Below are 72,089 nucleotides of genomic sequence, written 5' to 3'. Positions count from 1 at the left end.
CAAGTAAAGCACTGTAGTGTAGCGTTAAAGAGTCAACAAACATAACTTTCATACATAAGAAAAGGTTAATGACCAGAATTGCTGGCCAAACACTATGCATATAACTATTTACATAATCCACCGTTGAAAATGCTGAAAATATGCAATGCTTTAACAAGGCTAAGTCACCAATGATCAATAGTTATAAAAAAAAGGCTTTATCCAGTTGTAAAACAAAAAATATGACGAGCCATCTTGATTCTGAAACTCTCGAAAGAGAAAAATAGATATTACAAAGCAACGAACCTGGTAACTTTTGATTGAGTTACTTTTAGGCAACAGCAACAACATAATACCCAAATGCGATCCCACAAGTGCGGTCTGGGGAGGGTGGGATATACTCAAACCTTACCCCTACCTTGTGTGAGGTAAAGAGGTTGTTTCCGATATACCATCGGCTCAAGAAAAGTGTTTTCAAAACAGGTTTGAAAAATACAAGAGTAAAAAAAGCTAAGATGAAAATACTGAAGAAAAGAAAAGCATTGCCAGTAAAAGTTACTTTTCGGCACCAACAATTAATAAATGTAATTAGCGATGGACAAGGGAATATGGCGTTTGTATAGCAGACACCATGATTGTCTACTTTTCCAGGACAGGCATCCTCACCTACGTTTTATTTCATTACTACAACAACAACAACAACAAACCCAGTGTAGTCCCACAAGTGGGGGTTTTATTTCATTACTGAATACACAAATTTAAATTCTGCATGTGCTATGCTCCTGTTAGAAGATCTTGCCTTTAGTTAGCTCCCAAAATATGTAATAGGACAATATTTTTCCATGTAATTTCAGCTCTAAAAGCTTTCATCTGTCAACTATGATGAGCAAGGTTTATATGAAGGTTACCTTGGCCATTCAAGCGGGAAGCCATGAACAAGGTTTTCCCTCCTGGAGCAGCACAACAATCAATAATGCTCTCACCAGGTTGAGGATCAACAATAGAGACTACTAATCCTGCAGTAATTAGGGTTATTAGGGGAATGATACACATCCTTTTTCACCATTTATGATATTTGTACGGGTTTCAAACTCGAGTATAAACAAATGCATTATCACAATGAGGCCATCGAATTTGGAATATGAGATACAAGTCAATGACCAACAAAATACCAATCCATTTTTCAAGTAACTGGACATTAGTTTCCACAGTATATAACTTGTAAAAGGAAGGGGAGACACTCTGACAAAGAGTGTGGATCAAATTAAGCAAATCATTGTAGCAAATTATGAACAAATGGAAAGTAAAGATGGAATTTTCTTTTTCTTCGCAATGATATGTGATACAGTTCATTGATGTATGAACATCCCTGTGAGTAATAACTCAATTTCTCGATTATGATCCTTGGAACATAGATATGTGAATGGTCCAAGTTATCCAAAAGAAGCCAAACTCTCTTTCCTTAATCGTGTTGACTAGGAGAGCATATGAAAACAACTCTGTGTTGTCAAAGCTTTCTTAAATTGGAACTACTCCCCCTGCCCGCTGAAGGAATAGTTGTATATCAAGCCAAGGTTCAAGGGATAACTGAAAATGAAAGAAGGAATCTCTTGTAACATACTCAACTACACATTTATTACAAGTCCACATACTCCACATTTTGAGTTCTGTGAGGCAATTACCAGCACTTTCATCCTGGACTGCACAGAAGCCTTCTTTTAGTAACCCAGCCTGTATAACATTCTGAAAGAAGAGACCTTAAAAAGTCAATTGAGCTGCAAAATACATAAAATGCACATATGAAACTAAGACCAAGTCAAATTTTTAAATGACATAAAAATATATGACAACACTTCCAATCAACATTATTTGGTGTCATCTAAAATTCTACATTAAGTATGTGACTTCATCTCTCCATTTCTTCCAGCTGAATTTGTCCATAACCAGAATCAGTACCATAGCGGAAACAATTAAGACTACCTTTTCTATTTCTTTGATATAGTAAACCCCACCCGATAAACCCCTCTATTCAGGAGTCAATGGTGGCCCTTTTCCCAATTTGCTCTTCTGGTGGCTCAAACCCCAACCTCTTTGTTAGAGATGAAGGGCCCTATCCCTCACATTTCAACAGTTGACACTACCTTTAAATCAAGTCTCTGCGGTAATTTTGAGAGCTAAAAAGAAAAGGAACACGCATTCTGGTTTCTTCTTTATAAGTAACTAATTATCGATCGCTACTGAAGTGACCTATCAAAATAGAAAAAATTTGCATCAATGGCATAAAGATGATCTTATAGTAAACACTGTTTGAGGATCTTAAGAACCTTGTTGAAGTCATACCTGCATTCCAGTTTTAATACGAACAAAATCATCCAAGTATAGAGAAGGCTCATGTGGAACCTAAAGTTCAAGAAAGGAAATGAATGAGTCATTGTAATACACGAAACAAATGCAGAATCTTGCAGAATAATTCAGAAAATATGATGGTCTCAAGTAGTGTCTAGGACACTCATCCTATTTTGTTATATAAAAAAAAAAAGGCAGAAGAAAACTCTGGTATGATGGACTTCTATTCAGAGTTCTAAAAGTCTTAACTACTAATGAATGATATCTATTGAACTCTCTTTGTTCAACTAGACATTCAAAATCTTAGAGTTCTGAATAAGGTATATTACCAAAGATAGAGAGACAGAGAGTCCAGAAGTGATCCTAAATTTTGTTATCAGTATGGAATGAAATGCATCTAAATATTACCTTCAACATTTTAAGCCTTGAGACCAGATCAGCCCCTGTCAAACCTTTCCCAGTATTTGCCCTAGTTTTGTTAAACGATACGAACACAAAAAGTGTCACACTATCATCCAGAGAAAGGGTAAAAAAGGAAAGAAAGCTTCATCATATACCGTAGACTGAAACTGGGAGAGCTGTTATTCCATGTCATAAGCTTAATAGCTTCGTCCCATCCAAAATACTTTGTCCATCTTCTTACCATCCACTGGGAAACATAGTAAAGGAATGTATAGAAGAAAGATTAAGAGATGTGAAAAGATAGTTATATGACTATGCTTATAATACTATAATTTGTGATGTTCTAAAGCATAGAGGAAAAAGATTTGTGATAAGAGGACCATATAATTGGAGTATCATGAAAAATTTCCAAACCATGAAACAAAATGAAGGCCATTTTGGTAAGTTCTTAAGCAAACTCGCTAGAACTTAAACCAAATCCATATGATTAAACCCAAGCATCATTTTATCTCCAACCAGAGTTATGAATCAATGACAGAACTCACCGTATGGATGAAGAAATATACATCATTGAAACACTGAAACTTCCAAACATGAATTTAGAAAATTTATTTGACACAACCATGGATGTACAGGACATTTTGCTAAAATATCAGACTTGGATCTTCTAAGACAAAAGATTAAAAAAGAAACAGTTCAAACATACAACTGGATGAGAGTAAAGAGTGGCAAGACCACGTGCTTGCTGACGATCATCACCGTCCACTTTTACTGCCGGAAGGGAATCACTCTCCTGCAGACATGAAAAAATAAATGTCAGGGAACCAGTAGATATTGTTAGATCCTATGTGCTGGTGGAATAATACATACCTTAAGGACAATTAGTTTCCTGAGAATCCCATTAACCAAGTTACCGGCACCAGATCTAAGAGCAACCTTAGCGAGCTTTACATTCTGCAGTTAGATTTTAACATCCGAAAAAGAAGTATGCTTACATTACTTTGCACAAAGAATGTTCATCTCACTTATCAAAATGAAACAAAAAGAGATAATGTTTATTTTCAAAAGATATGAAGTGAACATGCTATGCTCTGTATTTATCCTTTTCCATTCTAGGATGTCAAATGGATGCTACTGAAATGTGAACTTTACTCATGAGTCATCTCCTAATGTAGCACCCGATATTCAATTTAAATACGAAAAAGCAGGTCTAAGCTGCATATTAGTTTGTCTCTAGCATAGATTGAGGCAAGACAACTAAATATCAACCATCATATTATTTCCTTTTTTCATGGTAGACCCCCATCCCACGGAAACCCCACCACCCCCCAGCCCAGGGATCAATGGTGGTCTTTTTCCAATTTGATCCTCTTGCGACTCAAACATCCAACCTCCTGATTGAAAGTGGAGTGTTCTTGCCACTAGAACAACCTCACCTATCACCAAGCATCTTTCTTTTCCTTTTCTTTTCCCTCACTTCCTCCAAAATTGTGACAAGGCTCCATGCAAGCTCAAAGGTGGTAAGTAGTTATACCATCAGCTTCATTTCTAGGTTCCTCGGAATATAAATTCACATCCATCTTTCTTGACAGACGTCAAATTAGCTTCCTCAGAATAACCAAATCAAAATAGAACAGCCATTGTAGACCAAAATAATGAGCTAAACGTACCTCGTCTACAACAGCATATGATGGCATATCTAACTTGGTGATCTCATAGAAACCAATTCGAAGAATCTAACAACATTTTCAAAGCAAAAGTCAGTTGAGAGGAATTATAAATGACCTAGCAAAATTCAAAGGTTAAAAAGACAGAACGCAGAAGGGAAGAAAAGAGAGAACTCAGGTCCAACACATTTAATTTCCCAGGTAGTCCTATCAGTGTCAAGCTCTGCTATGCACATACAGATGAAGTGCTTAACTCAAACAATGCTCACCAATTAATAGGATAGACCACCAAATTGCATTAGCATTTCAGCCTCTGAGATGTGCTTTCTTTAGCATTGAGCATACACCTATTTGCCTCAGATGTTATTTAGATTTTAAAGCTTATCACTATGTATTTCTAAATAGAAAATAAACGCACCGGTAATGTATACTCCATTGGAGTGATAGCCATGTTGACTATGACCTACCAATGCCACACGAAATAAATTATTCGGGCATAATGACATTCTAAATCTTGCAGGTACATTATGCTTGACAGAACCTCATCAGCCAACATGTATAACAACCATTGTTTAGATTAAGAAGGCCTATTGTAAGTCAAAGATTGCATTCTATCATCATCATTCATTCACATTAATTTTGGTTCTAGGTGGTTGATACAACTCATAAATTTCTTAAAAGGCATATTTGCCAAGATAACCTTGTTTCATAAAGGAACTCCATAGTGCTCCTCTTTTCCTCTTTTAGTTTTAATTATTAATTTCACATGGATGCTATTTTAAAGGATTCTCCAATAATTAAACCGATGAAATAACTTTGTTTGAAAAAGAAATTTATGACTGCTCCTTTATTTTAGGTACTTAATAATTAAATTCAAATAGATGCTATTTGAGAGGTTCTCCAATACTTAAACCATGGCAACAAAATATATTCTATTGGATGCTCTAAAAGAAAAGAACCCAAAAACAGAAGCAAATATACCTGTAATAGAAGAGGTTCCATGCTTCTGAATGTACTCTCATCGTGGCATAACGAAAGAATCAAGTGATCAAGATATCTTCTCCAGCGAATGGTACCTCCAACAACCTCCGTGACCTACAACATAAATATTTCAAGAAATCCATAAGGACAAGTGCTCTGATATTGTGATGGAAAAGAGAATCTCTTGAAAAAAAAAAAAAGTGAAAATCATAAGTGAATTAGAAGACAATCAATGATATGGTAGTGAAGAAATGGCCAAGAGAGAAACAAACCAGTCTTAAATCTCTGTCTTCTAAGTGACGAGTGCGAAATCCAAGAGTTCTTTCAACATATCCCATTTCATTCTCCCCTGAACCCTTTCCTTGCTCATTCAGAAGATCAGCAAATGCACCACCCAGCTCTATGCGCATTAATCTTACCGCAGACACTGTAAAATAGACACGTGACATGAAGATAAGAACAAATAAACAGCAACTAAACAAATTTCTTAACACTAGTAAAAAAACTGTCAATTAAATGCAAAACGAAATCAACTTTACAACCCAATAAGCGCATTAAAAAGTTGAAATTACAGTGGCTTACCAGCTCTATGAGGAGAAACTTCTAAATTCAGATTCTGTGTATTCCTTGGAGGACTGCCTGAATCTTGACATAAAAGTTCCCGAGTAAATCCAGAAAAGGGCAGAACTTGAAGTTAGTCTTAAGAATTTAACTTAGATAGACACACTACAACAAGAAAAACAACTAAGCCTCAATCCCAAAAAGCTGGAGGCTATATGAATCCTCACTCATCATCTGACTTCATTTAAACTCATCCCGTGGCAATATTATATAGAATAAAGATTTAAAAAGAAAAAGAAAAGTACAAGAAGTTCTTTATATTTTTTTACTGACATATCAATTGAGCAAATGAAAGCATCTTTTTGTTTTTCTACTTGGACATTTTTGCCAGTTTTTCTGTCAACTACCGAACTGTTAGTGCTGGAAATGATGATGTTACTTACCTGTTTTTCTGCTGATTTTCTTTGGAAATTTGACTTGTTTAGTGGAATGGGATTCATAAGAAGAAGTTGCAGAGAGCTTTGCAAAATGGAGTATCCGACCCGAAAGCAATTGGGGCAGTGAAGGCATAATTGTATGTCTGAAGGAAGACGCCGGAGAATTGGATGTTTGCATCATTGTTATCTGTATAAAAAATTGAATCGAATTGTCTGAGGATACTTCAGTGACTATTTGTATTTGTACTCCATATCTCTTTTTGATAAGCCACGCCTTAACAAACTAGTGACTTAAGGACTTAGTTACTACAAGGTATTGTTATGAGCATGCTAAATGAATTACTATGAAATAGAAATACGCCCGCCCCCTTTCAATTTGTATGAATAATTTGACTACCATTCTAAAAAAGAAGATAATATATATATATATATATATATATATATATATATATATATATATATATATATATATATATATAAATAATTTCAATGTTACTACTAATAGTTTGCACTCTTGGTTTGTAGTTAAAGGTGGCTAACGGGCCAAACTGTCCCGGTGTATAAGGGGCGGGATAGAGACGCGCTGGAGAAGGAACCGATTTGTGCCGGTTGAGATTTTATTATCGATGGACCGGACCGGTATAGACCGATAATGTCACATTAAAGAGTAACCGTTTACCCGGATCAGTTCAACGACTGTAATTTTTTATTTATTTTTTAAGGCATTTGACCGTTGGCAAAGGTGAGCTCTCATTTTGATTGTTGGCAACGGTCAGCTCTCGTTTTGATCGTTGCCCAAATGCTGGAATTGCAAAAATAGTCTTTTTGTGACTTTTTTTAAATAATAACATCTTTATTATTTACTAGTTTAACCCTTTGAAAAATTATAAATAGACCTCCCCTCTTCTTCATTTCTTCGGTCATCTCTAAAGTCTCAATTGTCATTCTCTCATTCTCCTAAATTACTATCAACTATTTGGCTCTCTTCTTCTTTTCTTTTTTTTTTGAATTTTTGTGGTGTTATTTGAACTTTGAAAACTGAAGTTTAAAAGAGTCGGAGTAGCGACGAGCAAGTTCATTTGTGGTAACATTGGAGTTGCATCAATTGTTCAAATTATGGCGCAATTCGGCTCTTTCTCTTATTTAATTTTTTTTGCATATTTTCAAATTTTAGTAGTTAAATTTTTTACAATATATTACGAGTTTGTAGATAATGAATAGAAAAAGATGTGCTAGTTCAACTATATTTCTGAAACATCACCTGATAATAATATAGATTATGAATAATTAGAGGAAGATTATGGTATAGAGATAATGAATTAGAAATTTAAGATGAGACACTACCTACACCTAGCAGTGTTGGAGTTGGTCAGACCCAATATAGTAGGGGTGGTCGTGGCACTAGTAGTCTAGTTCTTTGCCTTTATAGTAATCTAGTAATTTGCATTTATACTTTAGTTTGAATTGTAGTCTTTATTTTGTTAAGTCCAAGAATCTATCTCAAGTTATAAATAATTTGTCTTTAATTGAGTCCTTAAATTACATATATTTATCACTATTTAAATTAATTATTATCATGATATCTTGGTAACTGACATATTTTTCTTAAAGAGTAACTAATTTGATAGTATTACGTAGGAATGTAGACATTGAAATATGCGTCTTGTCAGTGTATATCTCATATTTAAAAAATTGATCAAAAATTAAAAAATAAACCGACAAAAATCAAACCGATTATAAATGGGCTTGATTGGTTTGGTTTGGTTTCGATATTTGAAAATTTGACTTAATTGGTTTGATTTCTTTTAGGAGAAAATGATCCAAATCGAACCACGAACATCCGTATTAGAGGGTAGTAGAATGATACAACATTCCGAAGCTAGGTTTTGATATTCTCAAAAAGAAACTTCCAAGATATGAAAATTTCAAGAAGGGTTTCCTATTTTAAATGTATCCTTAGGATGAGAGATTACCCTTTTGATTTTAATGCTTATATTTTTCTAACGAAAAGAGATGAAGGATCTACGTATATTTAGTGCTTACATTAAAATCACAAAATTATAACAAATAATCTATTTAAAATATTTATAAATTTTAATTCAACTATGAATAATACGAAGAGTATGACATTTATCATAATATGCAAATTAGCTGGAACGTCGTTACAACTCAAACATCAAAACTAATGTATTCGATATGAAATCTTATATGTATCTCTCAAGGAGTAATGAATCTTGAAAGAATTTCGATATTATAATTTGATATTTTTCTTAAAATGCTCCTTTGATTTAATATGCTTTCTATTTGAAAGAGAATTTATATAAAAACATAATTCACAATTTAAATATGATTCTCTAGCATTATTGATTTTTAAGTTTCCTAACTCAACAACATCAATGGGCAATCCCTCTATCGCCATCAGATAATTCTTGTCGGAAGTTTTGTCGATGAGGCCTTATAACTTGTGCCCCGCTACCTTCAAATCTTGGGCCTGCCTCTTTGTATGCATATAAGTCTAACCAATATTTCATCTCTTGGAGGTGAGTTGGTCCTTTTTTGATAGTTTCTATAGAAAATGAAGGTTGATATTTTGCTGGAAATATATATATATATATATATATATATATATATATATATATATATATATATATATATATATTATGTTCGATATGTCATTACTTTTAAATGCACACGCAAGTATACATAGTCAACAAGTAATATAATAATGAGTAGAGTGTCGAACCCACAGAGACTTGTGTTTAACTACATATTAATTTCACTCAACTTGTTATTCAATCAAGTTGATCAAGTGTGTTTTATAACTACTCAGTAAATGCAACAGTTAACTAATTTAGCAAGCAAAAAATGGTTGTTCGAGAATTCAACAGAGATAAATATTCCAGGGTTGTGATCGATTCATCAATCATATTATGTTCTAACGAACTCTCCTTTTCATACAATTCACTTATGGTTGCTAATTAATCGATCAAAGTATACTCGTAGTATTCTCTCGAATTACTACTCACATGTCCAAAATAGATTAATGCCTATATTTCTATAAAATTAATCTATGAAGAACGCATTAATATCACAATATTAAATTAAGCATGGTGATTATGTATATTCATATCCTAGCCACAAATTCCCTCCCCCCTCCCCCCCCCCCACTTTAGAGTTATGATCATGCCCTCTTTAATTCTTCTCTAATCTAAATGTAGCTTTCCCAAGAATAATTCAGATAGTTGATAGAACTTGACTGTTGGCCAAACGATCAAGCAACTAAAAAAAGAATTGAAGAAACAATCATGTAATAGCGACCCAGCTATTGTGTTCTCATCTTCAGACGGGTGAATGGGACTGCCAGGAACAATCCCCAATAACTCATTTATTCCACCAGACAACGGGTACTCAGTGTTCAGCTGCGTCCTCTCCTCATCAGTCACTCCAAGCCGGCGCATCATCAAATTCAGTGACCCATAGATATACCTGTTGAAGTTCTCCTCACACTTATTCCGAGCTGTCGTGCTCAGCTTGGTAGTGGTGTCCAACAGTGCCGTGATATTCAGCAATACCTTAAGAGCTTCCACCACCTCATTGTACCTTAGGTACTCAGGATGCCTGCTGTACAGGTTAAAATTGGTGAGTGACAGGTGGATGCTCGAAGAGTTGACACATGAAAGAAAAGACGAGTAAGATATGAGTCAGTGAATAACTGGCACTAGTTACGAATATGTAACTGGTGCTGAATAAATTTTGAAGTCATTGGAGCCAGGGATAAATATCTGAAAGGAAGATTTTGGTTAGAAAAGACAGGATTCAATGAGCAATCGTTACTAAGAATCTTTGCATTTATACCCAACTGTTATGCAACCATCAAGAGGGGTTTTATTTATATTAAAGAAGAGTATGATTAGGGGATCTTGTTTCCCTGAGTTAAGCTATAAATATGAGAAGTTTTATTCATCGTAGGACACAAAAAATCCTTTGTACACAAAAGGAAAATCTACTCTTACTCTATTAAACAACATTCTCTCTTTATGTTCTTCACATTGCTCTTATTATTGCCACCGGAGAAACGGAGCCCGTAGTCAGGCTTGTATTTTCTTCAAATTTGTTTAATTAATTTATTTATGTTCTTAGTTATTTTATATTCTTGGATTAAATTAATTTACGTATCTATAAATCACGTTACAAATCAAACTGTACTATTTTACGGATAAATATTTGGCACCCACCGTTGGACATATACAATTGTGTTATTACTTTGATCCATTCATCTGTTACTAATGCATTTTGACGCTTTTTCTTTAGTAAAAGTATCAGATACGGCAGCTAATGATGTGAACAACTCATTAAATTTTGGAACAAACAATGAGCGTGAGGATATGTTCCAACGTGATGGTTCAACCAATGAAACTCACAATGAAGGAGATGAGACAACTCAGATTTGCGAAGAATGAAATCCTTAGTATGTGAGAAGTCCAATTCCTGATGATATGAATGATGAACATGTTGTTGAAACGGTCAAAGTCGTGAGAGCACAAAAAAGGGAAATCATGAACCATCTCTCAAGAAAATACCGGGTAATGACGGAGTTGAAGCAAGCACTTTCAGTTACTTCCAATAACTCCAATGGAGGAGTTCGAGTCCCTCCCAGTATGCCTGCAAATAAAACAATGCAAAGAACTAGAAACATTGCTTCAAGGGAGGAATTTGGATTTAATGAAAATAAAGCAGGCGGTGTAGGTAGTGGATCCAGGAACGACAACAACACTGATGACCCTTTTAAAACTGAGTTCATGAGGGAAATGAATGATCGGATATATCTAAATGATAAATAATTCCAATGCTCGGATGGATCAGATCCCGGGAGCACCACCCGTATTGAAGGGGTCATATTCAAAGAAATATACGCAATTATCGTTCAAACCAAGTGCGGTCCCGGAATTAATTCCGAAGAGATTCAAGATGCTCAATATTCCAAAGTATGACAGAACTTCGGATCCACAAGAGCATATCACAACTTACACTGCAGCTGTAAAGGGGAATAATTTAGCACCACATGAAATAGAATATATCCTACTAAAAATATTCGGTGAAACCCTAACAAAGGGTGCTTTAACATGGTACTTTCTTTTACTTGAGCATTCAATTGATTCTTTTGAAATGATTGTAGATTCCTTTATTAAAGCTCATGTCGGGGTGAGGAAAGTCCAAGCTAGGAAAGCTGGCGTATTTAGAATCACTCAAAGAAAATCTGAATTGTTGCGAGAATTCGTCATCCATTTTCAAACATAGAGGATGCTGCTACCAGTGGTACTAGATGAGTGGGTAGCTGAAGCATTCACCAAGGGTGTTAATCCTTTAAGTTCTGATGCCTCTAGGAAATTGAAGGAAAGCTTGTTGTAGTTTCAGGTAACCACATAGGTAAACGTCCATAATCTTTATGAATCAAAAATAAGAATCGAAGATAATTAATTTAGTTCTTCGGTGTCTCCCAAAGGATGCAATCATGATTGGAATCAGAAAAAGATCAAAATTAATTTCGATGCAGACCAGAGATCTTCCAGGAGTCATTTTCAGCCTTACGAAAGGACTGATGGGCGTGAAAATAAAGGTTTTCAGTCATCAGACAGGTTTGTATCGGATAGAAGGGCGGATCGTGGTCGACGTAGCAGATCTTTACAAGAGAAGGAACCATTGGGGTCCCGGGATTCAACATACCCCAGTTATTTGATTACAACTTCAATAGCATCTAGGTAGAACTGGTTTCATCTATGAGAAACATCAAAAGACTAGATTTCCGAAACTAATTCGGTCAAATCTTAGTCAAAGGGATCCTAATCTATGGTGTAAATTCCACGGAACGCATGGTCACAAGACTAGGGACTATCGACATCTTCGGGAAGAGGTTGTAGTGTTATTGAAGAATGGTCATCTTAGAGAATTTTTAAGTGACCGGGACAAGAACAATTATGGGAGAATCGAGATGATATCAAACCAGCCAAACTGTGTGCAGGGTCACCTCGTCTAACGATTGACGTGCATTTTTGTGGAGTTGAAGTAAATAGGGTGACGTTTTCAGCTGCGAAGAAAATAAGGATTTCGGCAACTCATGGCAGGAGAGTCAGAGAAGCATCAGAAGATGATGAAATTACCTTCTCGGAAAAAGATGTTGATGGCCTTATTTTACCTCACAATGATGCTCTGCTAATATCACTTAACGCTTTAGATTTTAAAATTAAACTTGTGTTGGTTGATCCAGGTAGTTCTGTAACACCCCGAAAAAATTCAAAATACCTAAGCGCTATAAAGAAAGTTGATATGCGCTAATTATATTACTTTGTATGCAGACGAGGGCTATTAATATAATGGATATCAATTTGATATGATAATAAGTGTACGAGGCATATTATAAGTGATGTGGGGTCTATGGAGAGCCCTAAGCCCAAGTCAAGTTGGAAATTTCATGATAGACTAAAGTTTCAAATGGGTACGCACAAAACCAAACTTTGGACGAGCATATCAAAATATATATAAGGATTTATGTGATAGATGACCTATAAAATCAAAGGTCTTCGAGTCTAGTTTTTACCGCTTCAAACCGTTCGTCATTTGTACACTCTTACAAGAAGTTATGACCAAACTACCAAAGGCTGAAAAAATATAATTCTGCGGTCAGATGTGCGACCGCAGAATCATTATGCGATCACGAAACTGCTTTTGCAGCCGCAAAACTGATCGCAGAATGGACCAGTACAGCCCAATATTTGGCACCGATTTTGTGGTGCATTGTGCGACTCGCATAGCCATTCTGCGGTCCATTATGTGACCGCAGATCTGATTTTGGAGGGTTAATTTTTCTATTTTCATAACCCGACCCCATTTTGATAAATAGGTTTTGGGGCTTATTTTGGGGAAATCATTTGAGGTTTTTTAGAGAGAAGTGAGAGTGTTCTAGAGAGAGAAAGTAGATAACATGTTTTGTTCATCAAGATCTTGCCCAAGCTTTGAAACTTAACAAGAAAATCTCACAAGATCTTCATCTAAGAGGTAAGATTCAAATTCCTAGTCTTCAATTTCGAGCTTGGGGGTAAAAAATGGGTGATTGGGAGTATGATTCTTGGGTGTAAGAGTATTATTTATACATGCTTATACTAATAAGGTTTGTGAGAAGATTGTTGAGCTCAAATGGGTAAAGATTGGGTGGTAGAATAAAGGAAATCTTGTAGAAGAACCTTGTAGCCAAATTTGTATACCTAGTGTTTGATAAAATGCTCAAATGAGCTGAAACCATGAATATCATCTTAATTATGGTTCAATTTTATTATGTCTCAAAATAGATTGGGATTGCTAGAATTTTCGAAATATTGTAGTAATTTAAGGAAAGCTCAAAGCGAGATATATTGACTAAACTTCTTTCATAGAATTGAATTCCATGATGCTCTTGTAAATCCCGAGTTATTCTTTATAAATCAATTATTCCGAATAAGCTTGATGTTGAAAGGTATATATTCAAAATATATTTCGGATGCTCTTATCACATGATGTTATCCTTCGGAAATGTGTTCAAAGCATGAGTTGGATATAAAAATGTTATGACTCCAAGTAGTGTTTCAAGTGAAGGCTATTATGCCAAATTGTGTAAGAAGTCTCAATGTGCCTAAAACTCTTAATTGCTCATAGATGTACTAAAAGTCATGATTAGAGATTCTTTATTGTCGATAATCTATAAAGATTCTTGAAAGTGAAAATAGTGAGTTGGGGATATAAAGTGTAGACACCGTGCCAATGATGAAAGTTATGATTGTGGCCAATAGCGCCAATGAAATGAAATGATGTGTGAAATATTATGAAATGAGAATTATGAGGTATTGTATGTCCTAATTGTTTCGACTATAGTTGTATGCTTCTGAAATAATGTATGTAAATGACTTCGATGTTAAGTCCTCAAGAATCATGAACTTAGCTAATGACCTCAAGATATCAAGTGAGTGAATAACGAGATGAAAGGAAGATGTCATATGCTAAAATGATGATGAACCTTAAGAAAAGAAATTGGGCTCATGTGCCATTGAAATTGACTTATTGATTCACCATGCATGTGCTAATGTAATGAGCTATGTTTCTCCATGATGAGCATGAACATGAAGTGTTCCAATGATCCGAGAACTTACGACCTTAATGTAATGTTAATCATGTCGCTTTGAGTTTATATATGGTTATGTGTATAATGATGAACCCTATGGACGGGCTATGAAACGCATATTTGTATAATATGTGAATCCTATGGATGAGCTATGAAATGCATATGTGTATAATATAATATGAATGAACACTGTGAACGGTCTATGAAACGCACAAGTGTATTGTGTAAGTAAACACTGTGAACGGTCTCTGAAACGCACAGGTGTAATATGCAAGTAAACAACTGTGAATGGTCTATGAAACGCACATGTGTAATATGAAAGTAAACACTGTGAACGGTCTATGAAACGCACAAGTGTATTATGTAAGTAAACACTGTGAACGATCTGTGAAACGCACAAGTGTATTGTGTAAGTAAACACTATGAACGGTCTATGAAACGCACAAGTGTATTGTGTAAGTAAACACTGTGAACGGTTTATGAAACACACAAGTGTATTGTGTAAGTAAACACTGTGAACGGTCTATGAAACGCACAGGTGTATTGTGTAAGTAAATACTGTGAACGGTCTATGAAACGCATAGGTGTATTGTGTAAACACTGTGAATGGTCTATGAAATGCACATGTGTATTGTATGGTATTTTTGAATCCTATGAACGGTCTATGAAACGCATAGGTGTATTATGTATGAAATCCTATGAGTGGTCTATGACACGCATAGGTGTATTGTCTATGGAATCCTATGAACGGTCTATGAAAGACATAAGTCTTTAATATTACATGTGAACACTAAGGAAGGTCTATGAAATGTATAGGTGTAAGATAATAGAGGGATTTGGATTGTCTAGTGAGACGCATTGTTAACGCAGACATTATGTGCCATTTTTATTGGCCTTGTTTGAACATATTGTTTCAATTACTTTATATTATGTATTTCACGCATAGTTCATATGGCTCAGTTAATCCTAAACGAAATTTAAAATGATGTAAGCATAACGAGACTTGAAATGTGAATTTATGGGATATTTCGTAGTTCTTGATGTACTTCATATGACTCTTATTTGAATTACCATGATTTCATATGTTGTTATGTTTGCCTTACATGCGAGTACTATTCCACATGTACTCACGTCCCTTTTGTCGGGGCGTTGCATCTTTTAATGGATGCAGGTGTACTTCTACAGGATGATATGGATCTTTGGTAGGGATCTTTTGCGCAGCAGATTATGGTGAGCCCGCTACAATTCCAGTAGGCATTCGAGTATAGTTGGTTTTATGTACTTAGGTTTCTATTGTCATAGAAGCTCCATGTACATTGTGGGTCATGTACTTAAGTTTTGAGTTTTTTCATGTAATTATGTTCACAGATGTTTATGAAGCTATGTACCCATCACGATAGAAAAAGAAAATAAAAAAATATTATGGGCCATTTAGCCAAATGTATTCAATATAAAAGTCATGATCTAATTATGTTTTGATAAATCACGCATGAGTTATGATGAGAGGTTGATGTAATGTAGGCTTGCTCGAGTGGGTTCACTCGGTTGAGCACCGGTCGTGCTCCTCGAGTTCGGAGCATGACAAAGTTGGTATCAGAGCATGGTTTAGGAGTCCTAAGGTGTCATGGAGTTGTGTCAGTAGAGTCCCTCTTATCGGTATGTTGCTGACCACACTTATAATAAGGAGGCTACAACGATCTTTAGGAAATGTTTCTCTTCTTCTATCCTCGATCGTGCGTTAAGATTCCAAGTTAGTCTTGGAGTTCCCTTGTTAATACCAAGGAATATTGCACATCGTGCTACGAAATGAGAAAGGCCTAAGGATTAAAGGAATGACGCACATGATAGGTATAATATGTGAGGTGCCTAATTGTCCTCGTAATGGAGGAAGGAAAAATCAAGGATACGACCAAGGCAAGAAAGGTCATACAGTTGGCCTCGAGAGTCACAGTTGTTGATTTCATGTATATGGTGCAATGTGGTGTTATCTATATGTTGTTTAGGATTGATTTCTAGGATTCTCTAACAGGTGGATAGGCCAAGTTACAGGGAAAACTCTGCCGAAATTTTTAAGAATTTGTAAAGATAGCCAAATTTTAAGGGCTATAAGTAAGTTGAAATTTTGGAAAGGAAGCATAAGACCCATGTAGTCATAAGTGCCTATGCATAATGGTTGGAGATAAAAGGATGGTAACTCTATTATTAGAAGTGACTTTTAAAACATTCGAGGACGAATGTTCTTAAGTGGGGGAGAATATAACACCCCGGAAAATTTTGAAGTACTTAAGCGCTATAAAGAAAGTTGATGTGCGCTAATTATTTTATTTTATGTGTAGATGAGAGCTATTAATATAATGGATATCAATTTGATATGATAATAAGTGTATGAGGCATATTATAAGTGATGTGGGGTCTAAGGAGTAAGTCCAAGTCAAGTTGGAAATTTCATGATAGACTAAAGTTTCAAATGGGTACGCACAAGACCAAACTTTGGATGCGCATATCTAAATATATATATAATGAGTTATTGATGTATGACCTATCAAATTAAAGATCTTTGAGTCTAGTTTCTACCTCGTCAAACCGTTCGTCGTTTGGACACTCCTACAAGAAGTTATGACCAAATTACCAAATGCTGAAAAAATGTGATTCTGCAGTCAGATGTGCGACCGCAGAATCATTATGCGATCGCGAAACTGCTTCTGCAGCCGCAAAACTGATCGCAGAATGGACTAGTACAGCCCAATATTTGGCATCGATTTTGTGGTGCATTGTGCCACTCGCATAACCATTCTGCGGTCCATTATGTGACCGCAGATCTGATTTTGGAGGGTTAATTTTTCTATTTTCATAACCCGACCCCATTTTGATAAATAGGTTTTGGGACTTATTTTAGGGAAATCATTTGAGGTTTTTTAGAGAGAAGTGAGAGTGTTCTAGAGAGAGAAATTAGATGAAGTATTTTCTTCATCAAAATCTTGCCCAAGCTTTGAAATCCAACAAGGAAATCTTACAAGATCTTCGTCTAAGAGGTAAGATTCAAACCCCTAGTCTTCAATTTCGAGTTTGGGGTAAAAGATGGGTAATTGGGAGTATGATTCTTGGGTGTAAGAGTATTATTTATACATGCTTGTACTAATAAGGTTTGTGGGAAGATTGTTGAGCTCAAATGGGTAAAGATTGAGTGGTAGAATAAAGGAAATCTTGTAGAAGAACCTTATACCCAAATTTGCACACCTAGTGTTTGATAAAATGCTCAAATGAGCTGAAACCATGAATATCTTCCTAATTATGGTTCAATTTTGTTATGTCTCAAAATCGATTGGGATTGTTAGAATTTTCGGAATGTTGTAGTAATTTAAGAAAAGCTCAAAGCGAGGTATGTTGGCTAAACTTCTTTCATAGAAATGAATTCCATGATGCTCGTGTAAGTCCCGAGATATTCTTTATAAATTAATTATTCTGAATAAGTTTTGTGTTGAAAGGTATATATTCAAAATGTATTTTGGATGCTCTTATCATATGATGTTATACTTCGGGAATGTGTTCAAAGTATGAGTTGGATATAAAAATGTTATGACTCCAAGTAGTATTTCAAGTGAAGGCTATTATGCCAAATTGTGTAAGAAGTTTCAATGTGCCTAAGACTCTTAATTGCTCATAGGTGTACTAAAAGTCGTGATTAGAGATTCTTTGTTGTCGATAATCTATAAAGATACTTGAAAGTGAAAGTAGTGAGTTGGGGATATAAAGTGTAGACACCGTGCCAATGATGAAAGTTATGATTGTGGCCAATAGCGCCAATGAAATGAAATGATGTGTGAAATATTATGAAATGAGAATTATGAGGTGTTGTATGTCCTAATTGTTTCGACTATAGTTGTATGCTTCTAAAATAATGTATGTAAATGACTTCGATGTTAAGTCCTCAAGAATCATGAACTTAGCTAATGACCTCAAGATGTCAAGTGAGTGAATAACGAGATGAAAGGGAGATGTCCTATGCTAAAATGATGATGAACCTTAAGAAAAGAAATTGGGCTCATGTGCCATTAAAATTGACTTATTGATTCATCATGCATGTGCTAATGTAATGAGCTATGTTTCTCCATGATGAGCACGAACATGAAGTGTTCCAATGATTCGGGAACTTACGACCTTAATGTGATGTTAATCATGTTGCTTTGAGTTTATATATGGTTATGTGCATAATGATGAACTCTATGGACAGGCTATGAAACGTATAGGTGTATAATATGTGAATCCTATGGATGTGCTATGAAATGCATAGGTGTATAATATAATATGAATGAACACTGTGAACGGTCTATGAAATACACAAGTGTATTGTGTAAGTAAACACTGTGAACGACCTATGAAACGCACTGGTGTAATATGCAAGTAAACACTGTGAACGGTCTATGAAACGCACATGTGTAATATGTAAGTAAACACTGTGAACGGTCTATGAAAAGCACAGGCGTAATATATAAGTAAACAATGTGAATGGTCTATGAAACGCACATCTGTAATATGTAAGTAAACACTGTGAACGGTCTATGAAACGCACAAGTGTATTATGTAAGTAAACACTATGAATGGTCTATGAAACGCACAAGTGTATTGTGTAAGTAAACACTATGAACGGTCTATGAAACGCACAGGTATAATATGCAAGTAAACACTGTGAACGGTCTATGAAATGTACAAGTGTATTATGTAAGTAAACACTGTGAATGGTCTATGAAATGCACATGTGTATTGTGCAAGTAAACACTGTGAACAGTCTCCGAAACGCACAGGTGTAATATGCAAGTAAACATTGTGAATGATCTATGAAACGCACATGTGTAATATGTAAATAAATACTGTGAATGGTCTATGAAACGCACAAGTATATTATGTAAGTAAACACTGTGAACGATCTGTGAAACGCACAAGTGTATTGTGTAAGTAAACACTATGAACGGTCTATGAAACGTACAAGTGTATTGTGTAAGTAAACACTGTGAACGGTCTATGAAACGCACAAGTGTATTATGTAAGTAAACACTGTGAACGGTCTATGAAACGCACATGTGTATTATGTAAGTAAATACTGTGAACGGTCTATGAAACGCACATGTGTATTGTGTAAGTAAATACTGTGAACGGTCTATGAAACACACAGGTATATTGTGTAAACACTGTGAACGGTCTATGAAACGCACACGTGTATTGTATGGTAAATGTGAATCCTATGAACGGTCTTTGAAATGCATAATTGTATTGTCTATGGAATCCTATGAACGGTCTATGAAACACATAGGTGTATTTTCTGTAGAATCTTATGAACGATCTATGAAAGACATAAGTGTTTAATATGGCATGTGAACACTAAGGACGGTCTATGAAATGTATAGGTGTAAGATAAGAGAGGGATGTGGACGGTCTAGTGAGACGCATTGTTAACGCATACATTACGTGCCATTTTCATTGGCCTTGTTTGAACATGTTGTTTCAATTACTTTATATTATGTATTCCACGCATAGTTCATATGGCTCAGTTAATCCTAAACAAAATTTAAAATGATGTAAGCATAACGAGACTTGGAATGTGAATCTATGGGATATTTCGTAATCCTTGATATACTTCATATGACTCTTATTTGAATTACCATGATTTCATATATTGTTCTGTTTGCCTTACATGCGAGTACTATTCCATATGTACTCGCATCTCTTTTGTCGGGGGCGTTGCATCTTTTAATGGATGCAGGTGTACTTCTACAAGATGATATGGATCTTTGGTAGGGATCGTTTGCACATCAGATTATGGTGAGCCCACTACAATTCCAGTGGGCATTCGAGTCTAGTTGGTTTTATGTACTTAGGTATCTATTGTCATAGAAGCTCCATGTACATTGTGGGTCATGTACTTATGTTTTGAGTTTTGTCATGTAATTATCTTCACAGATATTTATGAAGCTATGTACCCATCACGAGAGAAAAAGAAAATAAAATAAAATAAAAAAATATTATGGGCCATTGAGCCAAATGTATTCAATATGAAAGTCATGATCTAATTAAGTTTTGATAAATCACGCATGAGTTATGATGAGAGGTTGATGTAACGTAGGCTTGCTCGACTAGGTTCACTCGGTTGAGCGTCGGTCGCATCCTCGAGTTCGGGGCGTGACAAGTTCAACCAACATCATCCAGTTGAGAGTTCTGGAACAAGCAAAGCTAATCGGAAGTATAGTTCCAGCAACAAAGCTTCTGTCCGGGTTCAACCTAATAAGTGTAATAACTCGAAGGGAGATTTTACTACATACACATGTCGAATGCGTAACGAAGATCACTTTGTTTGAGGTGGTAGATGGCGATATGGGATACAACGTGATCCTTGGCAGGCCTTGGAATCATGAAATGAAGGTTGTACCATCAACTTATCATCAGTTGTTAAAGTTCCCAACATCAGAGGGGTTCAAGCAAATCAGAGGCGATCAACATGCAGGAAGGGAAATGAATTCAGTAACTCTATCCAACAACAAGGCGGAAGGGACGAGCAAATAGCAACTAAGGGAATCAGTGTCCTCTTTCTTTCCGGTTGAAGGTGATGGGGAAGATGAGTCATCAGTATTTTATAAGGTGCCTAGATATTTTCATGTACCGGAGGAAGTAAATGCTACAAAGTCGACCGCAGAGGAACTAGAACAAAGTGGTAGATGGCGATATAGGATACAACGTGATCATTGGCAGGCCTTGGAATCATGAAATGAAGGTTGTACCTGTCACGCCTCATCCTCGAGAGGCGCAACCGGTGCTCAACAGTGAACCCGGTCGAGCAAGCCTGTCAGATAGTTTCTACCCAACTCACCCATGATCAAGAAAAGACGTGATATCATTAATTAAATAGTAGGAAGTTCACACATACAACATTAAACCGTTTCATTAGTTACTACACTATTAAATCTCAAAATACACAACATAACTTGTTTGACTTTTCTAACACCCATGTACAACCTGCATAGTGCCTACGGAGCCTCTAAAAGATAGAAAAGAGTCTATGATAGTGCCGGCGACAAGGCCCCTGCTATACCTTGAGACATGATAATAATATGAACAAAAGATATAATAAGTGACCCCGGGATGAAGTGAGGCTGCTTACCAAGTCTGCTGGGAAGAGGATGCGCCAATAACGCTGATCAACACTGCCTGCTATGTAACCGCCTGCATCCATTTAAAGATGAAGCACCCCCGGCAAAAGGGACGTTAGTAGCGTCGAATAGCACTAGTATGTAAAGCTAAACACCATTTCAATAGAATGAATAATAATACAAGGGGGAAACGGTCAAGAATTCAATAGGAGCTTCAAGTTAAGGATCACATAAATTTCCACGTAAAGTTTCATGTTATTAGGTTGGGTGATCTTTAGAGCCGATATACCATAATTCACAATGCCACCGTACTCTTACACGGAGTCCGATCACGACCCGATCGTCTAGGTTGTCTCACTTGAGACATCAACCATAACCACAATTTCATCATAATTTCCAGCACAGTACCGCCATGTGTGCGGCATGGCATCTGATCATGGACCGATCGGCTAGGCCGTCTCACCCGAGACATTACCTTTTTCAGTCACTCATCTCATATCATACTTCTTTCATATACTTTCAATTTATTGGCACTAGTGGCCAAAATTTTAAAGTCATTCTTGGCACATGGCCGTATTTCATAATTCCAGTTCCCTTTTCCATACTCAAACATTAATATCATTATCAACAACAATAAGGCTTTCCATTCAATACATTAAGTTCACATAAGAGCAATTTGGAATCTTAGGCACATAGAAGTTTTTCATACAATTTGGCATAACAACCTTTATTTCGATCTTGACTTGAAGTCTTAACATTCCTAACACATATTTCACATTTTGAACACATCCTCAAATGGCAAGATGACATGATGAAGCATTTAGAATAAATATTGACATACATCCTTCAACACAAACACATTAGGAATAGCCAATTCAATAATGATCAAGGACTTACACCAATCTTATGAACACCGTGGGATTCGATTCTAAGAAGAAGGGGGGTTTAGCCAACATACTTCAATTGAGCTTCTCAAACTCTAAAATAATCCGAAATTCTTAGCAACTTTAATCTATTTTAGAAATATAACAAGTTGAACCAAAAGTAGGAAGATGATCATGGTTCTAGCTAATTTGAGCATTTTATCAAACACTAGGTGTGCATTAAGGTTTCAAGGTCCTTTTGTGAAAGGTTCCACCATTTTTAGCTCACAACCTTCCCACATACTTCAAGAATACATGCATGCAAGACAACAACCCCCACACCCAATAATTATCTCTTTAATTATTCCATTTTTTGTAAATTTTCGAAATTGAAAGCTAGGACATAGATTCTTACCTTTAGGATGAAGACTCCCTTGTTAATCCTCAATGATTGAGCAAGAATTGATGGGTACTAGGTTGAAGGTCACTCTCCCACTCTAGGAACTCTCTCTTACTCTAAAAGTATCAGATATATGCTCAAAATGGACCATAACATATCTTTTAACGAAATAGGGTCGGGTTTAAAAACTCCAAAATTGAAGCTCCGGAACAGGTTCTACGGTCGCATATACGTCCGCATAATGGTTATGCGGTCCGCAAAATGACCGTAAAATTGGGGTGCCAAAACTGAAAAACAACTGACCGGGTCTACGGTCACTATGTGGCCTGCAAACCTGTTCTGCGGTCGCATAATGCACCGCGGAACGGTTCTGCGGTGGCATAGTATACCGCAAAACCTCCCTCCGAAAAATCCCAAGACGGTATATGATATAAGAGTATGGCCCGCGAAACGGTTATACGGTCGCATAATGGCCGTGAAATTGACATAAAAAATTTCCCAGAAAACTGCCCCACTCTGCGACCAGTCTGCGGTCCGCAGAAATGCCTACTTCTGCTAACATTTTTCTTCAACTCTTCAGCGCACTGTTCAATCCAAAAAGTCCAAACCGTGGCTCACAAGCTCACCGCAAAAAATTTCTACTATTATTAACCTCTACGCCTGCTCCAACATCACGGAAACCCCGATTTTTAGAAAAAGTTTTACGGGGCCTTACAGTACTATCAACTTATCATCAGTTGTTTAAGTTCCCAACATCGGAGGGGATCAATCAAATCAGAGTGATCAACCTGCAGCAACGGAAATGAATTCAGTAACTCTATCCAACAGCAAGGCGGAAGGGCCGAGCAAATAGCAACTAAGGGAATCAGTGTCCTCTTTCTTTCCGGTTGAAGGTGATGGGGAAGAGGAGTCATCACGTTTTTATCAGGTGCCTAGATATTTTCATGTACCAGAGGAAGAAAATACTACAAAGTCGACTGCAGAGGAACTGGAACAAATCGCTTTGTTGGCAAAGTTCCCGGATAAAAAGGTTTACGTGGTAACAGGATCAAATCCTGAACTCAAGCTTAAAATTATTGAGTTTTTAAAAGCTAACTTTTATTACTTTACATGGTCTCATTCTAACATGACAGGTATTTCACTAGATGTGGATGTCCATAAGTTAAGTTTGGACCCCAAATTTTCTCCGGTAAAGCAAAAGAAACAATTGATAGCCGAGGTCAGGAACAAGTTTGTTAAAGAGGAGGTAACCCGATTATTAATTATAGGTTCAATTCGAGAGGTGAATTATCCTGATTGGCTAGCTAACATAGTAATTGGTCCTAAAAAGAAAAATAAATTTAGAATACGTGTAGATTATAAAGATTTAAATAAGGCATGCCCTAAAGATTCTTTCATGTTGCCGAACATTGACCAAATGATCGATGCTACGGTCGGGCATGAATTGATGAGTTTTTTTTATGCGTATTCCGGGTATAATCAAATTAAGATGCACCCGAAGGATCAAGAAAAAACTTCATTCATCACAAATTTTGGCACTTATTGCTATAATGTGATGCCTTTCAGGCTTTAGAATGCCGGAGTCACTTATCAGAGGTTCGTTAATAAAATATTTGAACGTCAAATTGATAAAACTATGGAAGTTTATATTAATGATATGTTGGTTAAGTCTCTTAGTGCAGGAAGTCATTTGACTTATTTACAAGAGACAATCGATATTTTGAGTGAATACAACATGAAGCTCAACCCGAAAATATACTTCTTTGGATTTGGGTCCGGAACATTTCTTGGCTTTTTGGTTTCTCAAAGAGGAATCGAAGTAAATCCCCACAAGATAATTAAAGGCCATAAGAGATATCCCTGGCCAATTGACAAGTGTGAAGGAAGTGAAAAGGTTGACCGGTAGGTTGGCGGCCCCTGGTTTGGTTTACTTTTAAGAAATAATTGACTGAACCGAACTATGTACACCCCTAGTTAAAGCTATTAAAAAAGTATCCTCAATGCTGGTGACTTTGGCAACTATTTCCAAGTATATAATACTTCAATCAAGTCATGGAACATAAAAGAGGATAGCCTTTTTCAAATAAGAAACTTGCCTTATCAATATGCATGGACTTCAGAAGGAGGACAACACCATCAACTAAAGGGTTAGATAAACAGAAACAGGAGCAGTACCATTGATTTTCTCCGTCCTTCATTGTGACAATCACCAACGAAAAGAGGATTTTGCTGACAATCTGACTTTAAACTATCTGTAGTTTTATCCTCTTCTTGCTTGTTTCGCAAAGAAGCATCTCTACTGTATGCTAAAGGTCCACTCTTACAAGTCAACTCTTCAGGAGACCCTGGAGAGATGGGTGCATCATTTGGGACTTCATCTTTTCCTATGGCTGACCTCAAAAGATTGCCATTGATCATCGGACTCGATTGCATGTTAGAATCATTCAAGATATCACTAAATAGGCAGTAGGTAGTCCTCTTCTTTATTGGTCGATCTCTATGTGGACTTCTAACCCTGCTCTAGAAAACTACACTTTTCTTAAACGCTTTTCTCGGCTAGTTTAACCATACATATGCAGGACATGTTTTAACGTTAGTCTGATCGGTGTCACATATAAAAGTAAAATTGAGATGATAATTACACAAACCTGACGCACGTTCCTTGAAAACCACATAAGTTAATAAAGATCATCTTGGATCTGGTACTTCGTGAAATATTGATTATTTATCATTATCAAAAAAGAAAAAGAACCTGAACACTTGAAGTCAAATTAGGCAATGCCTACTTCAAGGTCTTAATGCTTTTTGATAAAAGGATTGCTTTCTCCTTGTCGGCATACATGTTATAAAACTAAATTATTCAAAGTCCAAAAAATAGATGAAATATATAAGTAATAAATAAGAAAATAATGAACTTTCCCATATGCACTTACCTCAAGTTTCTTCAACTTTTTCTTCTGTGATTGGCTTAACGTAAGATAATTCTTTAGTTTAATCTTTTGTGGCGCCTAATAATTAAAAGTTAAAGCATTCATCTCTGAATACATTAAAATATGTAGGGTGTGCATGGTATGGAGAAAAGTATTTTTCAATTTTTTCATGTTTGTTTGGTCAAATATTTTCTTTCTCTAGGAAAATAAGTTCCTTAAAAGTCGAAAATGACTTCCGTGATGGGAGTAAGTGTTGCTCCCAAATGCAAACGCAAGTATTCGTGGTCACATATAAAAGTAAAATTGAGATGATAATTACACAAACTTGACGCACGTTCCTTGAAAACCACATAAGTTAATAAAGATCATCTTGGATCTGGTACTTCGTGAAATATTGATTATTTATCATTATCAAAAAAGAAAAAGAACCTGAACACTTGAAGTCAAATTAGGCAATGCCTACTTCAAGGTCTTAATGCTTTTTGATAAAAGGATTGCTTTCTCCTTGTCGGCATACATGTTATAAAACTAAATTATTCAAAGTCCAAAAAATAGATGAAATATATAAGTAATAAATAAGAAAATAATGAACTTTCCCATATGCACTTACCTCGAGTTTCTTCAACTTTTTCTTCTGTGATTGGCTTAACGTAAGATAATTCTTTAGTTTAATCTTTTGTGGCGCCTAATAATTAAAAGTTAAAGCATTCATCTCTGAATACATTAAAATATGTAGGGTGTGCATGGTATGAAGAAAAGTATTTTCCAATTTTTCCATGTTTGTTTGGTCAAATATTTTCTTTCTCTAGGAAAATAAGTTCCTTAAAAGTCGAAAATGACTTCCGTGATGGGAGTAAGTGTTGCTCCCAAATGCAAACGCAAGTATTCATGGTCACATATAAAAGTAAAATTGAGATGATAATTACACAAACCTGACGTACGTTCCTTGAAAATCACATAAGTTAATAAAGATCATCTTGGATCTGGTACTTCGTGAAATATTGATTATTTATCATTATCAAAAAAGAAAAAGAACCTGAACACTTGAAGTCAAATTAGGCAATGCCTACTTCAAGGTCTTAATGCTTTTTGATAAAAGGATTGCTTTCTCCTTGTCGGCATACATGTTATAAAACTAAATTATTCAAAGTCCAAAAAATAGATGAAATATATAAGTAATAAATAAGAAAATAATGAACTTTCCCATATGCACTTACCTCGAGTTTCTTCAACTTTTTCTTCTGTGATTGGCTTAACGTAAGATAATTCTTTAGTTTAATCTTTTGTGGCGCCTAATAATTAAAAGTTAAAGCATTCATCTCTGAATACATTAAAATATGTAGGGTGTGCATGGTATGGAGAAAAGTATTTTTCAATTTTTTCATGTTTGTTTGGTCAAATATTTTCTTTCTCTAGGAAAATAAGTTCCTTAAAAGTCGAAAATGACTTCCGTGATGGGAGTAAGTGTTGCTCCCAAATGCAAACGCAATTATTCGTGTTCACATATAAAAGTAAAATTGAGATGATAATTACACAAACCTGACGCACGTTCCTTGAAAACCACATAAGTTAATAAAGATCATCTTGGATCTGGTACTTCGTGAAATATTGATTATTTATCATTATCAAAAAAGAAAAAGAACCTGAACACTTGAAGTCAAATTAGGCAATGCCTACTTCAAGGTCTTAATGCTTTTTGATAAAAGGATTGCTTTCTCCTTGTCGGCATACATGTTATAAAACTAAATTATTCAAAGTCCAAAAAATAGATGAAATATATAAGTAATAAATAAGAAAATAATAAACTTTCCCATATGCACTTACCTCGAGTTTCTTCAACTTTTTCTTCTGTGATTGGCTTAACGTAAGATAATTCTTTAGTTTAATTTTTTGTGGCGCCTAATAATTAAAAGTTAAAGCATTCATCTCTGAATACATTAAAATATGTAGGGTGTGCATGGTATGGAGAAAAGTATTTTCCAATTTTTTCATGTTTGTTTGGTCAAATATTTTCTTTCTCTAGGAAAATAAGTTCCTTAAAAGTCGAAAATGACTTCCGTGATGGGAGTAAGTGTTGCTCCCAAATGCAAACGCAAGTATTCGTGGTCACATATAAAAGTAAAATTGAGATGATAATTACACAAACCTGACGCACGTTCCTTGAAAACCACATAAGTTAATAAAGATCATCTTGGATCTGGTACTTCGTGAAATATTGATTATTTATCATTATCAAAAAAGAAAAAGAACCTGAACACTTGAAGTCAAATTAGGCAATGCCTACTTCAAGGTCTTAATGCTTTTTGATAAAAGGATTGCTTTCTCCTTGTCGGCATACATGTTATAAAACTAAATTATTCAAAGTCCAAAAAATAGATGAAATATATAAGTAATAAATAAGAAAATAATGAACTTTCCCATATGCACTTACCTCGAGTTTCTTCAACTTTTTCTTCTGTGATTGGCTTAACGTAAGATAATTCTTTAGTTTAATCTTTTGTGGCGCCTAATAATTAAAAGTTAAAGCATTCATCTCTGAATACATTAAAATATGTAGGGTGTGCATGGTATGGAGAAAAGTATTTTCCAATTTTTCCATGTTTGTTTGGTCAAATATTTTCTTTCTCTAGGAAAATAAGTTCCTTAAAAGTCGAAAATGACTTCCGTGATGGGAGTAAGTGTTGCTCCCAAATGCAAACGCAAGTATTTGTGGTCAACAAGTAATAAAGTGATAAATAGAGTGTCGAACCCACAAAGACTTGTGTTAACTACATACTAACTTCACTAAGATTGTTATTCAGTCGAGTCAAGTAGAGTTTTGTAATGTGATTATAACTATGCAATGAATGTAACAATTAACTAATTAAGCAAGCAGAAAATGGTTGTTGAGAATTCAGGGGAAATAGACATTCCAGGGTTGTGATCGATTCACCAATTCTATTGAGTTCTAATTAACTCTCCCTTTCATACAATTCGCTCATGGTTGCTAATTAATCGAGTAATTGCTCTTGTAGCATTCTCCCGAATTACTACTCGCCTATTCAAAATAGATTAACGCCTATATTCCTATGGAATCAATCTATTAATAACGCATTAAGATTACGATATTCAATTAAGCATGGTGATTAAGTATATTCCTATCCTAACTATAAATTCCCCCTCCCCCCCCCCCCACACACTCAGAGTTAAGATCGTGCCTTCTTTAATTCTTCTCTAATCTAGACGTAGTTTTCCCAAGCATAACATAGATAGTAAATAGAACCTAACTGTTGGTCAGACAATCAAGCAATTAATCACAGAATTGAAGAAATCACTATATATTAGCGAACTATAATCAAGGTAAAGTCAACGTCGAACAACAATATTCATGGCTAAATCACAAACCCAGAACTTATGGGTTTTAGGCACTCATGTTAAAGTTAAACAATTTCACCAGTGTTGAATAGTTGAAAATACTAATAAAGATGAAGAAAAACTGAGAATCCTTGCTCCCGAGTGTTCTCTCTATGTGTTTTCCTCTCAAAGTTATGTCTCCACCTTCAAAATAGGGTTAGGCTTCTTTTTATACGAGTTGGGGGTGTGTAGGACTGAAAAGACCTTGTCCCAAGTGAAGTAGGAGAAATTTCTGTCACCCAACGTCCAGGGCAGCGCGTCGCGCTGGCCTAGGCCAGAAAAATTCAAGTCTGCCTCATGCGCCCCAGGCAGCGCGACGCACTGGCCTAGGCCCTGCACTGAGGAATTTTGCATTTTGTTCTCTTTTTGCTTCAAATCTTGCACTTTCGTTCCACATCGCCTCCAGGTGACTGCTACACATAAAATATCATGAATTAGCACAAATCATTACATTACACATACGAAATTAACGAAATATGAGTAAAATACGAGGCAATATGCATATAAATATACATACTTTAAGCCGAATATCAATACCCCACACTTAAACTCTTGCTCGCCCTCGAGCAATGGAACTATCAACTACACCCCAACAACTTACCTATCAACTATGGAGGAGAAATTCAATTTTTCAATCATACACTCTACCTTTGACTATGGTCGATACCGGCAATCAAGCATGAGCATACGAAATTCACATTCCTCTCGTTTTAAACATGCCCAAGTATAAGAATTTCAATTTAACCAATTCAAACAACCTACCCAGAACCACCCTATCTCAAGAGCCGACTCGTCACCACTAAGAATCCTCAACTTGCGCACTCACCCAGCAAGAGAAGTTAACAACATCACTAATCTGTCATGGGACCATGTGCCCTCACCAACAAACAAGAGAGTAAATATAGGAATAATACACATGTTCATATATAACTTTGAACATAATTTAAGGACATCACACAAGTAAACAGACAACACTCACTCTCTCAAAGAAGTTCATGTGCATCCCGTGGTCGTACCATAAGCTTGCCCATAGTGTACATCTCTACTAATCTAAGCTAGCCTAGTCTAGGATCAACTAGACCTTTTCGGGTTGTAATATAGGCTAAGGGACGGGTAGGATACATTTAGGAATAGTGACTAACCCTCCTAAGCACTTTAATACACTACACTCAAAAATTGAGCACACATTTTTCTCAACCAATTCACTTGCTATAAATCATACACCGTAGAGCCCTTTTTTCTCTATTAAGCACTTCTATATCCCCACTAGCACGAATTAGTAAGACAAGGAGGTGTTTTTTTTTTCTTCTTCTTGAATATCAACATTATTTGTATTTCTTTCCTTGACTTTTTCTCTTTTTTTTTCTTTTTTTTTTTTTTATATTTTGTTTTCTACACACACTCCTTACATTAAGGTTCATCGGCTAGTGGCCTTTTTATAACTTTAGTGCACCTTGTGGGCCCTTCCCTAGTTCTACCCAAAAGCTACTTCCCAATCTCTCGCCTTACTTCTTTTAGCGCCTAAGTGCCTTCAGAGGTAAAGGTTTAACAAGCTTAAGTTAAGAACAAAATTAGGGCTTGTAATGTGGGTGCCAAGGAAAAGGTCTACAGGTTCAAAGGGGCTAACAATGAATTTTTTTTATTTGTAAGTGACAAGCACATCTATGATCGAGCAAAGAACTGCCTACGTTATCTCCTAGACTAGCACAACTTAATGATTTCGCTTCAATTATCACATATGGCAAGTTCTAGACTACACAAGATAGTATAAAATATCGCAAATCCTCACACACACATTGCACATGACTCAATCAGGACGGTTATGTTCAACTCTCAAGTCAAGTAAGCACATATAGTTGAGAATTTTAAGCAATAATGCACTAGATGACATACAAGTCAAACAACTAAGAACAAGAATTACAACATAGGCTATTTATTTCATTTAGGCATCACATTTTAAATTAAATACAATAGGAAGACAGAGCACATGCCATAGCCTAATGTGCCAGCACCAAACATGTCAACAGGTATCTAGAGCAACTCAGTTTTCTTCCTATCCTACTCCTAAATGATAAAACTAAAATACCTGATTCAAGCTACACCACTAGAAAAGAACCGGTGCCCAAAGAAAAACCAAGGGAATTACTACCTAACTATCCTAATAAAAGCAAAAGAAAATCTTTTTGTTGTTTTTAATAGGACCTTACTCCCTCAAGAAAGTTGTCCAAGAGATCCATCGACGGGAAAAGTGCGACTTTTTTCTGATTTTGTTCTGATTTTCTATATTTTCATTTTTTTTCTCAATAATTTTCTACTACTACTAACTACGGGTTCTAAAAAATGAGATTTATTTTTATAAAATTACAATCAGCAAATAATTCCCCACATCCCACACTTATGACATGCATAGTCCCCGATGGATAAAAGAAATCAAAATAAAAGTAAGGTGGAAAGAAAAACTTCCTGCTACTCGGACCCATCCGGGTCATACTCTGAACCTTCATCCTCAGGACACCCATCAGCTGAAACTCCGGGCTAATCATCATCTGCTCCAAGGGGTACCAAAGCCATTGGTCCCGTAACTTCAATATCTATATCATCCTCATCATCTGATCCCTTGTTGGTGTTCGCATCCTCCGATGGGTGAATGGGACTACTAAGTGCAATCCCCAACATTTCCTTTGAAGCACTAGATAAATTATTACGCAGCTTCATCCAATCCATATTAGTCACTCCCATCCAGCTCACCATCAAGTTCAGTGAACCATAGAGATACTTGTTGAAATTTTCCTCCCGCTCATTTCGAGCAGCCGGGATCAGCTTGGCAGTGGAATCCAACAATGAAGTAATGTCCATCAGTCCCTTCAGAGACTTCACCACATTATCATATCCAGAGTACTTAGGTACCTCACGATATAGCATATACTGTATCAGCACATTACCAAAGAAAAACCTCCTTATCTTCCGCCCAAACCGTGTGCGGGCCATCTCCCCCAACATAATCTCACCAACATTGACTGGCCTCCCAGTCATCAGAAAGAAATTCAAGCACACCCTAGCTCGAGTGCACCCAGTGGAGCACAACATCAATCTAGCTTTGGAATCTTTTTTCGAAAATAGATACCTGATTGTTGCATGATCGTTGTGGACTATGACTTTTGTTCCCACTAAGTACGCCCGAAATTTCTCAAAGGACCATACAACTACCAACAAGTCCTTCTCAGTGGTGGTGTAATTCAATTGTGCATCATCAAGAGTCTTACTCGCATAGTATATGGAATAAAACATCTTGACCTTCCTCTGGCCTAGCACTGCCCCAATAGCATAGTCACTTGCATCACACAAAAGTTCAAATGGCAAGGACCAATCAGGTTCCACAATGATGGGGTAGCCACCAACTTCTCCTTAAGTTCCTCAAACGCCTTCAGACAGGCTTCGTCAAGTTTGAATGTCACATCCTTTTCGAGCAACCTTCACAATGGAGTAGCAATTTTATAAAAATCTTTAATAAAGTGTATATAAAAACTTGCATGTCCCAAGAAACTCCGGACACCCTTCACAGAGATGGATGGTGGTAATTTTGCAACCGCCTCCACCTTTGCCTTATCAAGTTCAATGCCGCTCTTCAATACTCTATGAATCAAAATGATGCCCTCTTGCACTATAAAATTATACTTTTCCTAATTTAGCACCAAATTTGTTTCTTCACACCATGCTAACACCTTAGCCAAATTCTTCATACAATCATCATAAGAAGACCCAAAGACTGAAAAGTCATCCATGAAGACTTCTACAAATGTTTCCACCATATCAGTGAAAATGGCCATCATGCACCTTTGAAAAGTGGCCGGTGCATTACAAAGACTGAATGATATTCGCTTAAAAGAAAAAGTACCATAAGGGCATGTGAAAGTCATTTTCTCCTTATCCTCTATGTCTATGACAATCTGGTTGTATCCCGAATAACCATCAAGGAAGCAATTATACTCATGTCATTCCAACCTGTCCAATATTTGGTTAATGAATGGAAATGGGAAGTGGTCCTTGCAGGTTTCTTTGTTGATCCTTATATAGTCAATGCAGACTCTCCACCTAGTCACGGTGCGAGTAGGAATTAGCTCATTTTTCTCGTTTTCAACCACAGACATCTCGCCCTTTTTAGGCACACATTGCACTGGGCTTACCCAATTGCTGTCAGAAATATGGAAGATAATACTTGCATCAAACCACTTAATTACTTACTTCTTCACGACCTCATTCATAATAGGATTCAACCTCCTTTGTTGCTCAACCTTGGGGCGGTGTCCATCTTCCAGAAAAATTTTGTGCATGCAGAATGATGGACTGATTCCCTTAATATCAGCAATTATCCACCCAATTGCTCTTTTGTGCTCACGAAGCACCTTGGTAGCTTTTCTTCTTACAGATTGGTCAAGCTGGATGAAACAATCACTGGAAATATTTTAGAACTCCCCAAGTAGGCATAGCGCAAGTGCGTCGATAGAGGCTTAAGCTCTAGTTTCAGAGCTTCTTCAACAGACGGTTTCGGAGGGGTCAGAGTAACTGGTCGATCCAACTCCTCAATCTCCCAAGCCCATGGACATACTTGTAAGACATGTTAAGGACTTTCTCAATTTCTTCTACCAACTCATCTTCATTTTCTTCCTCATATCCTAACAAAGCTCATTCAATGGGGTCTGTGGGGCTCATATACGGTACCACTGAAGTCACATCACCTTCCACCACAGAAATCATATATAACTCTTCATAGTGGACGACAATTTAGGTGCTTTATAAACGTTGAAGAACTCCACTCAATCACCCACTCTCATTGTCATCTTGCCTTCACACACATCAATAATAGCTCGGCCCGTGGCTAGGAATGGACGCCCCAAAATAAATAGGGCTTCCTGGTCAAACTCATAGTCCAAGATAATGAAATAAATAGGGAATATGAAAGACCCCACTTGGACTAAAACATCTTCAATCACCCCTTCTGGACTAGTAAGGGAGCAATCAGCCAACTGTAAAATCACAATAGTTGGGCGCGGCTCACCCATCCCCAACTGCTTGAACACAATTAGCGGCATCAAGTTGATGCTCGCTCCAAGATCACACAAGGCTCGCCCGACTATGTGCTTACTAATCGAGATCTGGATAGTAAAACTACATGGATCCTTCAATTTCTGAGGTAGCTTGCTTTGAATTCTTGAGCTACATTATTTATTGAGTGCCACAGTCTCGAACCCGGTCAACCTCCTCTTGTTTGCCACTATGTCTTTGATATATTTTGCATATTTGGGCACTTCTTGCAAGATGTCTACCAACAGAATATTAATTTGCACCTGCTTCAAAATATCAAGAAACTTCTTGTAAGCAACATTATCCTTTACTTTCTGCAATCTTTGAGGGAACAGAGGTGGTGCCTTCAAAACTATTGGTTGTGGTTGCTTTTCACCGCCTCTTCAACTGGCTTCTCTGACTCCTTTGCATTTTCTAATTCTGCTTCTTTGGTGGCCTGTTATTCACCAAAAGTCACTTGCTTTCCCTTTTTCAATGGGACTTCTTCTAACTGTCTCCCATTTCTCAGTGACAAAGCATTAATAAATGCCTTAGGATTAGCCTCAGTATCACTTGGAAGAGCCCCAGCTAGAGTATTTTTGGCACTAGCAAGTTGCCCCATTTGTCGCTCTAAATTTTGAATAGCTGCTGAGTGGACTGTTGCTTGGGCCTGCTGGTCAACCATCAATTTATATAGCATCTCCTTAATTTTGACTCATTGAGTTTGTGGTTGTTCAACCTGTGGTGGTCTATATTGCTGTTGAGGAGCTTGTGGTCTGTACTGGTTCTGAGCACCTTGGTTTTGACCCCAAGACAAGTTTGGGTGGTTCCTCGAGTTAGGATTGTAAGTGTTCCCATACTGATTTGTCTAGCCCCTATTTGCATTACCCACAAAATATACAGACTCTGGATTTGCTAGGCATAGATCACTCGTGTGACCTTCTCCACATACTTCACAAAATATCTGAACCTGCTGCACTGACTGAGCTTGTTACTTATTAATAACCAAGGTCATCTTATTGACTTGGTTGAATAATGTGGTAACCTATGCTAATAATGCAGAAATGACGTCTAACTTGAGGACCCCTGCAGATTTTTGAACTATGTCTCTGCCCATCTCTCCTTACCAGTCAGGATTACTTTTGGAGAATTTGTTTAATAATGCATAAATTTCATCAAAGCTTTTCTCCAACACTTGATCTCCCATTGCATCTTCCTCCACAATTTTGGTTTCTGGGTGTAGCCCTTTTATGAAGAAATGACCAACACTTCATTAGTCTGGTTGTGATGATAACAATCTCTAAGCAGCCCCTTGAACCTCTCCCAAGCTGAATATAAGGACTTGCATGACTTCTGTTTAAAGGCGACTATCTCACTTCTGATCTTTAATTCAACCACCTCTTTGCTTCGCCCAACAGAGAGAACGAGAACAATGTGAGCCTCACATAGTCCGAAGTGACTCCATTAGTGATATAAGTATCACTAATCTTCAAGAAGTTCAGAATGTATTGTTGTGGATCCTCATGTGGAAGACCCATAAATTGCCCGTTTGCATGTAGCAGTTGGATCATGCTCTGCTTCAGCTCAAAGTGCCCAGTGATTATGGGCTTAACAATGCTGAAGGTAACATTGGCAATGCTAGACATCGCCACCTCCTGAACCTCCATATGTTGCTCGTCTACCATGTCCACAGGTAGTTGAACAAGTGCCTGAAGATTATCTGTGTCCCTTGCTTCTCTCAACCTCCTGTGAAATGTTCGCTTTGGTTCGAGATCAAAGCCTTGAAGACTATCTTGGATCCTAACCCTTCGCATTCAATCAAAGTTCCTGAGAGCAGAGCAACCAATAAGAAACGTTAGACTTAATGAAATAGAGAACAAAAGTAAAAGCTAGTAAAGTAGTCAATATTCAATTCCCCGGCAACGGTGCCAAAACGTTATTGCTCCCAAATGCACACGCAAGTATACGTGGTCAACAAGTAATAAAGTGATAAGTAGAGTGTCAAACCCATAGAGACTTATGTTAACTGCCTACTAAGTACTTCACTAAGATTGTTATTCAGTCGAGTTTAGCACAGTTTTATAATGTGATTATAACTAAGCAATGAATGTAACAATTAACAAATTAAGCAAGCAGAAAATGGTTGTTGAGAATTCAGTAGAGATAAACATTTCAGGGTTGTGATCGATTCACCAATCCTATTGCGTTCTAATTAACTCCCCCTTTTATACAATTCGTTCATGGTTGCTAATTAATCGAGTAATTGCTCTCATAGCATTCTCTCAAATTACTACTCACCTATTCAAAATAGATTAACGCCTATATTCCTATGGAATCAATCTATTAAGAACACATTAAAATTACGATATTCAATTAAGCATGGTGATTAGGTATATTACTATCCTAACCACGAATTTGTCCCCCCTTCCCCCACTGTACCCCCCACTAAGAGTTAAGATCATGCCCTGTTCAATTCTTCTCTAATCTAGATTTAGCTTTCCGAAGCATAGTGTCACGACCCAAAACTCAATATGTTGTGATGGCGCCTATCTTGGTACTAGGTAAGCCGACAACTCAGACATTACCGACACTTTCAAATTTAACATATACTAAAACAGGTTTAAATAAGTAAAACACTCACAAAACTGGATAAAATGTCACAACTCAATACAATTTTTTCCCAAAATCAGGGTGTCACTGAGTACATAAGCATCTATACAAATGCAAGGTATGATACACTGTCTAAGAAAATTAGAAATTGAATAAGTAAAACTGAGGGATATGGGAGGAGACTCAAGGTCTGCGGACGCCCCTACCTCGAAAGTCTCTGAATGACTGAAAACTCTGAGAATCAGCAACCACCATAACCAGAAACACCTGGATCTGCATACGAAGTGCAGGGTGTAGCGTGAGTACAACCAACTCAAAAAGGAACAAATCTAACCTTTGGACTGAAAGTAGTTACGGGCTCGAACATTACAACCCGTATACGGAATTAAAAGTACGGAAATCTATGAAAAATATGACAGTGATATCCCAGAAATTCATAATCTGCAGGCAACAGTACAAGAATTTAGGCATGCTTCCAGGTTTAACAATTAAACTCAAAACAAATAAAATATGTCAAGTCTGAATGATATGAGGAATATGACATCTCTATATCTACATGCCAATATGCATATCATATGTGATGCAACACAACAAAAACCTCTCATACTCACACTCTCGGAGTACTCAACCCGGACTGTCTCAATTCTCACTTATCACACTCAATCACTCAGCACTGTACGGGGCAGATCCAACCCAAATGCCAATAAGTCCAAGGCAGATCCAGCCCAAATGCAAATAAATTCAGGGCAGACCCAGCCCAATGCAAATGAATCAATAGCATCTGTGCTCACTATGGGTGTGCAAACTCCGGAGGGGCAGATCCAGCCCAAGCGCTATAATAAGCCAAATCCTAGCATGAATCAATAAAGTCTGCTGCGGTGTGCAGCCCAATCCCATAAATATCACTCATAAACCGACCCTCTGCCTCACTCAGTCATCAATCTCCCGAGTCTCTCGGGCTCACAACACTCACGCAAAGCAACCCAAATCAATGATACAGGATTTGACAATATACGATAACACAGACTGAGATATGATATGCAATAATGAATGCGACTGAGTACATAACATCAATTAGGCAAATAACTCTACAACAAAGATCGACCACGGTGGGTCCCAATAGTACCAGCATTTAGCCTAAACATGTTTTCTAGCATGAATCACTGCTCAAGTGCTCTAACACTTAGAGTACAGTAATAATGTTCACATAAGATAGCTACACATTTCCATGGAATCGACTAAATCACAATTATTATGGTGCATGCCCACACGCCCGTCACTTAGCATGCACGCCACCTCAACACCAATCACATAACACGAATTTCGGGGTTTCATACCCTCATAACCACGTTTAGAAGTGTTACTTATCTCAAACCATGCAAAACTCTACTCAAACAAGCCCTTCCCTCGTGAATCGGCCTCTGAATGCCTCGAATCTAGCCACAAACAATTCGATACAATCAACACGAGCTTAAGGAATCAATTCCATATGAAAATACTAAGTTCTTAATCAAAAGTCAACTCAAAAGTCAACCCACGGGCCCACATCTCGGAATATAATAAAAGTCACAAACTCCAAAAGCCCATTCAACCACGAGTCCAACCATACCACATTTACCAAAATCTACCACCAAATCGTCACTCAAATCCCCAAATTAACTCTCCAAATCCCTAACCTCAAACTCAAAATATTCCACCTCAAAAATACACAAACTAGGTGGGAAATTCAACGGGGAAACAAGATTATTGAATAAAAAAGATCACAAGTGACTTACCTCAAGAATCCCCTCGAAATCCCTTTCAAAAATCGCCTTAGCCCGACCTTGAAATGTCAAATATTGATTAAAACCTCGGAACCCTTCGAATTTAAACTCTGCCAGTGCTTTCGCACATGCGACTCAATTAGCCGCATATGCAGTCTCGCATGTGCGGTCATTTCTTCTGCTTTTTCAGTTGCCCATGAAGACCACTGCCTTCGCTTCTGCGGACCAAACTCCGCTTCTGCGGAATCGCAGCTGCGCAAATTCCTTCGCTTCTGTGAAGCCTGCTCCTCTTTCACTATTTCGCATCAGCGGAGCCTTTCTCCCACCTACGGGCTCGCAGATGCGGTTGATTTCACGCACCTGCGATGCACCCCAGGCTAGTCCTAGCTTCGTTTCTGCGCTTAGCCAGCCACACCTGCGGCATCGCACCCGCGATCAAAACCTTCGCAGGTGCGATCACACTAGAAGGTTCATAACTTCAACAATGCTTCAAGTCCCATTATCGATCCATTAACCATCCGAAATCAACTCGAGGCCCCTGGGACCTCAACCGAACATACTACCAAGTCCTAAAATACGATACGAACTTAGTTGAGGCCTTAAATCACATTAAACAACATCAAAAACACGAATCGTGCCTCAATTCAAGCCTAATGAAAACTAGAAAATTCGAACTTCTACAATCGATGCCGAAACCTATCAAATCAAGTCCGATTGACCTCAAATTTTGCACACAAGTCATAAATGACAAAGACCTACTCCAACTCCCGGAACCAAAATCCGAGCCCGATAACCACAAAGTCAACTCTTGGTCAAACGTCTAAAATTTTAAAACTTCTAATTTTCCAACTTTCGCCATTTCAAGCCTAAATCAACTACGGACCTCCAAATCACTATTCGGACATACTCCTAAGTCCGAAACCACCAAACAGAGCAAACGAAACCATCAAAACTCCATTCCGGAGCCATTTACACATAAGTCAATATCCGGCCAAACTTTTTCAACTTAAGCTTCCAACCTTGAGACTAAGTGTCTCAACTCATTCGAAACATCCCCGAAACCAAACCCACTACAACGGCAAGTCACATAATGGAAATTAAGCATAGAAATGAGTAGTAAATGGGAAAGCGGGGCTGCAACACTCAAAACAACCGGCCGGGTCATTACATCCTCCCCCTTTTAAATAAATGTTCGTCCTCGAACGGGTCTAGAAACATACCTAGAGTCTCAAATAGGCATGGATATCTGCTCTGCATCTCCCCCTCGGTCTCCCAAGTAGCCTCCTCAACTGGCTGACCTTTCCATTGCACCTTCACTGAAGCTATGTCTTTTGACCTCAACTTTTGAATCCGCCGATCCAAAATGGCCATCGGCTCCACATCATAAGTCATGTCACCATCCATGGTCCAGTTGAACCGTGCTGAAATCCAAAACATAAGACGGATCACCGACATACTTTCGGAGCATAGAAATATAAAATACCGGATGAACACTTGACAAGTTTGGCGGCAAGGCAAGCTTGTAAGCCACCTCTCCAATCCTCTTAAGCACCTCAAACAGACCAATATACCGAGGGCTCAATATGCCCTTCTTCCCAAACCTCATAATACCCTTCATGGGTGAAACCTTGAGCAATACCTTCTTCCTAACCATGTAAGCAATATCACAAACCTTCCGATCGGCGTAACTCTTCAGCCTAGACTACACCGTGCGAAGCCGATCCTAAATCAATTTAACCTTGTCCAAAGGATCCTGAACCAAGTCAGTACCCAACAACCTAGCCTCACCCGGCTCAAACCATCCCACCGGAGACTGACACTGTCTCCTATATAAAGTGCCATAGGGAGCCATCTGAATGCTCGATTGGTAGATGTTGTTGTAGGAAAACTCTGCGAGTGGCAGAAACTGATCCCAAGAACCCCTGAAATCTATGACACAAGCACGTAGCATATCCTCCAATATCTGAATAGTGCGCTCGGACTGTCCGCCCGTCTGAGGGTGGGATGTTATACTCAACTTGACCTGGGTGCCCAACTCTCGCTGCACAACTCTCCAAAACTACGATGTAAATTGTATGCCCCGATCTGAAATGATGGATACCGGCACACTGTGAAGGTGAACAATCTCGCAGATATAGATCTCAGCCAACCACTCCGAAGAATAAGTAGTCCCAGCTGGAATGAAATGCGCGGACTTGGTCAACCGATCTACAATCACCCAAACAACATCAAACTTCCTCGAAGTCTGTGGGAGCCAGCTACAAAATCCATGGTGATACGCTCCCATTTCCACTCCAGAATCTCAAGCCTCTGAAATAATCCACCCAATCTCTGATGCTCATACTTCACCTGTTGATAATTTAGGCACCAAGCTACAAACCCCACTATATCCTTCTTCATTCTCCTCTACCAATAATGTTGCCTCAAGTCCTTGTACATCTTCGCGACACCTAGATGGATGGAATACCGTGAACTGTGGACCTCCTCAAGGATCAACTCACGCAGCCCATATACATTAGGCACACAAATCTGAACCTGCATCCTCAACACCCCTATCATCCCTAATAGTAACATCCGTGGAATCACCGTGCTGAACCGTGTCCTTAAGGACAAGCAAATTGGGATCATCATACTGGCGCTCTCTGATGCGATCATATAAGGAAGACCGATAAAACACACAAGCTAGAACCCAGCTGGGCTCTAAAATATCAAACCTCACAAACTGGTTAGACAAGGCCTAAATGTCAACTACAAGCGATCTCTCACCAACAGAAATAAATGCAAGGTTACCCATACTCACCGCCTTTCTACTCAAGGCATCGGCCACCGCATTGGCCTTCCCGGAATGATACAGAATGGTGATATCATAGTCCTTTAGCAGCTCCAATCATCTCCGCTATCTTAAATTTAGATCTTTTTATTTGAGCAAGTGTTGGAGACTCCGATGATCTGTAAATACCTCACAAGACACACCATAGAGATAATGCCTCCAAATCTTCAATGCATGAACGATGGCTGCCAATTCCAAATCATGAACAAGGTAGTTCTTCTCATAAGGCTTCAACTGACGCCAAGCATAAGCAATCACTCTACCCTCCTGCATCAAGACACACCCAATACCAATCCGAGAAGCATCACAATACACTATGTAAGAGCCTGACGCTGAAGGCAAAACTAGAATTGGTGTTGTGGTCAAGGCAGTCTTGAGCTTCTGAAAGCTCTCCTCACACTCATCCGACCACCTGAAAGGAGCACCCTTCTGGGTCAATTTGGTCAACGGTGATGCAATAGACAAGAAACCGTCCACGAAGCAACGATAATAACCAGCCAAGCCGAGTAAGCTTCGAATCTCAGTAGCTGAGGATGGTCTGGGCCAACTCTGATCCGCCTCTATCTTCTTTGGATCCACCTTAATCCCCCGACTGGATAACACGTGCCTCAAGAACGCCACCAAACTAAGCCAAAGTTCATACTTGGATAACTTGGCATAAAGTTTCTCCTCCCTCAATCGCTGTAGTACAATCCTCACATGTTGGGCATGCTCCTCCTGGCTACGAGAGTACACCAGGATATCATCAATGAACACTATGACAAACGAGTCGAGATAAGGCTGAAATACACTGTTCATCAGATGCATGAATGTTGTTGGGGCGTTGGTCAGCCCAAAAGACATCACAAGGAACTCATAATGACCATAACGGGTCGTGAATGCTGTCTTTAGAATATCCAAGTCCCGAATCTTCAACTTGTGATACTCAGACCTCAAGTCAATCTCAGAGAACACCATTGCTCCCTGAAGCTGGTCAAATAGATCATCAATATACGATAAAGGATACTTGTTCTTGATTGTAACTTTGTTCAACTGCCTATAGTCGATGCACATCCGCATAGTACCATCCTTCTTCTTCACAAACAGGACTGGTGCACCCCAAGGCGACACACTAGGCCTAATAAACCCCTTGTCAAGAAGTTCCTGAAACTGCTCTTTCAATTCCTTCAACTCCGGTGGTGCCAAACGATACAGAGGAATAGAAATGGGCTGAGTGCCCGACACCAAATCAATACCAAAGTCAATATCCCTGTAGGGTCGCATGCCCGACAAGTTTGTAGGAAACACATTCGGAAAGTCTCGCACCATCAGAACAGAATCAATAGTAGGGGTATCAGCACCAACATCCCTCACAAAGGCCAAATATGACTGGCACCCCTTCCCAACCATCCGTTGGGCTTTCAGATAAGAAATCACCCTGCTGGGAACATAATTTAAAGAACCTCTCCACTCGATCCTTGGAAACCTGGCATCGCCAATGTCACGGTTTTAGCGTGACAATCCAGAATAGCATGACATAGAGACAACTAATCCATACCCAAGATCACGTCGAATTCAACCATACTAAGCAATAAGAGATCAACTCGAGTCTCCAATCCCCCAATAGTCACTACACACGACCGATATACATAGTCTACAATAATAGTATCGCCCACTACCATAGATACATGAACAGATGAAACTAATGACTCACGGGGCATATCCGTATAACGAGCAAAATATGATGATACATACGAATATGTGGAACCGGGGTCAAATAATATAGAAGCATCCATGTGGCATTTGAGACAATACCTGTGATCACTGTGTCTGAAGCAATGACATATGGCCTGGCAGGAATAGCATAGAATCGAGCCTGACCGCCACTTGATCAGCCTCCCCCTCTATGGCGACCCCTAGCTTCCTAAGCCCCACCCCGAGCTGGCTGGGCGGATGTGAAGTAACTGGTGTTTAAGTCATGGCCTGACTCCTTTGCTGAACTGGACCTCCCGTAAGGCGGGGAAAAAACTTCTTCACATGACCCAACTCTCCACACTCAAAACATCCCCTTGCAGAAAATGGTGGCAAGTACTAAGGCGGAACCCGAGAACAAGAATAACTACCAAAAGAACATAGTGCAGATGAACTATGAACCGAAGGTGCACGAGATAAACTCTGAGCTGGGAGTGCACTGAGAGATGACTGACCCGGTCGAGCACTATATGATCCATGGCCAGCTGATGCACTATAATGAACTGGACGATCCATCTGAGCGGGCCTATAAAGCCGACCCCTATTGTGGTGGAACTAACCCCAGAAGGAACACCGCTGAAACCACCCGATCCACGAGGCCTCTTGGCCACCCTCTCCTCATGCTCCTGACTACGAACCATCTCTAGCCATCGAGCAATATCAACCACCTCGTCGAACGTGGAACCTGATACACTCTCCCGAGTTATAACAAAATGCAACTAATAGTGGAGGCCATCGATGAACCTCCTAATACTCTCCCTCTAAGTGGGAACCAACGAAATTGTATGATGGGCTAACTCTAAAAATATCTCATCTCATACTGGGTCACAGACATGCCCTCTTGTTGTAACTGCTCGAAATGCCTGCGCAGTTCCTCCCTGCGGGTCTGTAGCACAAACTTCTCCAAGAAGAGAACGGAAAACTCATGCCATGTAAGTGGTGTTGCACCGACTGGCCTACACCTCTCATAGGCCTCCCACCATATGAAGGCATCCCCAGTAAACTGAAAAGTAGTAAATGAGACCCCATTGGTCTCCAGAATATCCGACATACGAGAATCCACTGGCACCTATCCAAGACGTCCTGGGCATCCTCTGACTCAGCCTAACTGAATGATGGAGGTTGGAGTCTCCCAAATCTCTCTAGCCTCCTTTGCTCATCATCACTCAAAATGGGACCCACCTGGGTCTGAGCAACTGCAACCGGTTGGGTTGGTAGTACCCCTGGTGTTTGAAGTCCCTGCATCACCTGTTCTAAGGTACGGGCGGTGGGAGTCTGAGTACCTCCCCCAGCATGAGAAGTGGCTGGCGCGGTTTGAACAGAAATCGCCTTAGCAAGGCTGGTGTAAATAGTCAATATCTGGACTAGAGTCTCCTGAAGGCCTGAAATCACACTAGGCACAGCTGGTGCCTGAACTGGCCCCACTGGCTCAACCAGATCTGGAACCTACTCCTGAGTTGGAACAACTGGTGGATCTGCAGGTGCTGCCCCTACCGCAGCCCCTACCACGACTCTGGCCTCTCGTGTCCCTAGCCGGTAGTACTAGTGGCTCTCTATCCAGTACGATAGCACGTGTCCTCACCATTTGTGAGAGAATAGAATAACAGAAGTTTAATTCTTAGAATCAATAAATTCGCCCAACAAGAATATTAGAATGTGAAGTTTTTCCTAAGGGTTCGGCAGCCTCTCGAAGATAAGTACAGACATCTCCATACCGATTCGCAAGACTCTACTAAACCTGCACATGACTCGTGAAACCTATCTAATCTAGGCACTGATACCAACTTGTCACGACCTAAAACTCAACCTGTCGTGATGGCGCATACCATAGTACTAGGCAAGCCGACAACTCAGACATTACTGACACTTTCAAATTTAACATATACTAAAACAGGTTTAAATAAGTAAAATACTCATAAAACTGGATAAAATGTCATAACTCATTACAAAAGTTTCCCAAAACCAGGGTGTCACTGAGTACATGAGCATCTATACAAATGCAAGTTATGATACACTGTCTAAGAAAATTAGAAACTGAATAAGTAAAACTGAGGGATAGAGGAGGAGAGTCAAGGTCTGGGGATGCCGGGAAGCTACCTCGAAGGTCTCCGAATGACTGAAAATTGTGAGAATCAGCAACCGCCGTGACCAGAAACACCTAGATCTGTACACAAAGTGCAAGGTGTAGTGTGAGTACAACCAACTCAATAATAAACAAATCTAACCTTTGGACTGAAAGTAGTGACGGGCTAGAACATTACAGCCCACATACAGAATTAACAGTACAGAAATTTACAGAAAATATGATAGTGATATCCCAGAAATTCATAATTTGCAGGCAACAGTACAAGAATTTAGGCATGCTTCTAGGTTTAATAATTAAACTCAGAATAGATAAATATGTCAAGTCTGAATGATATGATAAATATGACATCTCTATATCTATATGCCAATATGCATATCATATGTGATGCAACACAACAAAAACCTCTCATACTCACACTCTCAGAGTACTCAACCTGGACTGTCTCAATTCTCACTTATCACACTCAATCACTCAGCACTGTACGAGGCAGATCCAACCCAAATGCTAATAAGTCCAGGGCAGATCCAGCCCAAATGCAAATAAATCAAGGGCAGACCCAACCCAATACAAATGAATCAATAGCATCTGCGCTCACTGTGGGTGTGCAGACTCCGGAGGGACAGATCCAGCCCAAGCGCTATAATAAGCTAAATCCTAACCTGAATCAATAAAGTTTATTGCGGCGTGCAGCCCGATCCCATAAATATCACTCATAAATCGGATTTGACAATCTCCCCAGTCTCTCAGGCTCACAACACTCATGCAAAGCAGCCCAAATTAGTGATATAGGATTTGACAATATATGATAACAGAGACTAAGATATGATATGCAATGATGAATGCCACTAAGTAAATAATAACAATTAAGCAAATAACTCAACAACAAAGATCGACCACTGTGGGTCCCAATAGTACTAGCATATAGCCTAAACATATTTTCTAGCATGAATCACAGCTCAAGTGCTCTAACTATAGCTGTCAAACGGGTCGAGCTGGCCCGATTCTGGACCGGTCCAGACCGGCCCGATAGTAAGGGGCCGGGCAGGTTGGGTTGGGATGGGGACTGGACTGTGCTCAGTCAATTTTTGGTACCGGTTAACCAGACCAGTACGACCCGTTATGGTCAAGTCATATGGCAACCGGTTAACCGGACCGGCCCGGACCAGTTCAATGGCTATTTTTTGATTTTTTTGATTTTTTTAATTCTATAAAGTTGACCGTTTGGCACAGTTAGCTGGTTGCCACTTCGAGTTTTGTCAATTAAGGTCACTGTCAGAAGACAAAAGCATAGAAGAATAAAGAAGGAAAAAGTAGAGGGCAACATAATATAGACACGAGCCTAGGAAGCCTTAATTATTATTTTTCTCGTAAAGTAGTTTTAGCTTTTTAACATCAACCTTTATTAAAGTCTATTTATTTAAAGTTAGAGAAGCCAAAACACTAGGTAATAAGAGTAGGACATCAACCTTTACTACAAATTACCATTGTTATACAAAATAATAAAAAATAAATTAGGCCCGGAACCGTTCTAGTTAAATTTTGTGCCTGGGATGCCCGGAACCGGTAAACCCGGTAAAAATTAATCGGAATTGGCCCGTTAATGAAACCGATTGGTTCTCTTTTCCTCTACCCCTGACCGGGCCGACCTGGCCCCTTGACACCTATAACTCTAACACTTAGAGTATAGTAATAATGTTCAGATAATATAGCTACACAGTTCCATGAAATCGACTAAATCACAATTATTGTGATGCACGCCCACATGCCCATCACCTAGCATGTGCGTCACCTCAACACCAATCACATAACATGAATTTTGGGGTTTTATACCCTCAGATTTAAGTTTAGAAGTGTTACTTACCTCAAACCGTGCAAAACTCTACTTCAACAAGCCCTTGCCTCGTGAATCGGCCTCTGAATGCCTTGAATCTAGCCACAAATAATTCGATACAATCAACACGAGCTAAAGGAATCAATTCCATATGAAAATACTAAGTTCTTAATCAAAAGTCAAAAAGTCAACTCAAAAGCTGACCCCCGGGCCCACGTCTCGAAATCCGATAAAAGTCACAAAATTCGAAAGCCCATTCAACCACGAGTCCAATCATACCAAATTTCCACCATCAAATCGTCACCCAAATTCCCAAATTAACTCTCCAAATCCTTAGCCTCAAACTCCAAAAATTCAACCTCGAAAATACATAAATTAGTTGGGAAATTCAATGGGGAAACATGATTATTGAATAAAAATGATCACAAGTGACTTACCGATTTGTTAGCGACCTTTTTTGTAAAGGAATGTTTATTTTCTCTAGCTTCAGCTGTTGGGAAGCCTCAACACCTTGACATGGCTACTCTCAATAGAGACTCGACCTAGTTGTGCAAGGGTTAAGGTCCTTGTTGATTTGTTAGATGATCTTCCCAACAAAGTGATAAAGGATATTGAGAACGAGGTAACTAGGGAGACAAGAACTGAATGGGTTAAAATCCAATATGACATGTTACCTAAGTATTGCAAGGAATGTAGATTACAAGGAGATGATGAAATTAATTATTGGCGTTCATATCCAGAACTGATAGTGCATGACAAAGGAAAGCAAGCTGCAAATTTTACTAATAATAACAAGGGACTGAACAAGGAGCCTTTACAGATTCTTACGAGTGGAAAAGTAGTTGGGAATGTTGGGGAACAATGGAAGAAGTAAGGGACAATCGCTTGAAGAAACCTGCAAAACAAACAGAAGTTACTATTAAAATTAGGAATGAAATAGTTCCATCTGATGGAAATGTATCTCACGAAGTTCAAACAGTTAATAAGTTTGCAGCATTAGAGGTGAACGATGATGACCAAGAGGCAAACAGTCACTTAACTACTGCAGAGGAAAGCATTGTCCAACAAAACTCAAGAAATTACTAAACTAAAGCTGGGGGTTTAAATTTAGCAGCAGCTGTTTTCACTCCTAAGCCTATTGGGATTGAATCGAAGACAGTAACTAGCACAAATTCTATTGGAAAAAGGAATGAGGTCACTGAGGGCATTCAAAAGGAATCAACAGTACAATGGGTGAATAGAACTTTCGTTGATAATCTTGTGACTTCCAACCAGGCTTATCAAGAGAAATAATATCAATCTTTGGAAATATGTGCAACAGATGGTAGGTCCAGTGATGAGGAAACATTAATCCTTAGTGCAGGGAAGTTGTGGAGTAATCTCATTGAAGAAGACTCAGAGGAAGGTGAACTACCACATGGTGTCAATGGTAAAGAAGGCTCAACATATGAAGGGAATCAAGAGGAGGAGAAAAGTGTTAATGTGCAATTTGAACATATAACAGCTGGGTGCAAAGAACTTTACCTCACTGGAATAGAGAGTTATTCATTACTACCAACAGATATACCTAGATTGAAATCTACCTGTGAATTTCCAGTCAGGAGGAGGCACAGACAATAGGTGATGGACATCTGAATGCATTGGTGGCAGAGGAGAATAATAACATGACTCCAGACCAACAACAACAAGACACACAAACACATGTTGATCTGGTAGTGTTTCACTACTATGTAGGCAAACACAATGACACGATTATAGGTCAAACACAGAATCACCAAGGATTTGAATCCATTAGCATTCAAGAGAACTAACAGAAGTCAATTAGAGATGAACTTCAACTTGCTATGATACCCATGCAAGAAGGTGCAATTGAGCCAAGAGACATGGAGTGCATTACTGGGAGTAGGCAGCCACTACACATTCAACTCAACAGCCCAGTACATTCACCACTGCAAATGTTGCATGCCCTAGTGACACATAATTTTGCACCTGTGGAGCGTCAACAACCAAGAGGTGATCAGGAGCTATTTGAAGATGAGGGGGAGGTTGTATCTACAACAGGGAACTTTAAGGCAGTAGCAAGGGAGGCAGATTTATCTCCTAGGGCAGGTTACAAGAGTGGAAAAAAGGGATAGAGGCAAGGCCAAAACAAAAAGATTCCACACACTAAAAGAATACTGCCTAGAAGGGAAATCTCCACTACCAAATGATGATTAAGACATTATTCTGGAATATAAGGTCTGTCAAAACCCAACAGGCCTTTCATAGGGTTATTAATCTGCACAGGGAGCATGCATTCTTCATAGTTGCACTAATGGAACCATTCCAGAAAACTAAGCACATTCAGAGATACATGAAAAGGATAGGAATGGACAATGCATACTCAAACATAAATGGCAAGATATGGTTGTTCTTAGACATAGTAGTGGAGTGGGAACTACTGAATGATACAGAACAACAGGTGACTATCAAGGTCTATCATAAAGACATTGGTAAACATATTATTATGACTTTTATCTTCACTAAATGTTCTTCTCTTGAGAGGCTAGGATTGTGGGACAACTTGTATAATATTGCTAATGACATGGAATTACCTTGGGTAGTTGGTGGAGACTTCAATGTTATATCGAGTGAGGAAGAAAAGATAGGAGGCCTTCTAGTTTACCCCTCAGAATATGAGGACTTTGCATTTTGTGTAAATTCAAGTGGATTAGTTGATCTTGGTTACAAAGGAAGCCTCTTGACATGGTGGAATGGAAGACCAAATGTTGAGTGTATTTTCAAGCAGTTGGATAGGATATTAGTCAATTTACCTTTCCAGAATCTATTTCCCAACACTGAAATGGAATATCTTATAAGAACAGGATCAGATCATGCACCTTTGCTGATGATTTGTGGAGAAAACACAACACATTTGGTAAAACCTTTTAAATTCCTAAATTTCTGGACAAAGCATGAGACTTTCAAGGATGTAGTTAGCCAGAATTGGGTAGCAGACTTCATTGGTGATCCATTCTGGATGTTCAAACAGAAGTTGAGAAGGGTGAAGATAGCACTTTCTAAATGGAGTAAGCTGACATATGGAGATATATTTAAGCAACTGGCCATTAGGTAATATATAGTTAAAATAAAGAAAATGTTGTTTGAGGAAGAACCAACAATTGACAACAGAATTGTCCTCCAAAAGGCACATGCAGAATTAAAAAGATACTTGACCATTGAGGAGCAGTACTGGCAACAGAAAGCAAGCATGATATGGTTTGAAGAAGGGTATAGAAATACTAGATTCTTTCACAATTTTGTGAATGGCAAGAGGCAGAAATTAAAGCTTAATAGAATCCAGAATGGAGATGGAGTGTGGATTGAAACACATGACCAATTATCTAAGGAAGCAGTAGACTTCTTTCAAAATCAATTTAGTCAGGAGGGTGATCCAACAAGCTATGATCTTCTAAGTAATGTTCCTTCTATGGTATCTATGGAACAAAACATGAAACTATGTAGAATGCCTACTATAGAAGAGGTAAAGGGAGCAATATTTGCTTTGAGTGGAGATAGTGCAAGTGGACCTGATGGTTTCACTGGTATCTTCTATCAGGAGTGTTGGGATATAGTAGGTGAAGACATCTTCAACATGCTGCAGAATTTCTACAGTGAAGCTCCATTACCAAAATCAGTAACTCACACAAATCTGGTTCTACTTCCAAATAAATCTTTGGTTAGCACATTCTCAGACTTAAGACCAATAAGTCTTAGTAATTTCATCAACAAGATCATATCAAGGGTTATGCATGATAGGTTGGAGAAGATTCTTCCTTCTCTGATCTCCTCCAACCAATCTGGATTTGTTAAAGGAAGGACTATCTTTGAGAATATTCTACTTACTCAGGAAATTGTAACTGATATAAGATTAAGGGGGAAGCCAGCTAATGTTGTCATCAAGTTGGATATGGCTAAGACTTATGATAGGGTATCATGGAAATACCTAATTCATGTGCTGAGAAAAATAGGATTTGCTGAGCACTACATCAACATGATTTAGAATCTGCTCTTAAACAATTGGTACTCTATCCTTGTTAATGGACAATCAACAGGGTTTTTCAAGTCCACAAGAGATCTCAAGCAATTAGATCCTTTATCACCAGCTTTGTTCATCATTTCAGCCGAGGTACTATCAAGATCACTAAATATGTTGTTTGAAGACAAAAGCTTTAAAGGTTTTGGGATGCCAAAGTGGATTGATCCTTTAAACCATTTAGATTATGCTGATGACACAGTTATCTTTGTTTCTGCTGATCCATATTCCATAGAAAAGGTGGTGGAGGTTATCACCCAATATGAGCACACTTCTGGACAGCTTATCAATAGAACAAAGAGTTCATATTTCATGCATGCTAAAGTGGAAAGATCTATTACCTCTACAGTAGGGACAATCACAGGATTTCAACAAGGGGAGTTTCCACTAACTTACCTAGGATGCCCTATATTCTACACAAGAAGGAGGAAGGATTACTACAATGAAGTCATAAGGAAGGTGAAAGCAAAGCTGCAATCCTGGAAAGGAAAGCTACTATCGTATGGTGGCAAGGCAACACTTATTACTAGTGTCCTTCAAATATGCCCACTCATATGCTATCAATGTTGGACCCTCCTTATAATGTGTTGGAACATTTGGACAAAACTTTTGCAAGATTTTTCTAGAGTAACAAAGAAGAAGGAAGAAGCAGACACTGGGCAAAATGGCTTAACTTAAGCTTACCAAAACAGGAAGGTGGTCTAGGTTTTAGATTTATATTTGATATATCAAAGGCTTTATTTTCCAAGCTATGGTGGAAGTTCAGAACAACTAAGTCCCTTTGGTCAAACTTCATGTTGAACAAGTACTGTAAGAAAGAACTTCCTACTGTTGTTTTATTTAGGCAAGGTTCACATGTATGGAAGAAAATGTTAGAAGTAAGGGAAGAGGTAGAACATGACATATTATGGGAGATGAATAGGGGTTCTACAGATGTGTGGCATGAAAATTTGACTGGTTTAGGTGCTTTATATCATGTTGTACCTCAAGATTTTCCTATTAATGAAAAACTGCATAGAATGGTAGAACTGAGAGACCAAGACAGTTGGAATGATCATCTTCTGGATCAATTATTCCCTGCAAAAATTGCAGAACATATGAGGCAAGAAGTGCACTTCAACGGCAGTGATGAATACTGGGATTCTCCAAAGCGTATGCCAACATCCACATGGAGATTTACAGTGGGAAGTGCTTGGTAGAATATAAGGCACAAGGCACCTACAAATGAAGATTTCAACACTATGTGGATTAAAGATCTTCCTTTTAAAATCTTATTCTTCCCGTGGAGGTTGAGGAAAGGTAAGATACCAACAGATGATTGTTGGAGGAGGAATGCTTATATGGTGGTGTCCAAGTGTTAGTGTTGCTTGCATCCAACAGAAGACACAATCCAACATATTTTCCTTAAAAGTAAAACTGCAAATAGGGTGTGAAAAACATTCCTTCAAGCAGCAGGGATAATTGTCAACATGGTGCAGGTATATCAAGTTATACGAGTATGCTGGAAAACACACTACTGCCAAAAGCGTAAGCCACTAATCCATGCACTACCTTCAGTGATTACATGGGAACTTTGGAAGAGGAGAAATACAATGAAATATGGAGGATCTGTATCATGTAATAGAGTCATTCATGAGGTAAATAAGACTCTACATAGTCTGGCAAAAGCAAGATACCCTTGGAGGCAAAATGTTCCATTACTGTGGCATGATATGATCAGGTTCTTTGAAGGTTACAAACCTTATGTAATGATCAAGAGAGTCATATGGAAGTTCCCTTTTGAGAGTTGGTTTAAGTGTAACACAGATGGTGCTTCTAAAGGAAATCTAGGACCTAGTTCATATGGCTTTTGCATACATGACTGTCAAGGAAATTTAGTGTATGCTAAAGCTAAGGAAATTAGTGAAACAACCAATATTGTAGCTGAAGCAAAAGCAATTGCAGAAGGCTTGGACTACTGTGTGGAAAAGAACCTACACCCTCTCATAATTGAGACAGACTCTTTGACAATGAAGAAGATAATTGAAGGGGAATGGTATAAACCATGGTGCATTGGAACAGATGTGAGGAGGATAAAGTAGAAGAAGGATCATTTCAATGTCATCTTCCAACACGAACTAAGGGAAGAAAATACAGTGGCAGATTATTTAGCTAACCTTGTTTCTTCTTATGCGGGTTCAGTTTCATTTCACTCTTTCTCTGAAATGCCGAAAGAAGGAAAGACATTAATCAATCATGACAAAGCACATATTCCTAATCTTAGGATTCGGAAAGCAAGGAAATTGATGCTACAATGACTAAACTGCAATGCCTATGATCAGTGGAGTTTTATTTCATTGTACACTACTTTTATCTTGGTTCAAGACTCAATATGAACATGTGGAGATTCCTTATTGTCCCTCAAGCAGTGTTGTATCTTCAAGAAGTCGAGCAGCGATACTTTGCTTTACAATATTTTCAACACATGAGTAGATAACACATTGTACACTTTCTTCAAGTTCTGCATCAACCCATTGTTGTTGGAACAGAGAGGAAATTAGCACTTAACATTGACCACTGCGTACATACATTTCATCAAAGGTTTGTAATAAGACAATCTCCTATGGAAAGCTGGGTTTCACTGGTTCTGCAGAAACATTTGGACAATATTTTGACTGTATGGAGCCATGTCATTTCCAAATGGTATTAGCATTTTATAATGCTCATTCTGGGAAAGTTATAGCATCATATGGGAAGGAACTACACTGCTTATTCTAGCATTGGGATATGTACAACAGGTTGGTTTAATGAATTGTATCACGCAATATTTCGTCTCATCAAAGTGTTGAAATACACACACGTTATCATATCAACACAAATACTGGAGTGCCAGTACTTCTATACTACAATGAAGAGGTCAAATATACTATGGCTTAGCTTTTGTTGATCTATACATGCCTTCTACTTCGATTTGCGAACGATGGCGCCTGGTGAGAACTTTGTAGGTGCTACACAGATTAGTTTGCAATTGGTATGTCAAGTCAAAAGCAACACTACAAGATGGAAGTCTTTAAATACACAGTGTGTTACTTTATTTTTTATGATAGGCAAGTGCTACCATTTATTTATATTTCATTTGAACTATTTGTAATATTTGGACCCAGTGTGGGATTTATTTAATATAATAACTACTAGGTGAATAACCTAGTGGTATATTTTCTTTAAAAAAAATCCCTCGAAATCCCTTTCAAAAATTGTCTTAGCCCGAGCTTGGAATGTCCAAAAATGATTAAAACCTCGAAACCCTTCGAATTTAAACTCTGCCAGTGCTTTCGCATTTGCGACTCAATTAGCCGCATATGCGGTCTCGCATTTCTTCTGCTTCTGTGATTGCCCATGAAGACCATTGCCTTCGCTTCTGCGGACCAGACTCCACTTCTGCGGAGTCGCACCTATGCAAATTCCTTCACTTCTGCGAAGCCGTCTCCTCTTCCACTTTTCCGCATCTGCGGAGCCATTCTCGCACTTGCGGGCATGCAGATGCGGTAGATTTCACGCACGTGTGACGCATCCCAGGCTAGTCCCAGCTTCGCTTCTGCGCTTAGCTAGTCACACCTGCGATCAAAACCTTCGTAGGTGCGATCACACTAGAAGGTTCACAACTTCAGCAATACTTCAAGTCCCATTATCAATCTTTTAACCATCCGAAATCAACCCGAGACCCTTGGGACCTCAACCGAACATACCTGCAAGTCCTAAAACACGATACGAACTTAGCCGAGGCTTCAAATCACATCAAACATCAAAAACATGAATTCAAGCCTAATGAAAACTAGAAAATTTCAACTTCTACATTTGATGCTGAAACCTATCAAATCAAATTTGATTGACCTTAAATTTTGCACACAAGTCATAAACTACACAACGGACCTACTTCAACTCCCGTAACTGAAATCCGAGCCCGATAACCACAAAGTCAACTCTCGGTTTCTCAATTTTCAAAACTTCTAATTTTCCAACTTTTCCCATTTCAAGCCTAAATCAACTACAGACCTCCAAATCACTATCCGGACACACTCCTAAGTTCGAAATCACCCAACAGATCTATCTAAACCATCAAAACTCCATTCCGGAGCTATTTACACATAAGTCAACATCCAATAAATATTTTCAACCTAAGCTTACAACCTTGAGACTAAGTGTCTCAACTTATTCCGAAACATCTCTGGAACCGAACCAATTATCCCGACAAGTCACATAATGGCAATTAAGCATACAAATGAGCAGTAAATGGGGAAATGGGGCTATAATACTTAAAATGACCGGCCGAGTCGTTACACATAGCATAGATAATAAACAGAACCTAACTATCGGCTAGATAATCAAGTAATTAATCACAGAATTGAAAAAATAACCATATATTAGTGAACTATAATCAAGGTAAAGTCAACGTCGAACAAAAATATTCATGACTAAAACACAACCCCGAAACTTATGGGTTTTAGCCACTCATGATAAAGTTAAACAATTTCACCAGTGTTGAATAGTTGAAAATACTAAGAAAGATGAAGAAAAACTGAGAATCCTTGCTCTCGAGTGTTCCGTGTGTATGTTTTTCTTTCAAAGTGCCGTCTCCATCTTCAAAATAGGTTTAGACATTTTTTATACGAGTTGGGGTGTGTAGTACCAAAAAGACATTGTCTCGAGCGAAGTAGGAGAAATTCCCGTCACCCAGCGTCCAGGGCAGCGCGTCTCGCTGGCCCTGGCGCTGGCCTTGGCAACAAAAATTCATGTCTGCCTACTACGCCCCAGGCAGTGCGACACGCTGACCTGGGCGCTGCACTGTGGGATTTTGCGTTTTGTTCTTTTTTTACTTTGCACATTCATCCCACATTACCTCCGGATGACTCCTACACATAAAAATACCACGAATTAGCAAAAATCATTACATTACACATACGAAATCCACGAAATATAAGTAAAATGCGAGACAATATGCATATAAATATACATACCTTAAGCCGAATATCAGTAAGCAAAACAAGTTTCATTAGCTATGTTGCTTGGATTCTTCAAAATTACAGTCGTATGCGTGTCAGATCCTCTAAAAGTAGTACATTTTTAAAGGCTCCTATACGAGTGCATCAACAACTTTTGAAAGTCCGAGCAACATAGAAAGTCATCTGGTAATTGGAATTAGTGTAATTACTAGGGTAGTAAATACACTATATAGTAATTACGATTACATGTTTGTTTGTCATAATGTAATTACAGGGTAATTACAAGCGTACTGTTTGGTTGCACAAGTGTAATTACACAGTTAGATTAAATTTTAAATGAAGTAATTATCAAAACATAACAGTTAATATAATATTTATGCCTATAAATAATTTTTTATAAGTATAAATGATATTAGATTTGGTATTTAAGATGCATATTTTTTTTCCTTGAATATACATTAATTAGCAATCATATATTTATAACTAATATTGTAAAAATAATTGATATATATTTTCTAAATTAATAATATTTAGTTTAATTAATTATAGAAACTAAAAACATACGTCTTGTAAGAACATCATGGAATGCATGTTTGATAAAATAAATTAATATTTATAAATATAATATCATAACATTATTTAAATATTTAACAAAACTAATCTATCAATTCTAACTAAAAAATGAACTACATGCAATGTGAAATAACAAGTCAATACTACTAAAACAATTAAATTGGAACTATAAATATAGCACAATTTTAAAATCCAAAAAATAAAAAATAATTTGACATACGTCAAATTCCAACATAATAAAAATAAGTTCTAATACAACTTAAGATTAGAAAACATAATAAATTTATAATCTCATTCAATAATGAAATTCTACTATAATGACATCACTCATTATATGCCAAGTTTGTTAATGGCTCATTATTTCTAATATTAGGAGGTGTAGTTTCAAAAACTAGAATAATAACGCAATTACACTTAATGAAGAAAATAAAACAAACAAAAAATAAAATATACGAGCAATTACATGAATCACAAGAAGTAAAGGTAGAGAAATAAAAGATAAATATTGTAAAAAGAAATTAAAAAGTAAAAATAAAAGTAAAAAAATTAAAATAATAAAAATAAAAAGTTATAAAGAAAATAAATTAAAATAAAAACAAAAAAGAAATAAATTAAAAAGTAACCTTGTAAATACATAGTGTAATTACCATCAATTTTCACCTCCCCTTGAGAATTGGAGAATGTAATCCAATTACACTCATTTTCATGTTGACCAAGTAATTACTTGGTCAGACAAACATGCCAAACTGTGTAATTAATATGGGTGTTTAACGGGCGGGCTGGGACGGGCTGGATACAAAAAAATCAGCCTGTCCGTTTAACGTTGCAGGCTGAGTTAGCGGGCTGTACTTTTTCGGATTTTTTTTTGTCCGTCCGGGTTCGGGCTTAGCGGGCTGGACCGGGCCGTGCAATTTTTTTTTTAAAGTAAATTTTATTTTTCTTATTCAATGTTATTGATACTTAAGTGTTTGCAAACTTTTAAGGCTTAGAATTAAACTTTGAAGTTTAAAGTTTTAAATTTGAAATTTGAAATTTACAATTTTAAAATTGAAATTTGAAAGTAAGTGACTATAAAAAATTATTTAATAAGACCAATAGGCAATATGTAAGGATCAAGCTCCGAATACTTTCATTTGATATTTTTATTGAATAATATATAATACTTCAAATTAAGTTGCAAGTTCTATTTTGATTTTGTTATTTTTGAACTTGCAAATTAAAAGTTTACAACAATTATAAAAAAAAAGAAAAGAAATAGTACATCACATGCTTTGCATCATTTTTGTAAGTTCATCCATGTCAACATGAGGTTCTTGGTTTCCGGCATTGGTTGAATCAGAACCATAAACCATTATATCTCCAATTTCTTGGTCCTCGCTTCATCTACCTCGTCACGCCCTTGATTTCGCCGTTCTGATCTTATCCAATCTCTGAAGCACACTAGAATTTTCAAAGCGTTGCTGCCCAATGAATGATGGGTATCTCCTAGTTGCTGCCTTGCTTGGCTAAATGCAAGTTCTAGATGTTAACAAATGGCTAGGATCGGTACAATGAGAATTAGCAACTTCAGTTATAGGCATTCTATATTTATAATAACATTTTAAGAATAAATAAGTATAATTCCACCTAGTAACTATTTCTTCAGGCATGAGTCTTGATTTTAGTCCATAGTGTAAATATTTTTCTTTAAATGTATTTAATCTAGCACTTCTATTATTTCCTTGAATTACACCAACAGCTCTTCTAACTAAAGTGATATCATCTCTAAATAATTCAAGACCATTCTGCACAATCAAATTATAAATATGACATGCACATCTAACATGAAATATTTTAGGAAGTGGTAGGTGTAGATGCAATTTTAATATTGTAATAGCAGCATTGTTGTTAGAAGCATTATCAAATGACACACACAAAACTTTTTCTGCAAGATTATAAAATATAACAACTTCATGGATAGTATTACTTATAAATGCACCAGTATGACTTTGATCTTCATCATATTTAAAAGCAATAATACGTAATTGAGATACCACACTTCACTTGAATACTTGATATTTGATAATAATAATTTTATAATGGCTAAATTAAATATTTGATGAAACTTGAAATAATAAGTAATTGAGAATTTAAGAACAATAATCAATAATATCAAGAGAGAATTAGAGTAGTAAGAGAGTGAATTGTGAGGAAAAATGAAGAAGAAGGGGGGCTATTTATAGTTTTTAAAAGGTTAAAATTATAATTTATCAAATATTAGGGGTGTGGGGGATATTTTCTTAAGGGGTAGGCCGAAATGGCCATTTCTACAAAAGAAAGGGCAGCTGGCCAACGGTCATATTTGAATTTGACCGTTGGCAACGGTCAAAAAATAAAATAAAATAAAAAAATCCGTAAAAAATGGGGCTGAATCGGGCTGTAGCCCGTTAAAAACCCGTTAACGAGTTAACGGGCTTAGCGGGTTCCGGTGCACCGGTATCAAAGAACTGTTCGTTTGAAACCCGCTCCCCGTCCAACCCGTCCCAGCCCGCCCCCCATGCTACAGACCCGAGCTGAACCGGGCTGTAAACGGGTCAGCCCGGCCCGATTAACAGGTATAGTATTTGCTCTGATTTTGTACTCTCTTTTGTACTCTTGTTGGTATAGTAAAATTGCTCCTCTCCGCTTGTGGACGTAGGTCATCTTGACCGAACCACCCCACCCCACCCCAGCCCCTCACTCCCACTCCCTACCCCTCACTCCCTCGTTTCCATCCCGACCACCACACCCCACCCCTCCACCCACACACATAGTTAGGGGTGTTCATAGTTCGGTATGGATCGATTTTTTTCTAAAAAGAAACCAAACCAAATAAATCGATTTTTCAAATATTGGAACCAAACCAGACTAATTAAGTCGGTTTTTATCGATTCCGTGAATGTCGGTTTTTGTCAATTTTTTGGTTATTTATCATTTTTTTCCTTAAATATGGGACATACACTACCAAACACATATTTCGATGACTATATTTTCAACATAACACTATCAAAGCAATTGCTCTTTGAGAAATCTATCATTTACCAAGATATATTGATAATAATTGAACCAAATAGTGATGAATAATTTTAGGAATCGATTAAAAATAGATTATTCTTAATATGAATTAAATTCTTGTACTTAGCAAAAGAAAACTACCAATCAAACTAGAATGTAAAGGTAAAAAACTAGATAATTATAATAGCAAAGAACTAGACTAAAATTGCAAACTATTAAAATGTAACATAAATTTTAAATAGCTACTTCTATATTCGGTTTGGTTCGATTTTTTCGGTTATTTTTTTATTAAAATCAAAACCAAACCAAATTTGGTCGGTTTTTAAAATTCAAAACCAAAACCAAATCAAAGTGAAAAAGTATCGGTTTTTAGTCGGTTTGGTTCGATTTTTGGTTTGGTTTGGTTTTTTGGATTTTTGTGAATACCCCTAATTAAGATCAGACAAATAACCTGCATTGGCATAGCCAATCATTTCTGACTTGAATTCATTAGAATAAAGAAATCCCATATCTATAGTTCCCCGAAGATATCTAAATATATGCTTAACACTATTCTAATGTCTTCTTGTTAGGGAGGAGCTGATTCTTGCTAATAAGCTTACTGCAAAAGAAATATCTGGTCGGATATTGTTGACAAGATACATCAGTGCCCCAATTGCACTAAGATATGGAGTTTCATCACCAACGAGCTCTTCATTATTTTCTTGAGGCCGAAATTGATCTTTATTTATGTCAAACGATTTCACAACCATCGGGGTACTTAGTAGATGTGCATTATCCATATAAAATTGGCTTAAAACCTTTTTAGTGTATGTTGATTGATGGACAAAAATTATATTTGTTACATGCTCAATTTGTAGGCCAAGATAAAATTTTGTCTTACCAAGATCTTTTATTTAAAATTCTTTCTTCAAACACTCTACAGCCTTTGGAAGCTCTTTAGAAGTGCCAATGATATTCAAGTCATCAACATACACAGCTATGATGACAAATTCAGATCCAGACCTCTTAATAAAGACACAAGGGCAAATAGGATCATTTTTGTACCCTTCCTTTAGCAAATACTCGCTAAGACGATTGTACCACATCCTCCCCGATTGCTTCAATCCGTATAAGGATTTCGGAAGCTTTATTGAACAAGTTTCCCTTAAAATTTTATATGCTTCAGGAACTTTAAATCCTTCAGAGATTTTCACAAAAATTTTATTGTCCAATGAGCCATATAAGTAGGCTATGACAACATCCATCAACCGCATATCAAGATTTTCATGAACTGCCAGATTTATTAGATACCTAAAGGTAATTGCATTTAGCACAGGAGAATATGTCTCAATATAATCAATGTCAGGCCTTTGCGAAAACCCTCGTGCCACAAGTCGTGCTTTATATCTTACAGCTTCACCTTTCTCATTTTGTTTTCGCACAAAAACCCATTTGTACCCCACTAGCTTGACACCTTCAGGCGTTCGGACTATTGGTACGGAAACTTCATGCTTTTTGAGTGAAGCCAATTCTGCTTGAATAGCGTTTTTCCATTTTGGCCAATCATTTCTCTATCTACATTCATCGACAGATTTTGGCTCAAGATCCTCATATTGTTGCATTACTTCAACTGCAATATTATATGCAAAACTATTGTCAACAACAACATTATTTCGGTTCCACCTTTTTCCCGTAGAGACATAACTTATTGAGATCTCTTCATTTTCATCATTTTAGGGACTAGAACCTCATGTAAGGTCTTATCAATTGTTATGTCTTTATGCTCCTCTTGAGCACCTCCACGTTGTGATCAACTTGATCAATTGCTCCTTTCCTTTTTCGGGGATTCTTATCCATGGAACCGATTGGTATACCACGTTTAAGATGTGGCCTAGACTCATTTGCATTATCATACTATCCAACTCGGACATCAACTCGAATTGGAGCATTTACCGCTGGAATATGCGATTTAGTAACTCGTGGAAGGTTAGTAAATGCATTTGGAAATTGATTTGCAACATTTTGCATATAAATGATCTTTTGAACTTCTTGTTCACATTGATTTGTAGGGGGATCCAAATGAGATAGGGATAATACATTCCAATCTATCTCTTTTTCAACTGATTATTTTCTCCCCCTAATGTTGGGAAAACTAATTCATCAAAATGACAATCAGAAAATCTAGCTATAAACAAATCTCCTGTCATAGGCTCTAGATATTTAATAATAGAAGGAGATTCATAACCAAAATTGTCACGACCCAAATCCTAACCTATCGTGATGGTGCCTATCGTGGTACTAGTCAAGCTGACATTTCCAAATATTTCCAACACTTTTAACAGAAAACGAATTAAAGCAGTTTAAACAATATAAAGTTCTCATAAACAGGATAGAAACCCAAAACACAACGCGAAAGTTCCCAACTATCGGGGTATCACAAAGTACATGAGCATCTATACATCACAAGTCTGGAAAACACTATCTATGATAGTCTAAAACTAAATACAATAAGCGGAAAGATAGGGAAGGAGAAACAAGGTCTGCGAAACGCCAAGAAGCTACCTCGATAGTCTCCGAGAATCCAAACTCCACAACATAGCAACCGCCGTGACCGAATGCACCTGGATCTGCACACAAGGTGCAGGGTGTAGCGTGAGTACAACAAACTCAATAAGTAACAAATCTAACCTTTGGACTGAAAGGTAGTGACGAACTCAGTAGGTACAGTTCAACATAGAAAAAACAGTACAAGAATGTAGGCATGCTTCCAAGTTCAACAGTTAAACTCAATTCAAGTAAAATAGATCAAATTCTGAATGATATGAGGAGTATGACCTCTTTACATCTACATGCCAATGCACACGCTCTATTCGATGCACCACACTGAAAGTCTCGTGTACTCACACTCTCAGAATACTCAATCGCTCAGTATTGTATATGGCCAATCCAGCCCAGGGAAGATCCATCCCATACACACACACACACACACACCTCGACTGACAGTCAGTCACTCAGTACTATATAAGGCCAATCCAGCCCAAGGGAAGATCCATCCCCAAATATAAATGATTCGGACAAGATCCATGTCCACGGAAGATCCATCCCTCAATATAATCAACTACGCTCACTGGGGGTGTGTACAGACTCCGGAGGCGGAGGGGCTCCTTCAGCCCAAGCGCTATAATAAGCCAGATCCAGGCATAAATCAATAAACATGCTACGGCGTGCAGCCCGATCCCCTAACTTTCACTCTCAATCAAGCTCTCGGCCTCACTCAGTCATCAATCTCTCCAGTCTCTCTCTCTCGGGCTCACAGTGTCGTGAAACTAGACCAAAATGATGATATGACATAGAAATAAATAGCAACAGAGACTAAGAAATAATATGCAATGAATAAATATGGCTAAATACGAAATTTCAATGTAATCAATGAGTCAACAACAAGGAAATGACCATTATGGGTCTCAACAGTACCAATAATAGCCTAAATATAATTTCTAGCATGATTGACAGCTCAATTACTTTATTACATGATGAAAATACGAATATCAACAGGATAAATCAAATATACAGTTTCATGGAATCGACCAGGTCACAGTTCGTACGGTGCACGCCCGCACACCCGTCATTTGGCATGTACATCACCTCAACACCAATCATATAACACATAGCTCGGGGTTTCGAACCCTCAAGTCCAAGTTTAGAAGTGTTACTTATCTCAATCCGAGAAAATCCCTACTCCAACACACCCTTTCCTCATGAAACGGCCTTTGAATACCTCGAATCTAGCCATAAACAATTCGATATAAACAATACGGGCTAAAGGAATCAACTCCATAAGAAAATGCTATGTTATTAATCAAAAGTCAAAAATCAACTCAAAAGTCGGGCCCCGGCCCCATATCTCGAAATTTGTTAAAAGTTACAAAAACCGAAAGCCCATTCAACCACGAGTCCAACCATACCAAATTTGTCAAAATCCGACACCAAATCATCACCCAAATCCCCAAATCAAACTCTCTAAATCCCTAGCCTCAAACTCCTAAATTCCACCTCAAATACACATAAAGTAGGTGGAAAAATCAATGGGGAAACAAGATTATTGATCATAAATGAGTACAAGGGACTTACCTCAAGAAATCCCTCAAAAATCCTCTGAAGAATCGCCCAAACCCGTGCTTGAAATATTTAAAATGAAGCAAAATCGTGAACCCTTATTTTAAATAAACTGCCTAGGCTTTCCGCTTTTGCGGACACTTAACCGCATCTGCAGCATCGCTGAAACGACAATCCCCCCGCTTCTGTGGTGAACCACTGGAGCTGGGCCTCAGCTTTTGCAGTCCTATCCCCCACATCTGCGAAATCGCAGGTCCGGAACTCCCCATCGCACTTGCGCACCTTTCGCTTCTGCGCCTATCTCGCCGCACCTGCGGCCACGCAGGTGCGGAAAACTCCTCGCACCTGCAACCATAGTCCTCCCCAATCTTGGCCGCATCTACACATCCTGAGCTCGCACATGCGAGATCGCATCTGCTATCAAAGCTCCGCAGGTGCGATTACACCAGCAGAATCCCTCCTTCAGCCATGCACTAAGTTCTATTTTCGATCTGTTAACCATCCGAAATCAACCCGAGGCCCCCGGGACCTCAACCAAACATACCAACAAGTCCTAACACCTCATACGAACTTAGTTGAGCCCTCAAATCACCTCAAACAACATCAAAAATATGAATCGCATCCCAATTCAAGCCTAATGATACTAAGAAATTCCAACTTCCACAAACAACGCCGAAACCTATCAAATCATGCCTGATTGACCCTAAATTTTGCACACAAGTCACAAATGACATTACGGACCTACTCCAATTTAGGGAATTGGAATTCGACCCTGATATCAAAAATTCAACTCCCGGTCAAACTTTTCCAAAAATTCAACTTTCGCCATTTCAAGCCTAATTCCACTACGGACCTCCAAATCACAATCCGGATACGCTCCTAAGTCCGAAATTACCTGTAACGGAACCATCAAAATTCCATTCTGGAGTCGTTTACTCATAAGTCAATCTCCGGTCAACCATTCCAACTTAAGCTTTCAACCTTGAGACTAAGTGTCTCAATTCATTCCGAAATCCCTTCGGACCCGAACCGACTACCCCAACAAGTCACATAACAGCTATAAAGTACAAAAAGAGCTGTAAATTGGGGAATAGGGCTACCACTCTCAAAATGACTGGCCGGGTCGTTACATTCTCCCCCTCTTAAACAAACGTTCGTCCTCGAACGTGTCTAAAAATATACCTGGAGTCTCAAATAAGTGTGGATATCTGCTCCGCATCTCCCGCTCGGTCTCCCACGTAGCCTCCTCAATTGGCTGATCTCTCCACTTCCCCTTCATTTAAGTTATGTTCTTTGACCTCAACTTTTGAACCTGCCGATCCAAAATGGCCACCGGCTCCACATCATAAGTCAAATCACCATCCAACTGGACCGTGCTGAAATCCAAAACATGGGACGGATCGCCGAAATACTTTAGGAGCATAGAAACATAAAACACTGGATGCACACTCGATAAACTAGGTGGCAAGGCCAGCTTGTAATCCACCTCCCCAATCCTCTGAAGTACCGCAAACGGACCAATATACTAAGGGCTCAACTTACCCTTCTTCCTGAACCTCATAATACCTTCATGGGTGAAACCTTGAGCAGAACTTCTCCCCAACCATGTAAGCAACATCACGGACCTTCCTATTAGCATAACTTTTCTGTCTAGACTGCGCTGTGCGAAGCTGGTCCTTAATCAATTTAACCTTGTCCAAAGCATCGTGAACCAAGTCAGTACACAATAACCTAGCCTCACCCGGTTCAAACCAACCCACCGGAGATCTATACCGTCTCCCATACAAAGCATCATATGGAGCCATCTGAATGCTCGACTGGTAACTGTTATTGTAGGCAAACTCCGCGAGTGGCAGAAACAGATCCCAAGAACCCCCAAAATCGATGACACAAGCGCATAGTATTTACTCCAATATCTGAATAGTGCGCTCAGACTGTCCGTCCATCTCAGGGTGAAATGTTGTGCTCAACTTAACTTGGGTGCCCAACTCCCACTGCACGACTCTCCAAAATTGCGATGTAAACTGCGTTCCCCGATCTGAAATGATAGACACTGGCACACCATGAAGGCGAACAATCTCGCGGATGTAAATCTCAGCCAACCACTTCAAAGAATAAGTAGTCCCAACTGGAATGAAGTGTGCGGACTTGGTCAGCCGATCCACAGTCACCCAAATAGCATCGAACTTCCTCAAAGTCCGTGGGAGCCCAACTACAAAATCCATGGTTATCCGCTCCCATTTCCACTCTGGAATCTCTAGCCTCTAAAGCAATCCACCGGGTCTCTGATGCTCATACTTTACCTGCTGATAGTTAAGGCACCGAGCTACAAACCCCACTATATCTTTCTTCATTCTTCTCCACAAATAGTGCTGCCTCAAGTCCCAATACATCTTCCCGTCACCTGGATGAATGGAATACCGCGAACTTTGGGCCTCCTCAAGAATCAACTCACGTAGCCCATTTACAATAGGCATACAAATCCGACCATGCATCCTCAATACCCCATCATCCCCAATAGTAACATCTCTAGCATCACCATGCTGAACTGTGTCCTTAAGGGCAAACAAATAGGGATCATCATACTGGCGCACTCTGGTGCGATCAAAGAAGGAAGAACGAGAAACCACACAAGCTAGAACCCGCCTAGGCTCTGAAATATCTAATCTCACGAACTGGTTGGCCAAGGCCTGAACATCAACTGCAAGTGGTTTCTCACCAACATGAATGAATGCAAGGCTACCCATACTCACTGCCTTTTTACTCAAGGCATCGACCACCACATTGGCCTTTCCAGAATAATACAGAATACTGATATCATAGTCCTTTAATAGCTCCAACCATCTCCGCTGCCTCAAATTTAGATCCTTTTATTTGAACAAGTGCTGGAGACTCCGATGATTTGTAAACACCTCACAAGACACACCGTAGAGATAATGCCTCCAAATCTTCAATGCATGAATGATGGCAGCCAACTCCAAATCATGGACATGGTAGTTCTTCTCATGGGGCTTCAATTGACGTGAAGCATAAGCAATCACTCTACCTCCCTGCATTAAGACACACTCAATACCAATCCGAGAGGCAACACAATACATTGTATAAGAGCCTAAAGCTGAAGGCAAAACTAGAACTGGAGCTGTGGTCAAGGCAGTCTTGAGCTTCTGAAAGCTCTCCTCACACTCATCTGACCACCTGAAAGGAGCAGCCTTTTGGGTCAATTTGGTCAAAGGCGATGCAATAGACGAGAAACCCTCCATGAAGCGACGATAATAACCGGCCAAGCCGAGAAAGCTCCGAATCTCCGTAGCCGAGGACGGTCTGGGCTAACTCTGAACTGCCTATATCTTCTTCGGATCCACCTAAATCCCCTCACTGGACACCACATGCCCCAAGAATGTCACTAAACTAAGCCAAAACTCACATTTGGAGAACTTAGCATAAAGCTTCTCCTTTCTCAACCACTGCAACACAATCTTCAAATGTTGGGCATGCTCATCCTGGCTATGAGAGTACACCAGGATGTCATCAATAAACACTATGACAAACGAGTCAAGATAAGGCTGAAATACATTGTTCATCAGATGCATGAATGCTGCTGGGGCGTTGGTCAACCCAAAAGACATCACGAGGAACTCATAATGACCATAACGGGTCCTGAATGATGTCTCTAGAATATCCGAGTCCCGAATCTTCAACTGGTGGTACCCAGACCTCAAGTCAATCTTAGAGAATACCCTCGCTCCCTGAAACTGGTCAAATAGATCATCAATGCGCGGCAAAGGATACTTGTTCTTGATTGTAACTTTGCTCAACTGCCTGTAATCAATGCACATCCGCATAGTACTATCCTTCTTCTTCACAAATAAAATTGGTGCACCCCAAGGCGATACACTAGGCCTAATAAACCCCTTATTAAGAAGTTCTTGAAGCTTCTCCTTTAATTCCTTCAACTCATATGGTGCCATACGATACGGTGAAATAGAAATAGACTGAGCGCCCGACACCAAGTCAATGCCAAAGTCAATATCCATGTCGGGCGGCATGCCTGACAAGTCTGCAGGAAACACATCCGGCAAATCTCGCACCACCGGAACAGAATCAATAGTAAAAGTATCAGCACCAACATCCCTCACAAAGGCCAAATAAGATAAACAACCCTTCCCAACCATCCGCTGGGCCTTCAAATATGAAATCACTCTGCTGGGAACATAGTCTAGAGAACCTCTCCACTCAATCCTTGGCAACCCCAGCATCGCCAACATCACGGTATTAGCATGACATGCAGACAACCAATCCATACCCAAGATCACGTCGAAATCCACCATACTACGCAATAAAAGATCAACTCTAGTCTCCAATCCCCCAATAGTCACTACACACGACCGATATACACGGTCCACACCATTGGTGTCGCACACTGGCGTAGATACATGAATAGATGAAACTAAGGACTCACGAGGCATATCCAGATAATGAGCAAAATATGATGATACATACGAATAAGTGGAACCGGGGTTAAATAATACAGAGGCATCCCTGTGGCATACTGAGACAATACCTGTGATCACTGCATCTGAAGCAACAACATCTGGCCTGGCAGGAATAGCATAGAATCGGGCCTAGCCGTCACCTGATCTGCCTCCCCCTCTTGGGCGACCCCTAGCTGACTAAGCCCCACCCCGGCTGGCTGGGGTGGTGGTGAAGTGACTGGTGCTGAAGTCTTAGTCTGACTCCTCTATTGAGATGGACCTCTCAAAAGGCGGGGACAATATCTCTTTATGTGACCCAAATCTCCACACTCAAAACAACCTCACTCTGAATATGGCGGCAAGTACTGAGGAAGACCCCGAGAACCAGAATACCCACTAGAAGCACCCAGTGCAGATGAACCCTGAACTGAAGGAGCATGGGACGAACTCTAAGCTGGAAGGTCACTGAGAGATGACTGACCCTGATGAGAACTATATGAACCATGGCTGGATGATGCACCACTGTGAACTGGACGAGCCGTCTGAGCGTGCCTATAAGGACGACCCCTATGGCCAATCCAGTCTAGGGAAGATCCATACCTTATATATAAATATATATATATATATATATCCATCAACTGACAGTCAGTCACTCAGTACTGTATAAGGCCAATCCAGCCTAGGGGAAGATCCATCCCCAAATATAAATGATTCGGACAAGATCCATGTCCAGGGAAGATCCATCCCTTAATATAATCAATTGCGCTCACTGGGGGTGTATACAAACTCCGGAGGGGCTCCTTCATCCCAAGCGCTATAATAAGCCAGATCCAGGTATAAATTAATAAACATGATGCGGCGTGCAGCCCGATCCCATAACTGTCACTCTCAATCAGTCTCTCGGACTCACTAGTCATCAATCTCTCAAGTCTCTCTCTCTCTCTCTCTCGGGCTCATAGTGTCGTGAAACTAGCCCAAAAATGATGATATGACATAGCAATAAATAGCAACAGAGACTGAGAAATGATATGCAATGAATAAATATGACTGACTACGAAATTTCAATGTAATCAATAAGTCAACATCAAGGAAACGACCACTACGGGTCTCAACAGTACCAGTAATAGCCTAAACATGATTTCTAGCATGATTGACAGCTCAATTACTTTATCACACGATGAAAATACAGATATCAACAGGATAAATCCACTAAACAGTTTCATGGAATCGACCAGGTCACAGTTCGTACGGTGCACGCCCACACACCCGTCACTTGGCATGTACATCACCTCAACACCAATCATATAACACATAACTCGGGGTTTCGAACCCTCAGGGCCAAGTTTAGAAGTGTTACTTTCCTCAATCTGAGTAAATCCCTACTCCAACACACCCTTGCCTCGCGAAACGGCCTCTAAATGCCTCGACTCTAGCCATAAACAATTCGATATAATCAATACGGGCTAAAGGAATCAACTCCATAAGAAAATGCTAAGTTATTAATCAAAAGTCAAAACTCGACTCAAAACCCGGCCCCCGGCCCCACATCTCGAAATCTGTTAAAAGTCACAAAACCTGAAAGCCCATTCAATCACGAGTCCAACCATACCAAATTTGTCAAAATCCGACACCAAATCATCACCCAAATCCCTAAATCAAACTCTCCAAATCCCTAGCCTCAAACTCCCAAATTCTACCTTAAATACACATAAATTAGGTGGGAAATCAATGGGGGACAAAATTACTGATAAAAAATGAGCACAAGGGACTTACCTCAAGAAACCTCTCGAAATTCCTCTCAAGAATCGCCCAAACCCGTGCTAGAAATGTTTAAAATGAAGCAAAATTGTGAACCCTTGTTTTAAATAATCTACCCAAGTTTTCCGCTTCTGTGGACACTTAACCACATCTGCGGTGTCGTAGAAGCGACAATCCCCCTGCTTCTGCGGTGAACCACTGGAGTTGGGCCTCCGCTTCCGCGGTCCTATCCCCCGCATCTGCACAACTGCAGGTGCAGAACTCCCCATTGCACCTGCGCACGTTTCGCTGCTGCGCCCATCTCGTCGCACCAGCGGCCACGCAGGTGCCGAAAACTCCTCGCACCTGCGACCATAGTCCTCCCCAATCTTGGACGCATCTGCGCATCCTGAGCTTGCACCTGCGATCAAAGCTCCGCAGGTGCGATTACACCAACAGAATCCCTGCTTCAACCATGCACCAAGTTTTATTTTCGATCCGTTAACCATCCAAAATCAACCCGAGGCCCCTAGGACCTCAACCAAACATACCAACAAGTTCTAAAACCTCATACAAAATTAGTCGAGCCCTCAAATCACCTCAAACAACATGTATTCCAACTTCCACAAACGACGCCGAAACTTATCAAATCACGCCCGATTGACCCCAAATTTTGCACACAAGTCACAAATGACATTACGGACCTACTCCAACTTCCGGAATCGGAATCCAACCCCGATATCAAAAAGTCAACTCCCAGTCAAACTTTTCCAAAAATCCAACTTTCACCATTTCAAGCCTAATTTTACTATGGACCACCAAATCACAATTTGGACACGCTCCTAAGTCTAAAATTACCCGACGAAGCTAATGGAACCATCAAAACTCCATTTCGGAGTCGTTTACTCATAAGTTAACCTCCAACCATTCCAACTTAAGCTTTCAACCTTGAGACTAAGTATCTCAATTCATTCCGAAATCCCTCCGGACCCGAACTGACTAAGTACAAAATGAGCACTAAATGAGGGAACGGGACTACCACTCTCAAAACGATCGGCCGGGTCATTACAAAAATATACTCCCAACCTTCTTTGGGAACCCATCTTTGTGCGTTGTGGTGGAACAATTGGAACATATACAGCACATCCAAAAATTCTTAGATGGAAAATATTTGGCTCCTGACCAAAAGCCATCTGTAATTGGCAGACTTCATGATAACTAGTTGGTCTTATGCGCACAAGTTTTGCTGCATGCAAAATAGCATGTCCCCACACTGAAAGGGGAAGTTTTGTCCTCATCAGAAATGGTCTAGCTATTAATTGGAGGCGTTTAATCAACGATCAGCTAGACCATTTTGAGTATGAACATGAGCAACCGGATGCTTAACTTTTATTCCAGTGGCTATACAATAATCAGTAAAGGCCTGAGATGTAAATTCACCAGTATTATCAAGACGAATTGTCTTAATTGCATAATCTGGAAATTGTGCTTTTAACTTTATTATTTGGTCCAACAATCTCGTAAATGCCATATCGCGAGTTAACAATAAGCACACATGTGACCATCTTGTAGATGTGTCTATCAAGACCATAAAATACTTGAATGGTCCATATGGAGGGTGTATATGCCCACATATATCACGCTGTATATATTTCAAAAATGCAGGGGATTCAATCCCAACTTTAGATGCTGATGGTTTAATAACCAATTTTCCTTGAGAACAAGCAACACAAGAGAATTCCTTAAATTGAAGAATCTTCTTGTTCTTCAATGTGTTCCCATTTGAATTCTCTATTATTCTGCGCATCATGTTAGAACCGGGATGGCCCGACCGGTTATGCCAAATGATAAAATCATTAGAAGTAGTGAATCTTTTGTTTACTATGACATGTGATTCAACCACACCAATATTTGTGTGGTACAACCCAGAAGAAAATGCGGGTAATTTTTCATGCACATATTT

General features: G+C 38.6%; 3 protein-coding genes and 1 long non-coding RNA gene across 9 annotated transcripts in view; 2 read left to right on the top strand and 2 right to left on the bottom strand.

The window, feature by feature from the left end:
* Positions 1–6,719, bottom strand: part of LOC107820730 (uncharacterized) — a 9,796-nt gene extending 3,077 nt beyond the window's left edge. For 3 of the 5 annotated variants that reach the window (XM_075241545.1, XM_075241548.1, XM_075241547.1), the window contains exons 1-12: positions 6,380–6,719; positions 5,958–6,020; positions 5,648–5,802; positions 5,376–5,489; positions 4,398–4,463; positions 3,598–3,681; positions 3,434–3,520; positions 2,883–2,974; positions 2,734–2,794; positions 2,320–2,379; positions 1,662–1,722; positions 888–995 (exon numbers count right to left, since the gene is read on the bottom strand). In XM_075241545.1, the coding sequence (XP_075097646.1) occupies positions 888–995; positions 1,662–1,722; positions 2,320–2,379; positions 2,734–2,794; positions 2,883–2,974; positions 3,434–3,520; positions 3,598–3,681; positions 4,398–4,463; positions 5,376–5,489; positions 5,648–5,802; positions 5,958–6,020; positions 6,380–6,554 (1,126 nt within the window). In that variant the 5' untranslated portion in view covers positions 6,555–6,719. The remainder of the gene's footprint in view (positions 1–887; positions 996–1,661; positions 1,723–2,319; positions 2,380–2,733; positions 2,795–2,882; positions 2,975–3,433; positions 3,521–3,597; positions 3,682–4,397; positions 4,464–5,375; positions 5,490–5,647; positions 5,803–5,957; positions 6,021–6,379) is intronic. The other 2 variants (XM_075241549.1, XM_075241546.1) reach the window with 2 other exon arrangements.
* A 14,668-nt stretch (positions 6,720–21,387) lies between these two features.
* Positions 21,388–26,016, bottom strand: LOC142175082 (uncharacterized). Of its 2 annotated transcripts, none has more exons than XR_012704261.1 (2): positions 22,940–26,016; positions 21,388–21,734 (listed from the first exon to the last, which is right to left on the bottom strand). It is a non-coding gene; the product is annotated as an uncharacterized LOC142175082 (long non-coding RNA). The 2 variants fall into 2 exon arrangements; XR_012704260.1 differs by having other exon boundaries at positions 25,021–26,016.
* A 23,349-nt stretch (positions 26,017–49,365) lies between these two features.
* On the top strand, positions 49,366–50,274 carry LOC142175270 (uncharacterized). The gene has a single exon (XM_075241855.1). The coding sequence runs from the start codon at positions 49,366–49,368 to the stop codon at positions 50,272–50,274; it is 909 nt and encodes a 302-aa protein (XP_075097956.1).
* Positions 50,275–52,703: 2,429 nt separating this feature from the next.
* LOC142175269 (uncharacterized) lies at positions 52,704–53,315 on the top strand. The gene has a single exon (XM_075241854.1). It carries the CDS (start codon positions 52,704–52,706, stop codon positions 53,313–53,315), a length of 612 nt encoding a protein of 203 aa, XP_075097955.1.
* Positions 53,316–72,089: the final 18,774 nt, after the last annotated feature.

This window comes from Nicotiana tabacum, chromosome 21 (assembly GCF_000715075.1).
Source record: "Nicotiana tabacum cultivar K326 chromosome 21, ASM71507v2, whole genome shotgun sequence".
NCBI classification, from domain to species: domain Eukaryota; kingdom Viridiplantae; phylum Streptophyta; class Magnoliopsida; order Solanales; family Solanaceae; genus Nicotiana; species Nicotiana tabacum.
Note: the sequence above shows the minus strand (reverse complement) of the source record. Positions and strands in the feature narration are given on the sequence as shown.

What these genes read in the sequence shown, in the direction of transcription:
- LOC142175270 (XM_075241855.1), top strand. Translation starts at nt 49,366, where the DNA reads ATGATGATTAAGACATTATTCTGGAATATAAGGTCTGTCAAAACCCAA.
- LOC142175269 (XM_075241854.1), top strand. Translation starts at nt 52,704, where the DNA reads ATGGTGCAGGTATATCAAGTTATACGAGTATGCTGGAAAACACACTAC.